Source organism: Liolophura sinensis, chromosome 13, assembly GCF_032854445.1.
Source record: "Liolophura sinensis isolate JHLJ2023 chromosome 13, CUHK_Ljap_v2, whole genome shotgun sequence".
NCBI lineage: Eukaryota > Metazoa > Mollusca > Polyplacophora > Chitonida > Chitonidae > Liolophura > Liolophura sinensis.
This window is the reverse complement of record NC_088307.1, coordinates 19,775,162-19,825,799: the sequence shown is the minus strand read 5'-3', so window position 1 is coordinate 19,825,799 and position 50,638 is coordinate 19,775,162. Positions and strand designations below refer to the sequence as shown.

General features: G+C 37.9%; 2 protein-coding genes and 1 long non-coding RNA gene across 3 annotated transcripts; 2 read left to right on the top strand and 1 right to left on the bottom strand.

Annotated features, from left to right (window-relative positions):
* Positions 1-21,580: 21,580 nt before the first annotated feature.
* Positions 21,581-24,035, top strand: LOC135481103 (uncharacterized). The gene is made up of 3 exons (XR_010445972.1): positions 21,581-21,676; positions 22,687-22,752; positions 23,648-24,035. It is a non-coding gene; the product is annotated as an uncharacterized LOC135481103 (long non-coding RNA).
* A 3,105-nt stretch (positions 24,036-27,140) lies between these two features.
* On the top strand, positions 27,141-32,841 carry LOC135480402 (uncharacterized). Its single transcript, XM_064760232.1, has 11 exons — positions 27,141-27,208; positions 27,697-27,788; positions 28,352-28,552; positions 28,825-28,888; positions 29,282-29,346; positions 29,543-29,585; positions 29,768-29,847; positions 30,403-30,511; positions 30,830-30,936; positions 31,267-31,324; positions 31,748-32,841. The coding sequence occupies exons 2-11, from the start codon at positions 27,711-27,713 to the stop codon at positions 31,852-31,854; spliced, it is 912 nt and encodes a 303-aa protein (XP_064616302.1). The 5' UTR covers positions 27,141-27,208; positions 27,697-27,710; the 3' UTR covers positions 31,855-32,841.
* Positions 32,842-37,463: 4,622 nt separating this feature from the next.
* On the bottom strand, positions 37,464-49,151 carry LOC135480955 (tubulin polyglutamylase TTLL11-like). Its single transcript, XM_064760886.1, has 7 exons — positions 48,682-49,151; positions 46,284-46,386; positions 44,461-45,161; positions 40,760-40,974; positions 38,995-39,555; positions 38,598-38,701; positions 37,464-37,936 (listed from the first exon to the last, which is right to left on the bottom strand). The coding sequence occupies exons 1-7, from the start codon at positions 48,964-48,966 to the stop codon at positions 37,614-37,616; spliced, it is 2,292 nt and encodes a 763-aa protein (XP_064616956.1). The 5' UTR covers positions 48,967-49,151; the 3' UTR covers positions 37,464-37,613.
* Positions 49,152-50,638: the final 1,487 nt, after the last annotated feature.

The window sequence follows — 50,638 nt, the reverse complement described above, 5'->3', positions numbered from 1 at the left end:
ATTGTGAAGTTTTGTAAATGATATCAGTTCACTCTGAAGGTATAACTTCGTGCAATATACAATGTTTTTTTTTGTGTGTGTGAGATGAACAAAATACCAAGTCGCCAGCACGCATATCTAGGTATATAAATGCTTTTTTTTTTACTGGATTCGCTGGCCCATTAATTCACTTAAAAGATACATGAAGTGGTGCTATAAAATGAACAGCGTGGATTCAAGAAAAATGAAGAAAGATATGTGAAAACAATGAGAAATTTTTTTCATTTTTGGTGCAAAATTTACATTTCTTGATAACCCGTCTATTTTATGCATATTTTCCGTCAATGCTCGGGAATAAATGACGTCATTCATAACCATCCCGACCAGCTTGGCGAATCCCCACCCTAACCGGGGCCTCATATTCGTGCTGTCTTTCCAAAACTGTTATTTTCATAGCGGTCGCCTTTGAAGCTCAAGAGTACAAAAGAATACGGCTTAAGGAAAAAGAAAGCTAAAATATGATGTAAATTTCTCATCATACAGACGACAGAAAACTGACTGTTGAAATGCATTAAAATCTTTGAATTCTGTTTTGGGCTTTATGGGTCACACTGACTATCTAGGAACTCTTTTCCTGGTACTCACCAGAATGAGGAAATTTTTGAGAACATTATTTGAGTAATCTTTTACTCATGGGTTACAAGAGTTACGACAACATTTAGTGTCGAGATTTAAAGATGGAGTGAGTGAGTGAGTGGTTGGGGTTAAAATCGTACTTAACAATTTTTTCAGTCATATGACGACGAAGGAATCCTTGGAGTGCATGTAATGTTCCTCCTTGTTGCAGGGCGGATTTCCACCCCTCTTTTATCTAGTGTTACTTCACTGAGACACCTTACCGAAGGCAAGTTTCCCACCCCGCCCGAGTCATTATACTGATACGGGTCAACCAATCGTTGCACTATCCCCTTCATGCTAAACGCCAGATTTAAAGTTGGAAAATCTTTCTGTGACGTCAGAGTTCCAGATAGTATGGTCCACGAAGCCCACCTTAGAATTTAAAAACATCAAACGGCTTTAGCTGTTTTCACAAAAATATTTTTAAAATAAGTGAAAATATATTTATGTATAGATTTAAGTTGTCTGTATAATGAACCTTACTTCGCGTTTTAGCCTTCTTTTACATTAAAGCAATAAAACAGTAACAGAGATCAAAGTGCGTTGGACCCATGCAGGAGTCTCTCACCAATGCGGTCGTTGTGAGTTCAATTACAGCTCATCCTGGATTCCTCTTCGGTCGTAAGTGGGAAGGACTTCCAGCGATCTGCGCATGGTAGTGAGTTTCCCCGGGGCTCTGCCCGGTTTTCTCCCACCATAATGCTGGCCGCCGTCGTAAAAGTGAAATATTCTTAAGTACGGCGTGAAAAATCAGTCAAATAAATACATCAATGTGCAGTCCCTGAAATATGCAATGTCAAAATTAAACTCCAAATGCTGTGTTGCCATCACATTTAATAAACATTTACATTAAAACAATGGAAAGGGATCAAGCTTCGTTGACTCTTACTATCCAACAGCAGAAATCTGGTTTATGTGTATGCAGAATTTATTTATTCATTTGGTGTTTTTCACCGTACTCAAGCAGTACTCTCCCTATAAGCAGTCTCAAACATTCAGTTTGTATATAGACCTATATATGGGCACCTGACAGGCGAGCACTTTAACTGCTTATTCCCTAGTGCTGATCCCCAAGCCGATGTCTAAACACCAAAATATAGTCACAAGCATCCAGATTCGTCGTATGGAACATGAAGTGATAACACGCATGGAGATCTATGCACATGAGCGAAATGCTGATAACTGCTGATTTCTATAGTTTAAAGTACTGTAGGCCACTGAAATTATCATTTGACGGATATACATAATAATTTCTTACCTAAAAGCTATATCCTTCATTTTTCAATTTTTTTCTTTCTTTTATTCTTAAAAATATTTTTTGATAAAATTTTATCTAAGGCCTTTCTCGCAAGAATGTGTTGATGAATCTATGCATATGGGGTTTCATACTCTGTATATCTGCATATAATGTGACCTGTTTCGGAATTGAACCCCGAATTTCCCGCTCACGAGACGCCGTTGTCACTCGGCTAACGTGCATGTATACTGTTGGCGGCGCGTGATACGTGTCCATGCCGAAAAATTCGGTTTAATAACCGAAATCTTGTATGACTGTGATAAACACATTTCTTAAAAGAAAACCAAGTTGACGTTTCGGTCCTTTTTGACTTCGCATCAAGAACTTTATGCCAGAACGTGTTCAAACTGTGACGTCAACAATTTCTTCTGTGCACGTCACTGTACTGCTGTTGCCTGTAGCAACATCAGCACTGTTGTCTTTGCACAAAGCTTTTGTTTGAAGACGTCTACTTCAAGAAGTCTTCATCTGTAAGTTTATAGTTAACTACAAATCGACACACGTGTTAGAGGGAAGAGTGGGTTGGGGGTGGTAATCGTAAGTAATTATCCCCAATTGTTGGGATGGGAAAGAAGAAAAGAGAATATACTTATACTAAATAAAATGACAGTAGAAATGGATGTGCTTTATGTCAAATTTAGAGTTACAAAGCCCCATGGAATATATCAATTCTTTATAATCTTTATGCATTTCTGGAAGAATTTTGGGTAAGAAATATGTATATATGTACGTGTAGTGGCTTTTTTGCTTTAGATCCTCATAAATAGTAGCTAGCTTAAGAGTCTTTTTTAACCTGTATGATGAGAAAGGTTTGGCGATGTCTTGACCTATATTGACTTTACAACACATGCTATGATGTATGTACACGCTTTTACTGTGACGTCATAACGACGTGTCACACAGGAAGTTGAATTTGTGACGTTGACAATGGTGTGACGTGTTATACGCTCTAAAGCGCATGTCATAAGGTTGTATTGCCTACAGCAACGTTAGATCTTGTCATCACACACAGTTTTGTTGCACTCGACTACGAGAGACACTGTAAGTTTGTTGTCATTTTACGTTTAGATGTGGGAAATAATTAAGTGCCAAAGGGATGAGGAAGATTTGTGGTGGAGGGAGGGTTAGGGTAAAAGCTTCTTCGTCTCTTGGAAGGGTGTTTCTGTAGTTTAAAGGCTGGCACTGGTTGTCTGGAAATAATGGGGTCGGGTCTGTTGATTTGTGGATGTAGAAGTTTTGCAAATTAGGCTGGGTCTACAAGATATAACCACAGGTAAGTACATCATAAGTAATAAGGTCAGGAAGGAGGGGAATAATTTTGTACCTGTATCAAACAATTTTCTGGTCTACGGGAAAAGACTTCGTGTAACGAAAAAGGGAACTATTAATGTTTTTTATCGAACCCGATTTTTTTCGCATCTTGTAGATTGTAATGATGCGTAGTGTAATTTTAGTTGTCAGTTTTTCATCTTTGTAAAATTAGAAAGGAGTTCTGACGAGGTTAACATGATGATATCTTCAGATTTAAAGATTGAGATGGAAGAAAAGAAGGTAAACCCCCGATTGAGTCACCTGGGTTGGAGTGAAGAGGTCCCTACCATGGCTATGTTTACAGTAAGTTGGCCTACACATAAAATCCCTTTTATACCACTATTTGTTTTTGGTAACAAGGTCATATTTAGGGAGAAAAATAAAGGTCCAGATCCCAAACTTTAAAGGTGACATTGTGGCTGTGTGTAAAGACATTTTATGAAATGGAATTCAAAACGATCCTTTAATTCTGACTGAGCATCAGAATTATGCCTGTGAATGAAAAAAATTGCTTGAATACTTGAATTAACCTGTTTGGGAGGTCAAACATTTTACAAAACTACATTGTAAACTGGCTCTTGATATTGCTGTGGGTAATGTATGTGGGTTATGTAACCTTATGCACATTGCATATATGTTATATGTAAATCAATGTATCTATTCTGTTCTGTGTAGATCAAGTTAAAAATATTTCAGTGTAACTAATTTAAATTCAATAAAGGAATATTTTTTTTTGATAAAATTTATGTGTATTATAAAAATAGTGGTCTATATGAAATTCATAGAATTGTTATACCAGTATAAAACTGTGAAAATGATCACCAAAACCAAAAACAAACCTTGTTACAGCCATCTGACGACGGGGACTGGTTTCCCGGGAACCTCACCTCAGAGGTTTATGAGATCGTGGTTGGTGGCCCCAGGCTGAAGTGCCTGGATGGCCTGGGCTTTGGTCTGGGCTGGGCCCTGAGGGGTCGGGTCTTCCACCCTAAAGGTGTGCTGCCTACATCCGTGTTTACGCCAAGCCAGCCAATGGGAATAAAATCTCCGGTATGTTACACCTGTAATTAGTGTAATTAATCTGTCTGTAAATCATGTAAATATTTGTTTAAAGAAAAGGTAAAATCAGCCTTATCTTTTATCACTTTACAAGAGTGTATATGTATAGTATCTGTTTCTATGTATAAAGAAACCTACTAGGGAACTAGAAATACTTATGAAAAGTGGTAAAGATAAATGAAGAATTTTGTGTTGAAAAAGATGTTTTTTTTTTATCAAATTAACCATGACAGCCGTTTATTGTTATATGTGTTTATTTCTCAAATCTGCAGCTCTTCCACAAGGAATTGTTTTTCGCACTCCGTCAGGTGGGAGCGGCGACAGACAGTAAATGTGGTGAGTAAACAATTACAGAACAATGAGAAAAAAATATTCCAGGTGTTGTGAACAAGACCAAATTAGGGTGATGTACACTTAGCTAGACTTATGGGGTTTTATTATCTTCTGTTTGTTTTAATACATGCAATTATATATAGACCAGTTATACATTCGCTTACCTATTAAATAAATGCTTATTTTAGGTGCAGATTTCAAATCTTTAGCTTTTATATGTAGCATAAGCCCTAAGCTGTACACACATATTTCATTTTGTATAATACAAGCTTTTCTGATCTTATCACAACCCTTGGGTTTATCTTCAAGTACATTAAAACATTCACAAATATATATCAAAATCGTGTGTTGCATACCTGTGTTTTCTGAAATCTGTGATGTAATTGTCTGTTTCAGTCTACCAGGTAAAATTTACACCTGTGCCTTTGTGGCCAGAGGATTGGCAACAACATCGCCCCAAGGTATGTCCATGAAATATGTCCTAGAAGTATATCTATGAGCACATTTATTCCATATGTATTAATAGATATCAGAATGTATACACTCAATAGATAACTCAGCATCACTCATCATCATCATCATTTAATAGAATGGTAATTAAATGTGCAAATTTCACATCTGGTTTTAATACCTTGTATGTTATTTTATTTTCAACAGCCAAATGTGAAGAAATCTTCAAGAGTCATTTCCCAGACCCAAAGTAAGTAAACAGTCTACATTTCATGTTCATTTTTTTTCTTTCTTTTTTGTACTGAAATCCAAAATTATGTATTTTGGATCAAATTTTAAGTACCCTACAGTGTTAATTGAATTTGTCTTAATTGCATTCACTCTTTTTCTCAAATTTATTTTGTCTGAAAATGTGTGTGTGCCATTCCACAGGTTATCCTACTGGGCCTCACTCCAGACATGCCAGGGGTCTTGGGCTGTCATTGGACTACCTTGACAGGATGGATAGACCTGTAAGTGGTAGAATTTCTATCCTTAAGTAGCTTGAAAGGACATGTCAGTTCAAATGCTGGGCGTTTTTTTTTTTTTTGTAACCAGTAACGAAAGAGTGGTGTGTTTTGTTGATATTAAAATGGTTGAGCTCTTTATTTGGAAGGTTAAGCTGTTCTTTTAGAAGGTTTAGATATTCATTGAAAATTAAACTATTCTTTGTATTCAAAGTAAAATGTATTCTTTGTAAGGTTGAGGTTATTCTTTGTTAGGTTGAGCTCCTCTTGAGAATGTTGAGCTAAGTTTTAGAAGGCTGAGCTATTTTTTAGAAAGTTGATACTATTCTATACAAAGTTGAGCTGCTCTTTAATAGCTAGGTTTAGATATTGTTTATAAGGTTGATGCTATCTGTTTAGTTTTTTTTTTGTTTAGAAGGGTAGTATGTTTGATATTACTTGATTTTGGAAAAATTTTGTAAATTTGAGATTTTGATAATCTAATCGCACAAATAATTAACTGAATGTAGTTTTGTTATTTTTTTACTTATCAGTTGCCTGTCAAAGGCCACGCCAAAGCTGACATCACTGCCTGGAGAACACCGCAGTTCTCTCCCCTTCCCGACAGCGTCTTCTGCGTTGGATCTAGCTCACCAATGGAAGGTGAGCATTGCTCAGTATTTATCATGTTGATGATTTGTCAAGTAACATTAAACAGATCCCAATGGTAAGTCAAGGTCAGGTCTGGTCAAGGTTATCCTGGTTTTACTTGTATCTGACAGGCTGACAATAATGACTGACACAAAACACACAGCAGTAACAGTGAAACAACCTTTAAGAAGGAAGGAAATGTTTCCACGTCAATGCATTTACCTACAAATTTAAATCGCACTAATTGTTTCTTGTCAAACAAAACAAAACCTGTTTATAATAAGATTTCTGTTCTCAATTCTTGGACAATTTTGTTTTCAGCTGACTGTGTGGAAATTTTATTCAACAAGATTTTTGAGAAAGCGCAGAACATCCCTGTCCACAAGCCTAAGGAGACAGGTAGACCCCGAGGGGGTGTGGTCACTAAGGTGAGATATCCTACATGGTGTGATGTAGTTAAAATGGTATGAGGGTTGTTTTTTTTTATTGGTAAGTGGAAACTGGGTAGGGGGTGCAGCTCACTGGAGATTTTGGTGGTGCAAAAATGTTAAATTATAAATGTACATGTCAATATTTCAAGAATACCCTTCATAATAATCATAGACTGTAAATTACCTTTGCTGGTTTCTTTTTGCCTTTGAATTTTAGACATATTGCTTCTTTTTTTTGACGATACATAGGTGAAGTATGTGTGCAGCACCCGACTTTATACTTGTGTTGTGGAATACTTACTTACATACTTACTTTACAATTTCAGACTGAAGAAAAACATGAATCACTGCCTATGCTTATCGACGAACAGCCAAAAGTACCAGGTAAATAAACTGAATGTCCCGCAGATCACAGAGAGCCTCAGGCTGTCTTGGTTGGTTCAAAGGATTAAAATTCACTTGAGTATAGATCAGAGGAGTGACACATTTTGTTTGATTCTGATTGATTCATCCAGCACAGCTTAACAGTTTTTGTGAAGTTTGTCTTGTTTGATTTTTACACCCAGTGGAATGCCTTTACAGGGATACAAAATTGACACCGATCCATTAAGAGTGGAGAGAGGTTTTCCTGGGTTGTAGCATGCGGCTTGATGCCATGCCTAAAATTAAGATGAACTTGGATGTAACCTGTAGTTACCTTCTGTCTTACTCCAGCCAATCAGCAACGATGATGGTCCAGATATTATTAGATGTATTTCATCAATGAGAATGTCAGATGACTAATGTTAATTTTTATCGATTGCAGACACCGCTATTACCACTGAGCCAAAGAAGCGCTCATTCAAGAAGAAGCTGGGGTCTGTCATGAGGCGACTTTTTGGCTGCGCGGCTTCACCTAGCCAAGAACATTAATTCAACCCATAACCTTTGAAATATCCACTGCATTGAAATCTAAACTAAAGCTGTCTCCCAGTTCTGTCCCTGTTGCCAGCTCGCAGGCTTAAATATTGGCGTGTTTATCTTCAAAGTTTCAGCACACACCACAAGTCCTGCTTTTGGACTCAAAATTCCTTTTCTTGTTCCCTCTGACCTCAATTCCCTCCCCTGTTCGATTGTTGCTGACTTTAAGTTCACCGGTACCAAAGTCTCAGCAATCCATCCATTTTCCTGATTGGCCATTCTCTATACTTAGTTCCTTAGATCCACTGATCTGTTGGGTTTTTGTTTGTGCTGACATGTGAGGGTGTTGGAGTGGGTGTGTGGATGGAGGGTCACTGGCGTGGCATTGATTTACCCGTAAACGCAAAGTGTGTGAATGAGAGGTGCCTTGGGGGTCCCTGGCGCGGCATTGGGTTGCCCGTAAACCCCTGGGGAAGTGTATGGGGGCCACTCTCACATTCAGGGCATACATGCAGCTCACCAGTTCATTGGGAATAAGTACCTGGGTATACAGGTGTGTCAGCGGGAAATAAGGAACGGTGAGATGGGTGCAAGTGGAATCCTGAATGGTGAGGAGGAACTGCCGACAGGATGAGGAATGAGGCATCTGAGAACAGGAATACTAAATTTAGTTGTAAGTCAAACTAATCAAAATTGAGCTGCATGGAAGAATTATTTGAAAGGAACAAAGTTCTGGGAGGCAATTTTAATCATCAATTTTCTACTGATCTTTTTGTCTAGAGTACAGTAAATATATTTACACCTATACTTTATTATATTCACCACTTTACAAAATGGACTGATCTTGAAGACTTGAAGAAGTTCTTATACTATTATTAAATGTGCCAAATGTGATTTGTTTTCTGAAAGATTTATACATTTTTAATTGTTTATAAATGTACAAAAATGTATACATTTTCATATGAATTTTACAAATATATATATTTGTTTATCCTCAATACAGTGTTTGTTCAAATTTTTCATTGTTATATTTACTCAGGTGTAAGACAATAATTAAATGGTGATTTGGGATGTAAAGGTGAGAGGAGTAGGCATGCTTCGAGGAGAACAACCTGTCCCGATTGGTTGAATTGGAATTTCTTACCCGCCATGCCTGATTGGCTCACATGTGTCCAAGCTGTTACCTTATTGCCTGAAAAGTGTTGTGTTGTCTGATTGGCAGACATATGCAGTGTATCAAATTTCTTTCCTCATTGCCTTACATACAAAATGGCACGACAATTAACATTCATGTTTCACAGTATGTGTTGAACATGTGAGTACGTCGTAAAACACCAATCAAATAAATAAATAAATAGAAACAACAATCCAGCATAAGCCATGGGGCGGATGCTCTCTGGGATACAGGGACTGATCTAGTTTGATCGTCAACGGGACTGAGTTATGTCGGAAAGTTTCTGACTTTCTGATGCGCTCAACTCGGTTGCCAGTGTTATTTATTACGATTCTTTAGAAGGATATCCTAGTTCAACAAATCTAACGATCCATGGACCAGCAGTGTACATGATATCCAAGACGAACACCAGACATGATGCCCCACCTAGCTACCTTGTTATGGTAACACCAGGCAAGGTGTCCCACCCAGTCAGAGTGTAATACAGACACCAGACATGTCAAACCCAGTTACAGTGATATACTGACACCAGATATGATGTCCCACCCAGTTTGTGTTACCCATTCACAGTATACTGACACCAGACAAGATACCTCACCCAGTTACAGTGTTGTTTCGACACCAGACCTAGTCACAGTGTTATACTGACACCAGACATGATGCCTCACCCAGTCAGTGTTATACTTACACCAGACAAGATACCTCACCCAGTTACAGTGTTGTTTCGACACCAGACCTAGTCACAGTGTTATACTGACACCAGACATGATGCCTCACCCAGTCACAATGTTTTTGTGATTTTCTACCAAAACATGTTGTATATCAAAAAAAATATTATCACAGGTTGCCTCAGGCATTGGTATTAAAATGGCAATAGATATTATCGCGGTATAAATAATCTGTACAAATTTGTACACATTCATGCCTACTGAATAACAGTATTTGTGTAATATAAGCCAAAAATAAATACTTGTACCGCCCATCATTTCAATGAAAGGAAAAAAGACAGCCATTACAGTAAAAGACAAAAAGAAAAAAGGCTGAGCTGATTTAACCACATAAGTACTACACTGATTGATCCCCCTTCAAACTTTCGGTGTAAATTATGCCCATTTTAATTAGATTTTGCAGACAAAACTACACTGGTTGGATTGGCCAGTTTCAGGGCTTTACAAAAAGTATAATTCTATCGGTCAGCACAGATTAACGCCTTTATAAAATACCTGAATAAACACCTTGCAAAAAAGCGAAAGGGTGGAAGTAATACAGTATATTGCATTTTCTTTATAAGATGTCTCAGTTTTAGTGGTAAAACAAAGATATTAAATTTAAAAAAGTTATGAAAAAAAAAATATTTCAAATAAATACTTGTATTGATTATTTCCCCTACCGTTTTTGAATAGTGCTTCTGGAAATTAAATATTTTAGGCACACTTGTACAATACTTTACATTGGAAAGAAGAATTTATTGGGGAGTTCTTTCTACAAACCCTCACCTCAGTGACATCGATCAAGTTCTACATTTTGGCTTGGTGATGACAATACTGACACTGATTATACAACATACAATGTACCCTTTAACCATGCATATTCATCAACAAGGATGAAAAGCCCGAAGATTGGTACACCCTAAGATTGCTAAGAGTTCTCAAACTGCTTTATCCAGGTATGCACACTGTCCTACCACTCCAAGAATGAGAAGCCACACCCTAAGAATGCTAACTGTTCCCACACTGGTGTTGACCGAAAGTCTTATTTCTGGTATCTAGATTTCTGCTGTCTGTTTTTGGAGGTATACGTGGTGTTTGTTCAGGAGAATAATATGTTGTACCTAGTTAGATATAATGGCTGGCTTCAAACTAGAACGTCATATTTAGGTTCTTGTGAATCGATATGTCACTTCTGGTGGAGTGTGATTTGTGGAATGTCTGGTGAAAGTTTTGGCGTTGGGTCAGGTGTTTAATTACGTGTCAGTTCTTGTGAGTAATTTGGAGTCATATGTGGTGTCTTTAGAATTATGATAGTGGTTGAGGTAGTACCACTAATGTACGAAAGTCTAATTGGCACACCCATACTACATGGAGAGTCTGTCTTTGTATACATCTATGTTAACTCTCTGATATTCCAGCTTTCCTAACTAAAACATTGACAGATTCTTCATCTCGACCACTGCGCTATTTTTCCATTGGTCGAAGTTATTCCCCAAAAGGTAAGTCAGGGCGATAAAACATGTTATTTTGTAAATTCAACTGAGAAAAAAAAATAATAATCATAGTGGTTGTTATTGTGGGACCAGGTGTGTATTGAAAGTTAAACAAGGTTTATATTTTAATTCCACCATCAAAAGTCAACAAATTGGCATTTTACTGTGGACTAAATTTAATGCCCTGCTTAAATTCTAATGCCATTTTGAACATCTTATAAATTTGCCTCTTATACTTGTAACAAAATATTTCATGAAATAAGAAACATTCTTCTTCCAGAAGAAAAAATCTCGGAGATTGTTTCTGGGTCAAAAGATACTGAATGCTTTCTAAATTAAATATAAAAAATTTTACTTTCATTGATGAAATGGGAAAATTTCAACCCATGTAAACATGTCTCTAGATGATTATTGAAAATCATAACATACTTCAGTGTAACGATGGAAAAAATCAATTTCACTTTAGCTGCTTGCTCTCCTGAAATACTTCACCAAAACATTGTATAAGTGAAATATTCTTAAGTACGGGGTATAAAACCAATCAAATGAATAAAGAAACCCTGCTCCAAGTTTGTCTTGCTTGTAAACATTACGTTTACAAGTTGTATTGAACCAGTGGATCATCACCTTATTACCCCTTAGTTTGACGAAGATGACAACACAGTAACAAGCCACTAGCTTACCTGTGGTTTGTCTGGTGTATGCCTGAGGAATGTTTGTGGAACACTAGTAGAATGCTGGCCACAGCCCACAGCAGTATGTTTTCCTGTACCTGATGAAGCTTTATACAAGTAGCTTAGTGGCTTTAGTGGTAGAGGAATGCTGAAAGTCTGGTAGAATTTAGATTTGAGAGTCGACCATGTTCCCAGCATAGATTCCACATTAATGGCTTTGAATTGTTATATTTATGAACCTGGATCTCGGTCCTGCCGTTTATGCTGTCCTCAAAGTGACAGAGCTATAGCGGTAAAAACAGGTTTCCAATGATCTTAAAGTAATTCTGACTTCATATCATCGAATTATGTGGGAATGGTAAAGAACATAACTTATATCAGTATAACTGATGGTTGTACCTGAACATTGAGTGAAGCTGATGGTTGTACCTGAACATTCAATATAGCTGATGGTTGTACCTGAACATTCAGTATAGATGATGGTTGTACCTGAACATTCAGTGTAGCTGATGGTTGTACCTGAACATTCAGTATAGCTGATGGTTGTACCTGAACATTCAGTGAAGGTGATGGTTGTACCTGAACATTCAGTATAGCCGATGGCTCTACCTGAAAATTCAGTGAATGAGGAATGTTTGTGGAAAACTAGTAGAATGCTGGCTGTTCACCACAGCCCACAGCCGACAGCCCACAGCAGTGTGTTTTCCTGTACCTGATGAAGCTTTATACACGTAGCTTAGTAACTTCAGTGGTAGTGGAATGCTGAAAGTCTGGTAGAATTTAGATTTGAGAGTCGGCCATGTTCCCAGCATAGATTCCACATTAGTGGCTTTGAATTGTTACATTCATGAACCTGGATCTTGGTCCTGCCGTTTATGCTGTCCTCAAAGTGTCAAAGCTGTACGCGGTGAAAACAGGTTTCCAATGATCATAAAGTAATTCTGAATTCCTATCATCGCATTATGCGGGAATAGTAAAGAACATAACATTGCCATCAACACATATGGAACCCATGCATTAACTGGCACAACATCTGAACTTCACAATCCACCATTTTCGAATCACTTTTCATTTTTCACTTTGTTGTTTGGGTGGATCCAGCTGTTTTTGTCTTCACAATAGTTGATTATGGTTCCTTCTGTCCATCATTAGTCCAACGGTGTACAAAACCAATCTGAATCTGAATGATGCTGAGCGCACTCAGTATAGCTAAAGGTTGTACCTGAACATCCAGTGAAGATGATGGTTATACCTGAACATTCAGTATAGTTGATGGTTGTACCTGAACATTTAGTGAAGTTGATGGTTGTAACTGAACATTCAGTATAGCTGATGGTTGTACCTGAACATTCAGTGAAGCTAATGATTGTACCCGAACATTCAGTATAGCTGATAGTTGTACCTGAACATCCAGTGAAGCTGATGGTTGTAACTGAACATTCAGTATAGATGATGGTTGAACCTGAACATTCAGTAAAGCTCATGGTTGTACTTGAACTTTCAGTATAGCTGATGGCTGTATCTGAACATTCAGTATAGCTGATGATTGTACCTGAACATTCAGTAGAGCTGATGATTGTATCTGAACATTCAGTATAGCTGATAATTGTACCTGAACATTCAGTATAGCTAATGGTTGTACCTGAACATTCAGTAAAGCTGATGGTTGTACCTGAACATTCAGTATAGCTGATGGTTGTACCTGAACATTCAGTTTAGCTGATGGTTGTACATAAACATCCAGTAAAGCTGATGGTTGCACCTGAACATTCAGTATAGCTGATGGTTGTACCTAAACACTCAGTATAGCTGATGGCTGTACCTGAACATTCAGTGAAGGTGATGGTTGTACCTGAACATTCAGTATAGCTGATGGTTGTACCTGAACATTCAGTATAGCTGATGGTTGTACCTGAACATTCAGTAAAGCTGATGGTTGTACTTGAACATTCAGTATAGCTGACGGTTGTACCTGAACATTCAGTTTAGCTGATGGTTGTACCTGAACATTCAGTATAGCTGACGGTTGTACCTGAACATTCAGTATAGCTGATGGTTGTACCTGAATATTGAGGATAGCTGATGGTTGTACCTGAACATTCAGTTTGGCTGATGGTTGTACCTGAACATTGACTACAGCTGATGGTTGTATCTGAACATTCAGTTTGGCTGATGGTTGTACCTGAACATTGACTACAGCTGATGGTTGTACCTGAACATTGACTACAGCTGATGGTTGTATCTGAACATTCAGTATAGCTAATGGTTGTACCTGAACATTCAGTATAGCTGATGGTTGTACCTGAATATTGAGGATAGCTGACAGTTGTACCTGAACATTCAGTATAGCTGATGGTTGCACCTGAATATTCAGTATAGCTGATGGTTGTACCTGAACATTCAGTATAGCTGATGGTTGTACCTGAACATTCAGTATAGCTGATGGTTGCACCTGAATATTCAGTATAGCTGATGGTCCGAATATTGAGGATAGCTGATGGTTGTACCTGAACATTCAGTAAAGCTGATGGTTGTACCTGAACATTCAGTATAGCTGATGGTTGTACCTGAACATTCAGTATAGCTGACGGTTGTACCTGAACATTCAGTATAGCTGATGGTTGTACCTGAACATTCAGTAAATCTGATGGTAGTACCTGAACATTCAGTATAGCTGACGGTTGTACATAAACATCCAGTAAAGCTGATGGTTGCACCTGAACATTCAGTATAGCTGATGGTTGTACCTAAACACTCAGTATAGCTGATGGCTGTACCTGAACATTCAGTATAGCTGATGGTTGTACCTGAACATTCAGTATAGCTGATGGTTGCACCTGAATATTCAGTATAGCTGATGGTCCGAATATTGAGGATAGCTGATGGTTGTACCTGAACATTCAGTAAAGCTGATGGTTGTACCTGAACATTCAGTATAGCTGATGGTTGTACCTGAACATTCAGTATAGCTGACGGTTGTACCTGAACATTCAGTATAGCTGATGGTTGTACCTGAACATTCAGTAAATCTGATGGTAGTACCTGAACATTCAGTATAGCTGACGGTTGTACCTGAACATTCAGTATAGCTGATGGTTGTACCTGAACATTCAGTATAGCTGATGGTTGTACCTGAACATTCAGTATAGCTGATGGTTGTACCTAAACACTCAGTATAGCTGATGGCTGTACCTGAACATTCAGTGAAGGTGATGGTTGTACCTGAACATTCAGTATAGCTGATGGTTGTACCTGAACATTCAGTATAGCTGATGGTTGTACCTGAACATTCAGTATAGCTGATGGTTGTACCTGAACATTCAGTATAGCTGATGGTTGTACCTAAACACTCAGTATAGCTGATGGCTGTACCTGAACATTCAGTGAAGGTGATGGTTGTACCTGAACATTCAGTATAGCTGATGGTTGTACCTGAACATTCAGTATAGCTGATGGTTGTACCTGAACATTCAGTATAGCTGATGGTTGTACCTAAACACTCAGTATAGCTGATGGCTGTACCTGAACATTCAGTGAAGGTGATGGTTGTACCTGAACATTCAGTATAGCTGATGGTTGTACCTGAACATTCAGTATAGCTGACGGTTGTACCTGAACATTCAGTAAGGCTCATGATTGTACCTGAACATTCAGTATAGCTGATGGTTGTACCTGAACATTCAGTAAAGCTGATGGTTGTACCTGAGAATTCACCTCTGTGTGAGATACGTTAGTTATAAGCTGCCTTCAACTGTGTGTAGAAATTGTCGGTCAGAAGGTACATTCACCCGTGTGTATGATACGCTGGTGATAAGGTACATTTGATTGTGTGTAAGATACGTTAGTGATAAGGTACATTCAACCGTGTGTAAGATAGACTGGTGATAAGGTACATTTAATTGTGTGTAAGATACGTTAGTGATAAGGTACATTCAACCGTGTGTAAGATAGACTGGTGATAAGGTACATTTAATTGTAAGATACGTTAGTGATAAGGTACATTTAACTACCTTGCTTGTACAATACATTGGTGATAAGGTTACATTCAATTGTGCCTAAGATACTCTGGTAAGGTAAATCCAACAGTGTGTAAGATACGCTAGTAAAAAGGCGCATTCAACCGTATGTAAGATATGCTGGTGATAAGGTATATTCAGTTGTGTGTAAGATACGCTAGTGATAAGGTACATTCAACCGTGCGTGAGATACGTTAGTGATATGGTACATTCAACTACCTTGTAAGATACGCTGGTGATAAGGCACATTCAACTGTGTGTAATATGTGCTAGTGATAAGGTACATTCAACCGTGTCTAAGGTACGCTGGTGATAAGGTACATTCAAGTATGTGTAAAATACGCTGGTGATAAGGTACATTCAAGTATGTGTAAAATACGCTGGTGATAAGGTGCATTCAACTATGTGTAAAATACGCTGGTGATAAGGTACAGTCACTTGTGTGAAAGATATGCTGGTGATAAGGTAAATTCACCTGAGTTTAAGACACGTTGGTGATAAGTTACTACGTTGTAGAAAAATGTATATATAGTTGCCTAATGGTGTACTGTTAATAGCGTTCATGGCGGGGCAAAATAACCAAAGAACGTTTCAAGTCCTTTATTCTTGGTTGTCTCTGACACAGGCCATTGCCATCAACTAACAAGCAAAGAAATATGGTTGCAAATGGTGTAGATCATCATTACATGGTATAATCCATATCAGCCTCTGTGTTGAGAGTTCGAGTCGAAGATCCATATACCATTTATAGGTAATTTTTTGTCATTATTTTATACATGTGTAGCGTATTCTTCACAAACGACAAAGTGCTTCAGTTACTTGACAAAGGATGGTGGTTTTATCCACCATTTACTCTGTATCATAGTCGCACTGGTGAAATATTCTTGAGTACGGCGTTAAACCCCAGTAAAAAAAATCCTCAAAAGCAAATTATCTGTTTTACCGTTGTCTTACGTTATTACCAAGAAGTTTTCGTCGATGACACATTTATATTTTTTTATTCTTGTTGAAGGAAACCGGAGTGCCCGGGTTGAAGCACTGCTCTCAGTCGACTACATGATAAACTAAAGGTGAACATATGAGATGCAAGGACATCAGTCAGTGGCTACGTTTGCCAGGGGTCCATCGGGGGCGTCAAGAACAACTGAGCAATTAGCGCCCGTTCCCCACACCCACAGAGACGAATCAGCGTATACAATAACAACAACTCAGCGTACAGAAGTCTCCAATGCCATCTAGTATATTACTCACTTGTATATGAGCCAAGTGTTATCGTATTTTAAAAGCCATTATTTTGTAATAAGAGCTCAGGAGTTCAGTAGATATGACAAATATCATCATTTCCTTAAAACAAGGAAACAGATACAAAAAGTGCATAAATCATACAAGGCGTCGAGATAGACTTTCGTATAACAATTGTCAACCATAACGGACGTTCGGATCAATAATCCTTAATCAGTAACCATGTGAGGTTCTTGGCATGGGGTTGGAAACTCTTCCAGGTCAAGAAGGAATAGAAACTACTACAGATTGTCTTCTTGAAACAGAGAGAATATAGCTATGGGCACAAGAAACAATGAGGACAGACACACACTCATGTATGGTACTCACAGATATTGGAGAAACTCTCTTGGCGAAAACTGCAGAGTGATATTTGTCTGACAGCTTTTACACATATCTCATAAATGGAGCACAAATCACTTGAGCGTAACATGGTTGGGTATTTTCCTGTCCACTACTTAGTCAACCTTTCTTACCTTACATTTTCTTAATCGCCATCCTAATCCAACGGGAACGCACTTTTGTTGGACCAGTATAAGCTCCTGTTACGCTCACATCCACCAATTCTAGTCCACCAACCAGGAAACAACTCGAACTTAAGGGTAGTAAATATATTCATACTAAATGTCACTCATAAATAGACGTGTAAATCGAGGCAATCTGTTTGGACTGCACAAAGTTAAAACGTTACTAGTAGTGAGTCCCCTGTGCAGAGATGAAACCTGAATGCAGTTGCAAAATGAAATCCGATTGTCAAAAAAGGGTTACCTAATTCTTCGAAGTTTCAACCACCTCAGCAAGCACTGTTTTAAACAATTCTGAGAGAACTATGGGGTTTAGAGTAATAATTTGCTCGCTTTTATGAAGCTTGTATTTTTCGTGAGACAAGCAAATCAATTTTAGTATCATTTTTATACTAATTTCATGTATAAATTGCGCAGAAAAAGAGTGCTTTAGTGATCGAAATTGTTGAAGACTGTAATCATCAATATTTGCATGCTGTCGTTCCAGCATAACATATAATGAGTCGAAGAAATTATTGATGTCTTTGACTTAATATTCACATAAAGGGTAAAGCCTAGCCGAAGAAATCTGGTCTATGATGCCATCAGTGGCATCGATATCCAAAGCCATTTTATCGTAATTCATGTTCTTTATCGGTCCTTCCCTCGTGCACAAATCCGAATCCGGAAGAAGTTCGGCGCCGTTTATCCACATGTAGTTAGTACCGTTGTAGGTGGCGCCAATCCAGTAAAAGATATCACCAAGGGTTAAACCACCTCCGATTGTTCGGGGCTGACTGTAACAGGAAGTTCAACTTCTGGCGAGTGTCGAGAACCAGCAGACGATACTGCCGATGCTTTGACACCATAGGGCAGCTTCAGACCAGCTCAGGCGAGTGCTGACTTCCAATGAGAAGCACAGATCTAGAGCTCGGCTGTAGTGATGATTGGGTTTTCGTGGGCATCTCGTTCTCAACTCAAATTCCCCGCCTGTGTCCTCATTCCAGTTGTCAAACAGCCGGGCTTCCTGTCTCTCGGAGCTGTAAGAGACTGACATACACTTCAGGTCGTTGAGACAGTGTGTCAGGGATGTTACAAAGCTGGGTGTGTCTGGCACAGTCCTGTACGGGCTGGCAGAAACATCATTACCAGGTCTGCGGATAAAGCTGTTACACATTTCCACCAGCAATACAGGGAGTAGAGTTGTGGACATCAGAAACAAGAATGACAGAGATAAGTTCATGGTGTCCATAGATCTCCAAGAATGCTCCTGTCCAATCTACTGATTCTGAAGTATAATTTCAGAGCTTTTAAATACATCTATGCAAAGCAAGGAATATTGTTAGCCATGAGGACACATTATTTATTTAATGAGAAAACTAGACATCGGGTAAAGAGAAGCTTTGAAAAAAGAAACAGGTCATCGCATCCATTGATGTTCCCGCTAAAGTGCAGAGTGAGGACAAATCACGCGAACGTGACCAAAACCATCATTAGCTGTGTTATGCTAGAATGGCGTTTATGCATGACACCTTTATGAGTTGAAACAAATAAGAGAGACTCACCAACATCAAACATGCAACACAGCTGGGTTCATTCAGGCCATTTATTCAAGCAGATTGTTAGGTTTTTGTGACATACCGCAAAGTGAAATTAAAAAATTCATATTTTAATGGAAAATGCCATTCAACCAACCACCGCCTCATTCCTGACTGATTTGCCTTTTAACAAAGACTAATGGACGGACACAGTTCACCTGTAATACACGTCATATAATCAATATTTAATTTCAATTTCTACGTTCTTCGTTAACGCTCCATATTTGCTCGCACACTCATCTCCGAGCAGATGAGATTGTTCTCATTCTGCATTTTCCAGGTATACACACTGTCCTACCACCCAAGGTTGAGCAGCCACACCCTAAGATTGTTAACAGTTCCTACACTGCATTTTGTAGGTATACACACTGTCCTACCACCCCAATGATGAGAAGCCCCTTAGTTTGATGAAGATGACAACACAGTAGGAAGCCACTAGCTTACCTGTGGTTTGTCTGGTGTATGCCTGAGGAATACTTGTGGAACACTAGTAGAATGCTGACTGCTCACCACGTACACAGCCTACAGCAGTATGTTTTCCTGTACCTGATGAAGCTTTATACAAGTAGCTCAGTAACTTCAGTGGTAGTGGAATGCTGAAAGTCTGATAGCATTTGGCTTTGAGAGTCGGCCATGTTCCCAGCATAGATTCCACATTAGTGGCTTACAATTGTTACATTGACGAACTTGGAACTCGGCCCTGTCGTTTATGCTGCACGCGGTGAAAACAGTGTCAAAGCTGTACGCGGTGAAAACAGGCTTCCCATGATCTTAAAGTAATTTTGAATTCATATCACCGCATTATGTGGGAATACAGCATTACCTTTGATGCAGCAGATATATTTGTCTTAATTGTGACGATATAGTCTCAACGTATTGAGAGAGTGAAACAGATCTCAAATCTAAGCAAGCTGAGAAAATACAGCTGTGGGTTTCTTTGAATAGCTCAATATGCTCACTTCAGATTTGTCTGATTTCCAGTATACTAGTATCTCTTTTCATTTTTATGTCTGGCCCATCATTATTTCACACTCATTGCTGGGATCCTCCGTGGGTCAGTTGGTTAGCGCGCTAGCGCAGCGTAATGACTCAGGATCATGAGTCGTTATTAATTAAAATTAATTTAACAATCAAATAAATAAATAAATCATTGCTGGGTCATCTGCCTTCTTGTAGTTCCGTGCTTTATTATCACAAGTTACTTTCTCATTTTATTACCCTAGACACATGCTTTCATGGGTTGCCAGGCGATTGGCGATTGTGAGGAGGCCAGAGGTCAGTTAGAGAAGGTTGCCATGGAAATGTGCAGTGAACTACAGTTACCTGTGAGGTGAGATGAAGTGGGATGTTATTTAGTGCTGTAAACGGTAAAGTCAAATCAAAGATAGAAGAATTCCAGAAATGCAATAGCTAGTGAAGGATACATGTACATTATTGAATTATTGTAAATATACAGCAGTGTTGAAAAGTTATAGTAAATATGAACATTGTTGAATAATTACAATAAATGTACATTATTGGCAATTTAAATATATGTACAACATCAATGACAAATTAAATAAATGTAAAAAAAAATGATTGGCAAGTTAAGTAAATGTACAACAATACTGAATTGATACAGTGAATGTACATACAGCAGTGTTGACAAAATAGGTAAATGTACAGCTGTGTTAGATAATTACAATAATTGTACAACAGGTGAAGGATTACAGTAAATGAATGATAGTGTTGCAGAATTATAGCAAATGTTCAAGACTGTCAGTGACTTGCAGCATACATGCAAATTTACATATATATGAAAAGAATGAAACACTCATCAGCAGCTGTTAAACTGCATATGCAAAAAAGAGAGAAGAATTAATTACATTTAATTGTCTTGATGTTGTCAGTTTGAAATGTGTTTCTTGACAGGCTAGTTCGGATTCCAGCCTCAGAACTGCATCTGGGAGAAGCGTACAGAAGTGAAGTACAGATGTGGTCAGAGCCTTTCCAACGGTATATACAGGTGTTACATGCACGTCAGAGTTCAAATCCAACTCTCTGTCATTTTGCTGAATTTTTTTAGCTTCGGCCATTTTTATTAGGGTTTGATCAGATCCTCTGAAAAAGGGAGTGCCTCCCCTCCCCCACCTGGCTATCATAAAGTGCATTAATTGAATTTTAGAATTTTGTTACAGTGTCTGTTGTGAATTATTACTATAATTATTAAATTTGTAAATTATACAATGAATAAAGTACAGCACTTTTGTTCATCAGTACGTGTCCAAAAGAAATTTTTAACTTGACGTGCAGAGCTGAGAAATTAAAGAAAAGAAACAGGACCGGTTGACCAGGTGTCAGTATAATGTAAGTGGATGTGGGGTCATACTTAGTGTCTTCAGCATGATACTTCAGTGGCGGCCCCACTTTGGTGACCTTGAAAAAAGCATACAAGCATACATACAAGAACTTTGAAGAAACTTTGTGACTAATGAAACGTATGAAAAGTATTCGTGCATATAACTTGTACACCTGGATCAGTATAAATACAGCCATTTCTCTACTGTTTTTCACTACGCAGATAGGCCATGTGTCTGTTCTTGGTGACTTCATCAGCCGTAGACTCAACATCCACACCGTGGACCAATCGGGAGGCTCCACACATATGGCCATGGTGAGAACAAAATGGAGTCTTGATTTGATGTCTCTGATCACAAGGTTCAGACGAAGTGTGAAAGTTGCAAGTTCTCTTTTCCACCCCTCGATGAAGTAATTTGATGTGAACCAATTGTAACTATTTAAGTAGCATTATGAAAGGTTTGGAGAAAGAATATACCGAACCAAAATGACCTGAAAGGTGAAGGGAAAAGGTTAGGGTTAAGACATGGTCAGGATTGTATGACATTTCTCTGTTATTTTGTGTACATGTATTCACTTTGTAGTTTAAACTGGCAGATGGGCGTGGTTTTCCCCAGGCTACACTCGGTTTCCTGCCACCATAATACTGGCCCATATTGTTTAAGTGGAATATTTTTGAGTAAGACGTGAAACTCCAATCAAAGATATAAATAAATCTGCAGCTTAAGGTTGGCCAGAAATTCCTCACACAAAACTGGAAAGACTACAGTTTGCTGAAAACGCCATGGCTCACTGGCACTGTCCATGGATTTTGAAGTTGTGACCTCAAGGTGGCTCTGGTTTATTTATCTGAGTGTTAGAATTGTTAAAACTGTTGATAACTGTCAAAATAACTTTGTTAGTGGAAGAGCATGAATTCTTTAGTTGAATGACTGAATGATGGTACGGATATGGTTTTCGTTGTCTGTATATAAACCGACAGTAAAAATCCAGAAAATACATGACAGGAGAGTTAAACTCCAAACAAAAAATAAATATAATACCAGGAAGTACCACCTACTGGGTTTGAACAATCACTGGGTGTGAACAACCACTGGGCGTAAACAATCACTGGGTGTGAACAATCACTGGGTGTGAAGATTTAATGGGTTAAATAGAGAAGGAATAAGGATTATTTCCTGCTGTTGTTGAACGATCACAGGGTGTGAAAATTAGGTTAGTAGGGATTATCTCCTACCATTATTGAAATCAGACACGTGAATAGGCTCCAGTGTGTTATTCCCTTCTGAATGAACACTGTTTAGATTTTTTTTTCATTCTTTCTAGGTCCATGGATGTGTACTAAATGTTACCAGAGTTTTAGCAGCACTTCTGGAAAACAGGTTTGATGAGGTATGAAATTTCTCATGTATTTCATAACTGTGATAATTTTATTAGCTCAGCAGAAAAAGCTTAATCCAAAGAAAATCATTCCTGCCAGTATAAAGGAAAATAACCTGTAAAGAAACAAATCCTGAAGGATGGATGAGCTAAATTCTACAGAACCCATATTTATCAAGCATCTTAAGACTTCTTATATTAAGTGAAATATTGAAACACGGCTACAGTTAAAATGCTTTGCTTTAGGAAGTCTAAGATTTGTACACCGATTCTTTACTGCTGGCAGAATAATGTACCCACCACAGTTTGAATTCTTCCTGTTCTTAATTTGTCTTTCTAAGCACTTGAAATTTATCACTAAAGTATTAATTTGCTTGATAAATATGAGCGCAATGTAAGAAGTGGTACTTTACAAGCAAGACACGTGGCCCAGGATCACAATGCGATCTTACACTTAAGTCAAAATTTCAAATCACTTTAAAATTGATATTTCTTATGTAATATTGTGAAAATATTTCTTGACAACGTAAAATAACAGAAAGGAAAATACCAAATTTAATGATTCAAACTTTGTCTTAAGCCTAAGATTGCTTTGTGATCCCTGGGCCTGGGGCTGAATCCCAAGTCAAGTCATACCTGAAAACTTAAATCGATATTTCCATTGCTAGGCACTTAGCAACTTAGCTAGCCCAGCTACTTACTGGTGTAGTGAGGTGTGAACGGAGAGTCTATGGCATGGTCTTACTGCGGGGTAGCACTACACATATGTTGGCACCGGAATCTCTCTGGTGCAAGATTTAAATCTGTTGTTAAATAATTGCAGTTCTAGTATTGAAAGTAAAATTCAGTCCAAAAAAAAAAACAATAAAACATATTTTAATTTTAATTGTCATTTTGTTATTTTCAGGCCACAGCCAGAGTGAAGGTCCCTGACAAACTGCAGGTGCATCTTCAAGGTTTTGTGTGACAAGAGTGTTGAGCATGTCAGCTATCATGATGTCAGTGAAATAAATATTTGGTTATGAAACTTAATCGTTATATGACTTTCTTTTATTTCTTTGTAACATAAAGGTTAAGAATGAAAGAGCCGTTTTGAAATGCTCTCTCAAAAAATGAAGATATAGAACAATCTTCAAAACACCCATCCAACACTTTCGTTCGGCCAGAATTTGAATTTATTTCGTCTATTTAATTTTTTTTTAATGTTGCTAAATTTAAAGTGTACAATATTTACTGTTCTAATGCAAACAAGAAGGACTAAATAATAAATCATAATATCGTAATTTCAATTTGTCAGGTACCGATAGCTAATAAGATCCGTTATAGCACTCCATTTATATGCCACTCTGATTATTGTCATGTACACATATCAGAAAATAAAAAATTGTGTTTGGCAACCAGCAATTCAAGCTATTGTGGTTTGTAAATGAAGTCAGTTCACTCTGAAGCTTTAACTTCTGCATTGTAAGATGTTGTTTTGTGTGAGATGAACAAAATACCAAGTCGCCAGCACGCGTATCTAGGTATATAAATGGTTATTTATTTACTGGATTCGTTGGCCCATTATTTCGCTTAATAGATACATCAAGTGGTGCTATAAAAGGAACAGCATGGTTTCATGAAAAATGAAGAAAGATATGTGAAAACAATGAGAAAATTTTTTCATTTTTGGTGCATAATTTACATTTTTTAATAACCCATCTATTTATACATATTTTCCGTCAGTGCTCGGGAATAAATGACGTCATCCATATCCATCCGGACCAGCTTGGCCAATCCACGCCCTTCCCCCCACCCCATCCCGGGCCTTATATTCGTGCTTTCTTTCCAAAACTCGTATTTTCATAGCGGTCGCCTTTGATGCCCTAGAGTACAAAGAATACGGCTTAAGTTAGAAGAAAGCTAAAATATGATATAAAGTTCTCATCATACAGACGACTGAAAACTGTAAAAATACTTCCATTTATTTTGGAGATTTTTAAGAGTTTAAAATGCATTAAAATATTTGAATTCTGTGGTGGGCTTTATGGGTCACACGGACTAGGAACTCTTGAGGTCACATCACCTTTTTTCCTGGTACTCACTAGAATGAAGGAATTTTTGAGAACATTATCTGAGTAATCTTTTACTCAAGGGTTACAAGAGTTACGACAACATTCAGTGTCGAGATTTAAAGTTGGAGTGAGTGAGTGATTGGGGTTTAACGTCGTACAACAATTTTTCAGTCATATTTCGACGAAGGAATCCTTCGAGTGCATGTTATGCGCCCCCTTATTGCAGGGCGGATTTCCACACCTCTTTTATCTAGTGTTGCTTCACCGAGATGCCTTACCGAAAGGAAGTTAGCTATCCCGCCCGAGCCATTATACTGATACCGGTCAAACCAGTCGTTGCATTATCCCCATCACGCTGAACGCAAGATTTAAAGTTGGAAAATCTTTCTGTGACGTCAGACTTCCAAATAATATGGTTCATAAAACCTACTTTAGAATTTAAAAGTTTGTGCTTTACACAAATCTAAAAAGAAATAGGTGAAAATATATTTATGCATAGATTTAAGTTGTCTGTATGATGAAACTTACTTCACATTTTAGCCTTCTTTTACTTTAAAGAAATCAGCACCCTGGGTGAAGTAGATCGAAGTAATATTAAAACAGCAATAGATTTCAAAGAGCATTGGACCCATGCAGGAACCTCTCACCAAAACGGTCGTTGTGAGTTCAAGTCCAGCTCATCCTGAATTCCTCTCCGGCCGTAAGTGGGAAGGTCTTCCAGCGATCTGCATGTGGTCATGGGTTTCCCGGGGCTCTGCCCGGTTTCCTCCCACCTTAATGCTAGCCGCCGTGGTATAAGTGAAATATTCTTGAGTACGGCGTAAAAAGTCAAATAAAAAAATCAATGTGCATTGCGTGAAATATGCAATGTCAAATGCCGTGTTGTCATCACATTTAATAAACATTTACATTAAAACAATGGAAAGGGATCAAGCTTCGTTGACCCTTACATTCTAACAGCAGAAATCTGGTTTATGTGTATGCAGAATTTATTTATTCATTTGGTGTTTTTCACCGTACTCAAGCAGTACTCTCCCTATAAGCAGTCTCAAACATTCAGTTTGTATATAGACCTGTATACGGGCACCTGACAGGTGAGCACTTTAACTGCTTATTCCCTAGTGCTAATCCCCAAGCCGGTGTCTAAACACAAAAATATAGTCACAAGCATCCAGATTCGTCGTATGGAACATGAGGTGATAACACGCATGGAGATCTATGCACATGAGCGAAATGCTGATAACTGCTGATTTCTATAGTTTAAAGTACTTTAGGCCACTGAAATTATCATTTGACGGATATACATAATAATTTCTTACCTGAAAGCTATATCCTTCATTTTTCAAAATTTTTCTTTATTTTTATTCTTTTTTGATAAAAGTTTTATCTTTGGCCTTTCTCGCAAGAATGTGTTGATGAATCTATGCATATGGGGTTTCAAACTCTGTATATCTGCATATAATGTAACCCGTTTCGGAATTGAACCCCGAATTTGCCGCTCACGAGACGCCGTTGTCACTCGGCTAAAGTGCATGTATACTGTTGTCGGCGCGTGAAACGTGCCCATGCCGAAAAATTTGGTTTAATAACCGAAATCTTGTATGACTGTAATAAACACATTTCTTAAAAGAAAACCAAGTTGACATTTCGGTCCTTTTTGACCTCGCATCAAGAACTTTATACCAGAACGTGTTCAAACTGTGACGTCAACAATTTTTTCTGCGCACGTCACTGTACTGCTGTTGCCTGTAGCAACATCAGCACTGTTGTCTTTGCACAAAGCTTTTGTTTGAAGACGTCTACGTGAAGAAGTCTGCATCTGTAAGTTTATAGTTAACTACAAATCGACACGCGTGTTAGAGGGAAGAGTGGGTTGGTGGTGGTAGTCGTAAGTAATTATCCCCAATTGTTGGGATGGGAAAGAAGAAAAGAGAATATACTTATACTAAATAAAATGACAGTAGAAATGGATCTGCTTTATGTCAAATTTAGAGTTACAAAGCCCCATGGAATATATCAATTCTTTATAGTCTTTATGCATTTCTGGAAGAATTTTGGGTAAGAAATATGTATATATCCGAAAAACATGTACGTGTAGTGGCTTTTTTGCTTTAGATCCTCATAAATAGTAGCTAGCTTAAGAGTCTTTTTAACCTGTATGATGAGAAATGTTTGGCAATGTCTTGACCTATATTGACTTTACAACACATGCGCACTATGACGTTTTGATGTATGTACACGCTTTTACTGTGACGTCATAACGACGTGTCACACAGGAAGTTGAATTTGTGACGTTGACAATGGTGTGACGTGTCATGCGTTCTAAAGCGCATGTCATAAGGTTGTATTGCCTACAGCAACGTTAGATCTTGTCATCACACACAGTTTTGTTGCACTCGACTACGAGAGACACTGTAAGTTTATTGTCATTTTACGTTTAGATTTTGGAAATAATTAAGTGTCAACGGATGGGGAAGATTTGTGGTAGAAGGAGGGTTAGGGTGAGGGCTCACTTCTTGATCTCTTAGAAGGGTGTTTCTGTAGTTTGAAGGCAGGCACTGGTTGTCTGGAAATAATGGTAAATGGGGTCGGGCCTGTTGATTTGCGGATGTAGAAGTTTTGCAAATTAGGCTGGGTCTACAAGATATAACCACAGGTAAGTACATCATAAGTAATAATGTCAGGAAGGAGGGGAATAATTTTGTACCTGTATCAAACAATTTTCTGGTCTACGGGAAAAGACTTCGTATAACGAAAAAGGGAACTATTAATGTTTTTTATCGAACCCGATTTTTGCGCGTCTTGTAAATTGTAATGATGCGTAATGTAATTTTAGTTGTCAGTCTTTCATCTTTGTAAAATTAGAAAAGAGTTTTGACGAGTGACATGATGTTATCTTCAGATATAAAGATTGAAATGGAAGAAAAGAAGGCGAACCCCCGACTGAGTCACCTGGGTTGGAGTGAAGAGGTCCCCACCATGGCTATGTTTACAGTAAGTTGGCCTACACATAAAATCCCTTTTATACCACTATTTGTTTTTGGTAACAAGGCCATATTTAGGGGGAAAAATAAAGGTTCTGATCCCAAACTTTAAAGGTGACATTGTGGCCGTGTGTAAAGACATTTTATGAAATGGAACTCAAAACGATCCTTTAATTCTGACTGAGCATCAGAATTATGCCTGTGAATGAAAAAAATTGTTTGAATACTTGAATTAACCTGTTTGGGAGGTCAAACATTTTACAAAACTACATTGTAAACTGGCTCTTGATATTGCTGTGGGTAATGTATGTGGGTTATGTAACCTTATGCACATTGCATATATGTTATATGTAAATCAATGTATCTATTTTGTTCAGTGTAAATCAAGTTAAAAATATTTCAATGTAACTACTTTAAATTCAATAAAGGATTATTTTTTTTATAAAATTCATGTGTATTTTTATAAGTGGTGTATATTAAATTGATAGAATTGTTGTACCAGCATAAAACTGTGAAAATGATCACCAAAGCCCAAAACATGATTCTCCATGTATGTTCTGCTCCTTGTTACAGCCATCTGACGACGGGGACTGGTTCCCTGGGAACCTCACCTCAGAGGTTTATGAGATTGTGGTTGGTGGCCCCAGGCTGAAGTGCCTGGATGGCCTGGGCTTTGGCCTGGGCTGGGCCCTGAGGGGACGGGTCTTCCACCCTAAAGGTGTGCTGCCTACATCCGTGTTTACGCCAAGCCAGCCAATGGAAATAAAATCTCCGGTATGTTACACCTAAAATTAGTGTCTGTAAATCATGTAAATATTTGTTTACAGAACAGGTAAAATCAGCCTTATCTTTTATCACTTTACAAGAGTGTATAGGTATAGTATCTATTTGTATCTATAAAGAAACCTACTAGGGAACTAGAAATACTTGTGAAAAGTGGTGAAGATAAATGAAGAATTTTGTGTTGAAAAAGACGTTACTTTTTGTTATCAAATTAACCATGACAGCCATTTATTGTTATATGTGTTTATTTCTCAAATCTGCAGCTCTTCCACAAGGAATTGTTTTTCACACTCCGTCAGGTGGGAACGGCGACAGACAGTAAATGTGGTGAGTAAACAATTACAGATCAATGAGAAAAAAAAATTCCAGGTGTTGTGAACAAGACCGAATTAGGGTGATGTACACTTAGCTAGACTTATGGGGTTTTATTATCTTCTGTTTGTTTTAATACATGCTGTTATATATAGACCAATTATACATTCGCTTACCTATTAAATAGATGCTTATTTTAGGTGCAGATTTCAAATCTTTAGCTATTGTATGTAGCTTAAGCCCTAAGCTGTAAATACATATTTCATTTTGTATAATACAAGCTTTTCTGATCTTATCACAACCCTTAGGTTTATCTTCAAGTACATTAAAACATTCACACATATTTATCAAAATCGTGTGTTGAATACCTGTGTTTTCTTAAATCTGTGATGTAATTGTCTGTTTCAGTCTACCAGGTAAAATTTACACCTGTGCCTTTGTGGCCAGAGGATTGGCAGCAACATCGCCCCAAGGTATGTCCATGAAATATGTCCTAGAAGTATATCTATGAGCACATTTATTCCATATGTATTAACAGATATCAGAATGTGTACACTCAATAGATCACTCAGCACCACTCATCATCATCATCATTTAATAGAATGGTAATTAAATGTGCAAATTTCTCATCTGGTTTTAATACCTTGTATGTTATTTTATTTTCAACAGCCAAATCTGAAGAAATCTTCAAAAGTCATTTCCCAGACCCAAAGTAAGTAAACAGTCTACATTTCATGTTCATTTTTTTTCTTTCTTTTTTGTACTGAAATCCAAAATTATGTATTTTGGATCAAATTTTAAGTACCCTACAGTGTTAATTGAATTTGTCTTAATTGCATTCACTCTTTTTCTCAAATTTATTTTGTCTGAAAATGTGTGTGTGCCATTCCACAGGTTATCCTACTGGGCCTCACTCCAGACATGCCAGGGGTCTTGGGCTGTCATTGGACTACCTTGACAGGATGGATAGACCGGTAAGTGGTAGAATTTCTATCCTTAAGTAGCGTTGAAAGAACATGTCAGTTTAAATGCTGGACGTTTTTTTTTTTTTTTTTGTAACCAGTAACGAAAGAGAGGTGTGTTTTGTTGATAGTAAAATGGTTGAGTTCTTTATTTGGAAGGTTAAGCTGTTCTTTTAGAAGGTTTAGATATTCATTGAAAATTAAACTGTTCTTTGTATTAAAAGTAAAATGTATTCTTTGTAAAGTTGGGCTATTCTTTGTAAGGTTGAGGTTATTTTTTGTTAGGTTGAGCTCCTCTTGAGAAAGTTGAGCTAAGTTTTAGAAGGCTGAGCTATTTTTTAGAAAGTTGATACTAATCTATACAAAGTTGAGCTGTTCTGTAATAGCTAGGTTTAGTTATTGTTTATAAGGTTGATGCTATCTGTTTTGTTTGTTTTTTTTTTAAATTAGAAGGGTAGTATGTTTGATATTACTTGATTTTGGAAAAATTTTGTAAATTTGAGATTTTGATAATCTAATCGCACAAATAATTAACTGAATGTAGTTTTGTTATTTTTTACTTATCAGTTGCCTGTCAAAGGCCACGCCAAAGCTGACATCACTGTCTGGAGAACACCGCAGTTCTCTCCCCTTCCCGACAGCGTCTTCTGCGTTGGATCTAGCTCACCATTGGAAGGTGAGCATTGCTCAGTATTTATCATGTTGATGATATGTCAAGTAGCATTAAACAGATCCCAGTGGTAAGTCAAGGTCAGGTCTGGTCAAGGTTATCCTAGTTTTACTTGTTGGCTGTGTTTCTGACAGGCTGACAATGATGACTGACGCAAAACACACAGAAGCAACAGTGAAACAACATTTAAGAAGGAAGGAAATGTTTCCATGTCAATGCATTTACCTACAAATTTAAATCGCACTAATTGTTTCTTGTCAAACAAAACGAAACCTGTTTATAATATGATTTCTGCTCACAATTATTGGACAATTTTGTTTTCAGCTGACTGTGTGGAAATTTTATTCAACAAGATTTTTGAGAAAGCGCAGAGCATCCCTGTCTACAAGCCTAAGGAGACAGGTAGAGCCCGAGGGGACGTGGTCACTAAGGTGGGATATCCTACATGGTTTGATGTAGTTAAAATGGTATGAGGGTTGTTTTTTTATTGGTAAATGGAAGCTGGGGAGGGGGTGCAGCTCACTGGAGATTTTGGTGGTGCAAAAATGTTAAATTATCAATATGTACATGTCAATATTTCACGAATACCCTTCATAATAATCATAGACTGTAAATTACCTTTGCTAGTTTCTTTTTGCCTTTGAATTTTAGACATATTGCTTCTTTTTTTTTGAGGATACATAGGTGAAGTATATGTGCAGCACCCGACTTTATAATTGTGTTGTGGAATACTTACTTACATACTTACTTTACAATTTCAGACTGAAGAAAAACATGAATCACTGCCTGTGCTTATCGAGGAACAGCCAAAAGTACCAGGTAAATAAACTGAATGTCCCGCAGATCACGCAGAGCCTCAGGCTGTCTTGGTTGGTTCACAGGATTAAAATTCACTTGAGTATAGATCAGAGGAGTCACACATTTTGTTTGATTCTGATTGATTCATCCAGCACAGCTTAACAGTTTTTGTGAAGTTTGTCTTGTTGTTGATTTTTACACCCAGTGGAATGCCTTTGCAGGGAAACAAAATTGACACTGATCCATTAACAGTGGAGAGAGGTTTTCCTGGGTTGTAGCATGCAGCTTGATGGGATGCCTAAAATTAAGATGAACTTGGATGTAACCTGTAGTTACCTTCTGTCTTACTCCAGCCAATCAGCAACAATGATGGTCCAGATATTATTAGATGTATTTCATCAATGAGAATATCAGATGACTAATGTTAATTTTTATCGATTGCAGATACCCCCATTGTCATTGAGCCAAAGAAACGCTCGTTCAAGAAGAAGCTGGGGTCCTTCATGAGGCGACTTTTTGGCTGCGCAGCTTCACCTAGCCAAGAACATTAATTCAACCCATAGCCTTTGAAATATCCACTGCACTGAAATCTAAACTAAAGCTGTCTCCCAGTTCTGTCCCTGTTGTCAGCTCGCAGGCTTAAATATTGGCATGTTTATCTTCAAACTTTCGGCTCACAATTCAAGTCCTGATTTTGGACTCAAATTTCCTTTTCCTGTTCCCTGTGACCTCAGTTCCCTCCCCTGTTCGATTGTTGCTGACTTTTAAGTTCAGCAGTACCAAAGTCTCAGCAATCGATCCATTTTCCTGATTGGCCATTCTCTATACTTAGTTCCTTAGATCCACTGATCTGTTGGGTTTTTGTTTGTGCTGACATGTGAGGATGGTGGAGTGGGTGTGTGGATGGAGGGTCACTGGCGGGGCATTGATTTACCCGTAAACCCAGAGTGTGTGAGTGAGAGGTGCCTTGGGGGTCCCTGGCGCGGCATTGGGTTGCCCGTAAACCCCTGGGGAAGTGTATGGGGACCACTCTCACATTCAGGTCATACATGCAGCTCACCAGCTCATTGGGAATAAGTACCTGGGTATACAGGTGTGTCAGCGGGAAATAAGGAACGGTGAGATGGGTGCAAGTGGGACCCTGAATGGTGAGGAGGAACTGCCGACAGGACAAAGAATGAGGCATCTGAGAACAGGAATACTAAATTTAGTTGTAAGTCAAACTAATCAAAATTGAGCTGCATGGAAGAATTATTTGAAAGGAACAAAGTTCTGGGAGGCAATTTTAATCATCAATTTTCTACTGATCTTTTTGTCTAGAGTACAGTAAATATATTTACACCTGTACTTTAATATATTTACCACTTTACAAAATGGTCTGATCTTGAAGACTTGAAGAAGTTCTTATACTATTATTAAATGTGCCAAATGTGATTTGTTTTCTGAAAGATTTATACATTTTTAATTGTTTATAAATGTACAAAAATGTATACATTTTCATATGAATTTTACCAATATATATATTTATTTATCCTCAATACAGTGTTTGTTCAAATTTTTCATTGTTATATTTACTCAGGTGTAAGACAATAATTAAATGGTGTTTTGGGATGTAAAGGTGAGAGGAGTAGGCATCCTTCAAGGAGAACAACCTGTCCCGATTGGTTGCATTGGAATTTCTTACCCGACATGCCTGATTGGCTCACATGTGTCCAAGCTGTTACGTGATTGGCTGAAAAATAAATAAATAAATAGAAACAACAATCCAGCATAAACCAAGGGGGGAATGCTCTCTGGTATACAGGGACTGATCTAGTTTGATTGTCAATGGGACTGAGGTATGTCGGAAAGTTTCTGGCTTTCTGATACGCTCGGTTGCCAGTGTTATTTGTTACGATTCTTTAGAAGAACATCCTAGTTCAACAAATCTAACGATCCATGGACCAGCAGTGTACAGGATATCCAAGACGAACACCAGACATGATGCCCCACCTAGCTACCGTGTTATGGTAACACCGGACAAGATGTCCCACCCAGTCAGAGTGTAATACAGACACCAGACATGTCAAACCCAGTTACAGTGGTATACTGACACCAGATATGATGTCCCACCCAGTTTGTGTTATATACACACCAGACAAGATACCTCACCCAGTTACAGTGTTGTATCGACACCAGGCCCAGTCACAGTGTTATACTGACACCAGACATGATGCCTCACCCAGCCACAGTGTTATATTGATACCAGACATGATGTCCCACACAGTCACAGTGATATACTGACGGCACACATGATGCTCCGCCCACTCAGTGTTATACTGACACCAGACATGACACCCCACAATGCTATACTGACACCAGGCATAACACGGCACAGTGTTGTGCTGATCCCAGACTTCACACTCCATAGTATTATACTGACACCACATATCAAATCTACCATGTTATGCTGACACCAGACATGACATCCTGCAGTGTTATGGTGACACTGTTAATGCTGATCGCCATTTGCCTGATACTAAATGTCATGTAAGCCAGTGAAGTACAGGTGTCAAAACTTCAAATTTTATTGTCTAAGTTATGACTCCAGCAGGGATTGAACCCTGGAACTGCCCCTTATCGGTGGGTATGCTGTTAATGTTGAACTGAATGACCACAATATTTTTTGTCAATAGCAACAAGAGCTGATATATTTTGATCAGGGAAAGTACAGTTCAACATGTAAACTTAAACATAAAACGAATAACAGGCTCTGTATAGAGACACAAGACATGAAATAGACAAGCTTTCTGTAAACCTTTACAATACAAAAAAGCAAATGGCTTTGAAAAATGAAAAAAAATTATACCCAAGGCAGACTTTTATTATGTTATTGAAAAAATACGCAAAAGTCAATTTTTTTTTCAAAAAGTTACAGTCGATGAATTGAAATAGAAACAATATCTCAGTCTTGAACACCTATGTGAAGGTCAATAGTTGGCACTTCTGTAAAAAAAAAAAAAAACAGACTTTCTACCCCAAAAATTGTATAGCAGAAAAGATGTTATCACAAGTTAGCCTCAGACATTGGTATTAAAATGGCAATAGAAATTATCACAGTATATAAAATCTTGACAAAATTGTACACATTCATGCCTACTGAATAACAGTATTTGTGTAATATAAGCCACAAATAAATACTAGTACTGCCCATCATTTCAATGAAAGGAAAAAAGACAGCCATTACAGTAAAAAAGAAAAAAAAATAGACTGAGCTGATTTAACCACTAAAGCACTACACTGATTGATCACCTAGCAAACTTTCAGTGCAAATTATGCCCATTTTTAATTAGATTTTGCAGAAAAAACTACATTGGTTGGATTGGTCATTTGTGGGGCTTTACAAAAAGTATAATTTTATTGGTCAACACAGAATAATGACTGTCTGCCAGCAACCTGCGGGAGGTGGTGGGTTTTCCCCAGGCTCTGCCCGGTTTCCTCCCAACATAATGCTGGCCACCGTCGTATAAGTGAAATAGTACTGGGTAAAAATAAAAAATCAGAATCAGAATAAGGCCTTCTAATATGCTTGAATGAACACCATGCAAACATGCGAAAAGGTTGAAGTATTACAGTATATTACATTTTCTTTATAAGATGTCTCAGTTTTGGTGATAAAAAAAGATATCAAATAAAGAAAAAATATCAAATTAAAAAAAATATATCAAATAAATACTTGTATTGACTATTTCCCCTACTTTTAGGAATAGCGCATCTGGAAATTAAATATTTAAAGTACAGTTGTACTTTATTTAAAGTACAGTTGTTTCACTGGAAAACACAGAAAGTACTTTATATAAACGTATGGAGGAGTTCTTTGTACAAATCTCTATGGCATACATCAAATTCTACATTTTGGCTTCGTGATGACAATAATGACACTGATTATACAACATACAATGTACCCTTAAACCATGCATATTCATTAATAGGGTTCCCATTGGTTCATGAAAGTCCTTGAAACTACTTGAATTTTGTTCTTGAAAGTCCTTGAAAAAAGGGTTCATTTTGGAATAAGTATTTGAATTTAAAATATGGCAAAACAACTAAAATTTTCAGCACAAAAAGGTGTACTTTTAAGATGCACAAGAATGTCATAAAATATTATTTTTGATGCTGAAAATTGCATTTCTCCAGAAGGATTTCATTCTACCGTCCAAGCAAACTTCCCAACACCTTTCTATGATCCAAACAAATTACTGCATCAGAATCCGCTAAAATATGCAATTTAGTCATATTTGAAATTTTAGGTCATTTAATCTCCTTGATTTTTTAATGCTAAATATCGCCATATTGCATTTAATGCTCAAAAAGGACGATATATCAGCTATCAACATATTAACCATTTATTTCCTCGTGTAAGTTTGTACCACTGCTTGCATGTATGCTATTTAAAACAGCTGTGACAAAAAAAACAAAACAAACAAAACAAAAAATATATATATAAGAAGTTTTCTTGCTCCAACTGTAAGTTATAAATTTTCTGACAGTAATAATATGACTCACATATATTAAGGCACATAAAATGTATTTCACAATATCTACAAGTATATAATGTGTAAAATATCACAAGGATAGCGAGCTGTTTTATTCATTATTCAACTTGAATATCACAGTTTTATTCATGAATATAATGCCAAGCGCGTGAATACTGGTATCAACACTGCAGAAAGTAACACAAGTTGTGAATCAAAACTAACACATCTTGATACCCTTTAGAAACTGGTCATGTGACTGCAAGATATCCACTCGGGCAACAGATTCCAAAATGTCAAAATGTAAGGAAGAAAATTCGCTATTCATTTATGGGCGCTAGAAGTTCAAAATGAATTACATTAACTGGTCTTAACTACTAACTTAACTGCAAATAACTTGCAGTTGAAAAAAAACTTTTTCTCAATTTTTTAGGCATTTCAAAAGTAAACCCCAAGGATTCAAAAAAAAAAATTGTTTTAATGACGATTCAAATTTTAACGCAATCACCTTAACTTAGCGAAGAAATTTCTGGCTTTAATAATTATATAGATCAGAACCTTCATGTTAAATTACACTGGACCTAACCTTGAAACAAATCCAGGACTGCGATAAAAGAATTTCCCAGCAAAACATGAAAATTTAAGTAACTTTTAAGATAAATGTTGGTTGTCTTCATGCACTGAGTTTAATGAAACAGGTTAGAGCATTATATATTGCTATAAAGTCAAACTGGCTACACAATGTAAAACTGCAAGATTTTTTTTTTCTAATTTATTTATTTAATTGGTGTTTTATGTTGTACTCAAAAATATAGCATCAAGAATGGCAAAAAGGAAACAAATGAAAGGTATAAATACTACACTACATGTATTTATTATTACACTGTATATGCTGGTTAAAGATGTAATAAATATGTAATATACATTACACAGCCTTCAAATTACATTTATAAATATGCACATGTAATAAGCCATTGTTGGAAGCATCAAAAATTTGAACTGAGCAAAAGCACAGTTCAAAGGTTGCAGAAAGCTGGAGTTCAGCTCATTGACAACACAACACAATACAGATCGAAACAGATTGATTCACAAATGTTGTAAAGAAGTAAAATAATAATTAACAGTATAATTAAGTTACTTCAAGTGCATTAGGACGCTTCAACAAAAACAGTGAAACAGGATTTTTTTTCAACCGATTCTTGTTAAACATCATGATGTCAGTTTTTACGGATGGAGAAAACCACAGACCTTTGGTACATCACTGATGAGCTGTCCCACATTTGACGTATGGACACTCACACCATATTGGTCTTCAGTCTTCAGTGAAGGTAAGACAGAGACAAAGGACGTGTAAAAATTTCCAATCCAAGACCAGGTTTGAACCCACAGTTCATGTGTCCTTGTGACCACATTACAAGTACCTTAACCATTCAGCCACAGCATGCTCCCATGAACATTAAAATATTTTCTAATTGTTAGCAATTAAAATGGAAAACATCATGTCAAAAAAATGATAAAAACCAAAGAAACTAGGACTTATAAAACTCTAATGGTTATATATTCAATTTAGGGTATGTTCCCATATGATTGGTCAAAGTGATAATTAAACTCTTCCATATTTGCATATGATTTTTATTACTTCTTAAGATTTCTATAAATCTTTGCAAAAAGGAAACCCGGGAAATCTGAATTCAGTTCAGGTCTCAAAGATGATCAAATTTTGATCAAAAATTTACTAGATCAATTACACACAATTACTGTTTAGACAATCTAACTTTTTGGCTGTATGATTCATTTCACTCTTTTGGTTCGTACAGCGTTCTTGTTGATCCGTACACTCCGGTCGATTTGTATCGCTGATTTTTTGTTGAAGAAACAGAGATGTGCATACTGTCCACGTCTGTTAAAAGCGAGTCGTCGTAGGATAGTCGTAGCGGAAGATTCTTACCACGTCGCCCTAGCAACCTCCTGTTGACATAGGGGGCGCTGTGGGAATTGTGAACCATGTTTGCTTCACAATAATCAACCAGGTTTTCCAGCATCTCAACCATATCCACAGAATAAAATTTTCGCCGGGCGATTTCCAGAAAGGCATCAACAAATCCCTGGTAGCACAATCCTTCAAAAAAAAAAAAAAAAAAAAGAATAACACAAAAAAAAGAGAAACAACTTTGAAACATTCACATTACCAATTTCATCTTGTGTTCAGTGACTAAACTGACACTAAAAAAAATGCAAATAAATAAAATTTAAAACAAAAAAAATGTATTTATGATTTTACTGTTTTTAAATTCTTTCCAATCACATAAAATGTTGGGGAATTTTTTTTGCCATTCCTGCAGTCCATATATATACACTCTTTGAAGACCACTTGCGGTCTACTGTATGTATGTATCTGTATGTCATCAGTGCTAAAGCCTAACTCATATTTACTTATTTATTTATTTATTTGATTGGTGTTTTACGTCATACTCAAGAATATTTCACTTATACGACTGCGGCCAGCATTATTGTGGGAGGAATACGTGCAGTGCCCGGGGGAAACCCATGACCATCCGCAGGTGTCTGGCACACCTTCCCACACATGCCTTAACTCATACATAATTTGACCTTAATCGATCTACTTTTCCAAACACTCAGGACACTATGGTTCATCCAACCATATAAGTGACAGTTATCGTACATTTTCTTGACTATGGTATTAAAGAACAATGAAATGGATAAATACGATGTAAATATATTCTACATCAGTCACATCAGTCACATCAGTCACATCGCACCTGATGTCCTGTCCGGGTTCATGTAATCCCACTTCTTCTGGAAATCGATGTACAGGATGTCAATGGCCGCACTAGTAAGCTTCCTCCTACCAAGACGACACTTCCTGGAGAAAAGAAGAGCAAACATTTTTCATTTTAAGGGAAAGAGAACCTAAAAGAAGAACAATTAACCCATCAGTAAAAACATTTAGACTTTTTTTTTTAGATTTTTTTTTCCACAGTTAAAAGTTTGTGTTGTAAGTTGTGGCAATAGCAGTATGAAGAAAGCTTGAAGAATTTATTCACAAATGTCATGCAATATAAGCAATAAGAGCTTATACCTAGACAAAATATTTATAAAAATGTTTCATTCCCCACTTTAACAAAGTTTTATTAAACTTTTTTTTTAATGTTGTACCTTGTGAACATCCTGAACCCAGTGAGCCCGATTCGCCACGAGCCTCTGATGCCAAGGGAGCTCATAAAAATATGTGCAACTTTCTCAAATATTCGGAGACGCTCATACTCTGCCTGATACACCGCAGGATAAAGTTGTTTCAAACAACTCTCTTCTTCAGTTTCATTTTCAGAGTCACTTGCATAAGAGCCGCCATCGCTTTCATCCTCATCAAATCTTGCACAGGGTTTTGAACTCAGTGCAACCTCAGCATCTGCATCAGTGTGATCGCCTTCGCCGTCTTCATCTTGATATCGAAACAGCGCAATGGGCGTGGAAGCTGGGCGCTTTTCTACATGGTCAAAAACGCTTTTTGCGCGATCACTCTCAGAGGCATTATCAGCCTCAGAGATGACATTGATGCTGGTTGCTTGTGTCGGCTCCTTCATGTTTTCATCCACAACTGTGTCCTCATTATCTTTGTCAATGCTAGCGTTCTCACAGTTTCCGTTGCTTTGTCGGTTAACATTGCTTCCTCTGGAACGGAACCGTCGCCTAACCTTACGACGCTCTTTACGTTCCCTATAAAACATAAAATGAAGAACCTGTAAATACCTTACGATATGACCATGACAAAGTAACATAAATTAAATAACATGAATAACTCGACTAAATTGACATGTTTTCTACAAATGTCTCAGTTTCAGTGACATAAATCAGACATGCAGGAGTGTAAATACACAGATAGAGTCACAACTGTCAAAACTGGAATAGCAAATTAAGGAGATTATTGATTTATTTATTTGATTGGTGTTACACGCAGTACCCAAGAATATTTCACTTATACGACAGCTGCCATCATTAGACGTACGAGGAAACGGGGCAAGGCCCAGGGGAAATGTTGGATGTAACCTTAAGGGAAAAGAAGAATTATCAGCCTGATTGTTCATGGTTTCTAATATCGCATCATAGACGCTGGTGATGAGAACCCCTGCTGGGTGTCATTTTACACTTGGCTTATTGCTTCCTATGATATATTTTGGCAAAATGTTCACAAAAAATTTATTTCCTTATTCATCTCAATGTAAATGGTTGATGCCCAACACCAAACTCCAGGTAGTCAAGGCAATTCAAGCAGTTTTAAGGAAGGAGGGAACAAATGACTATAATAATCGTATTTCACCTGAAGTTTGGCGGATAACGTTGACTTTTTTAAATGAAACTCATAAAAGCCTTAAAATAATACTATTGATGCTAACATTAAGTTTTTAGACAAGAAATTAATCAAACTTCACGAAAAAAAAAAAAACACTCGAAGGTAAATGTAAATGATTCAATCAGAATCAAGCAAAAAATTTGTCACTGGGAACAAACTCAATGTTGGGTGAACTAAAATCCTTCTTAAACCACACCCCTTTGGCAAGTAAATGACGAATTTCCCAAATATTTTCACCTGCACAGTCTGGCCAAATTTAAAGATACAACAAAAATGTCCACAGGAAAAAGCATGTCCTAATATTTAAAGATGTTCTGGTGTTCTAGTGTCATGATGAGGACACCATTTTGAGTGTCATTTAATATTATCCAGACACCTATTAATTATGTAATCATGGTGTCTTCATTCATCATCACTACTGTCACAAAAAATACGTATTTGTGCAAGCATGTATTGCAAAAAAAAAATCAATTCACCCCAAAGACTGACAAGTGCATGTAGAGATTGCCAGTAAAAAGTATAAGTTTAAAAAAAAATAAAAGAACAAAAAAACATGGATAAGAAACAAACTTTTTCAAGACTTCGAGCTTCTCCTTGGGGGCGACCAGTAACAGGGTATCTCGGACAATCGGGCGCTTGATTTCTTCGTCTTTAAGGCATGGTAAGTAGGTCACAACCCCTGGGCCAACTTCCTGTTCACAAACTGTCCGTAAACTAGGGCAAGAGTTGACTTCCAGGAGCATGGGCTTAAGGTCACGCATCAGCAAGATGTCAAAGCCCAGAATCTGAAGAAAAAAACCTAGTTCATTTCCTTATTGATTTATGTGATTAGTGCCATGTTTTATTTATTTATTTATTGATTTATTTGCAGTTTAACACCAGTCTCAAGAACATTTCACTTTTTAAGATGGCAGTCAGTTTTATGGGTGCGAAAAAACTGAGTGCCCTAGATAAACCACCCACCTTTGGCAAGTTAATGACAAACTTTCCTGTGTGTGATGTACAGATGTGCACACCACATTAGCCGTCAAGTGGTCATAAACTTTCTTCCTTTGATGGTCAAAAAGGGATCTTCCATAAAATCTCAAAGTGAGTGAGTGAGTGAGTGCTTGGGGTTTAACGTTGTACTCAACAATTTTTCAGTCACATGACGACGAAGGAATCCTTAGGGTGCATGTACGCGTAATGTGCCTCCTTGTAGCAGGATGGTTTCCACCGCTCTTTTATCTAGTGCCGCTTCACTGAGACAACTTACCAAAGGCAAGTAAGCTGCCCCGCCCGAGCCATTATACTGATACGGGTCAACCAGTCGTTGCACTATCCCTTTCATGCTGAACACCAAGCAAGGAATTTACAACTTCCTCTTTTAAAGTCTTAGGTGTGACTCGATCAAGGATTGATCCTGGATCTACCGGTCCCAAAGCGGACGCTCTACCAACTGTGCTATCTGGGCTGGTAAAATCTCAAAGAAATACATAATATAGTTGTACTGGACTTCATTAGGTAATAACTCAACACAACTTTTAAACAGTTTATGCTGTGCTTTCTGTCTCATCAGGTGACAAGAAGAAAATATTAAAACATTTGTTTATTCAATATCACTATATCAATTCAGTACTAGTATTTAATAATATGAACTTGAGCACTTACATGTAAAAACTCAAAACCGGTACAAAACCGGTATATTGGCCAATAAAAACAAAATGGACCGAAAACTATTATAAAACATTAAATGTCTTCAGTAAATTACAAAAGAAAATATATTGTGAAAATTCTGAAAAGAGCTTTATGCAACAATCATACTGTATTTCACCTAAATAATGGCCTGTAAATATGCACAGGGCTTTTAGAATGCACATTTCTTTTAGAATGCACATTTCTTTTAGAATGCACATTTCTTTAAGAATGCACAGGGCTTTTAGAATGCACATTTCTTTAAGAATGCACAGGGCTTTTAGAATGCACATTTCTTTAAGAATGCACAGGGCTTTTAGAATGCACATTTCTTTTAGAATGCACATTTCTTTCAGAATGCACAGGGCCTTTAGAATGCCCAGGGCTTTCAGAATGCCCAGGGCTTTTAGAAAGCACTTGAAGACATTAACAGGAAAGTGACACTTTAATTTGTTTATCTGAAAGGAAATTTAATTATATTTACAGTACAGTTGTATTTGACATAAAATTTCGTCCATGATCAACTTGCTCATTTTGCCTGATTCTGGGAGTTTGGTTGATCTTAGATAGGTGTTTTGAGGTGAATTAATTGTTTGAACATTTTGATGATACTGTGGTGGAACACTACCAGATTCATCATCAAATGTAATACTAGTGTTCTGACTTTTGTTTGCCTCTAAAAACATGGCAATTTTTTCGAACAAATTTTTAAGACAAATATACTGATCGAACATTTCAAAAAAGCTTTTAAGGGACCCTATAAAGTGGATGATTCAAATCAAATCAAGTGAAATGTGTCACTTGAAGAGTACTGAAATTAACATGAAGAAAACAGCCTAAATACTTTGTCCTGTACAGGTATCCATTGCTTTCTTAGTGTCATCTGTAACCCAGTTGTGGAGTTCAATTACGCAAAACTGGCTCCCCTCTTAATTGCACTAACAGTGCACCACCGATCACCAGCACCTGTGGTTTCGTGACAAGGCGTAATCAGGAAATAAACGTGCTAAATTATTGAGTTGGTGTAGGGTTGCTTCGTGCAGACAATTCCCGATGAATAATTAATCCATTACTACTGCCCTCACTTAGAAAGCACTCCTGTCACTCTGTCTGCATACATGGCAACTGAGACTCTAGAATTTATTGCCTCTCCTTTTTGTTCCCGCGTGATGTATTGGATTTTGTGGCTATTATACTTAAACTGACACTGAAAATGATTCTGCGACAATACCGGTCTGGGTTCAAAGTTTACGTTTACGTTTAAAATAGCTCAAAAATATTTTTGTGCAAGATTTTCATAATAATGCTTTATCTGACTTATGTCATATGGGTCTATAAACAACGACTACCAAAATTGTGCTTTTTTATCATACAATTCCAAATCTCTGGTGTCCTTTTGATTTATAAATTATTTAAGTTAAGTCTATCATTAAAAATGTGCTTGGTTGCCTGTAAAATTGAGATGTCAAATAGTTTTTATTACAATCTTGGTGGAAGATCTTCTGATATTTTTTTCTCAGTGTTAATTTTCTGAAAATCTCTACCATTAGGCAGCAACATCAGATTTATCTTTTGTTTTACGGGTCGACACCAAAAAATCAAAACCTGAAAAGAAAATATTTAAAATGCACCCGTTTTGTTTTTTCTGATCAAGATGTTTTTGAGATAGAGGTCAAGATTATTTTCCAGTTTTTCATACTTTAACATTTTCCAATAAATTAGATGATTTTGTTTTTTTTTTTTTGAAAGTCAAAAAAGGATCAAACCCAATTCCCATGTGACCCAGCAATCAATTTTTCAACACAAGCACCTGATTAACCACCCGGCCACAACGTCATAATCCACTCCTATTATCATAAAATTTATTTATTTATTTATTTGACTGGTGTTTTACACGGTACTCAAGAATATTTCACTTATACGACGGCGGCCAGCATTATGGTGGGAGGAAACCAGGCAGAGCCCGTGGAAACCCACGACCATCCGCACGTTGCAGGCAGACCTTCCAAGACCTTTTGGCGATGTAAAACTCTAATGGGTCCAGGCTTTGAAAAAAAAAAAAGATTCATTCTGCTGATGGAACAAAAATATAAATTGATGTCGGCATGGCCAGAATAAAAAATCAATTTCCAAATATCAACTTAGATACACTTAATTTTTCTTCATAGGATGGGGACCAGCCCTGATAACACAGTTGGTAGAGCGTCCGCTTCGGGAGCGGTAGGTCCAGGGTCAATCCTGGGTCAAGTCACACTTTAAAGTCACACCTAAGACCTTAAAAGAGGAAGTTGTAACTTCCTCACTTGGCATTCAGCATAAAGTGCAACGACTGGTTGACCCGTATCAGTATAATGGCTTGGGTGGGGCAGATTACTTGCCTTCGGAAGCAGCACTGGATAAAAGAGTGGTGGAAATCCGCCCTGCAACAAGGAGGCACATTGCATGCACTCTAAGGATTCCTTTGTCGGCGTGTGACTGAAAAATTGTTTAGTACGACGTTTAAGCCCAAGCACTCGCTCACTCACCCAATAGGATGGGATATTGCCCAACAAAAGAGTGTTTTAAGAATGGCTGGATTAAGCCCCAGTCAGACTTACCTGGAAGCATGATGGGCCAGGTTTCCCAGCTGGGATGTGCGCTTGGTACGCAACGCGCAACTCCGGCGTTATCGCCACAATTGTCTTACTGACCAGACGCTCAATGGCTTCAAACAGTGTTGACGAGTCCATGCCCAAACTCGCCATTTTGTTTAAGACGCTGGAGAGAGTCCGCTTGCTGCCCTCATCTTCTCGCTCCGAGGAATTGTACGTTGTGCTGTGTTTATTCAGCGAATAGTTTGTCAGGTGCATGTACGACTCCTGCATGTTTTTGTACGTAGGGCGCTGGTATGCAACCGTGCAGAAACGAACCATTCCCTCTTTGGCGATGTAAAACTCTAATGGGTCCAGGCTTTTCAACGTCACGTAAATTCTCAAATCGAATTTGAATTTTTCCAACAGCATAGGATCACTCAGGTACTCCTGCACCACATGTGACCGGTTGCCATGGAGACAGTACTCCTGAGGATCCTTCAGCAGGTATATTCCATCTCCTTGAGATCCTTCGCTCGGCTTCACGATATAAGTCTTTTTCATCTTCCGCTTCCCCGAGGAATTACCCGTAACTTCTGCGCAGAATTCTTGATACTGGTGAGGGAGCAGCCATGTTTTCGGGTAAAAATCATACTCATTCGGGAATATTCTTTTCATCAAATCCAAAGTCCGGAACAGATTGATCTTGGCAAGAATTTCTCCCATGCCTAAATTTCAATAAGTCCAAAGAAAACAGAATGAAAGATAAAGATACATATATAATTTCGCAAGTTCTAGCATATGTATACGCTTAAATAACAGTGAGAAAACATGTTCTGCTCATCTGAGGAGAATGCAAGATCTAAAACGTGGAAAATACTTTGTTAACATCATTTATTTATTTATCTCTTTTTTGTTACTGTTGCTTATTGCCATACTGAAAAATTTTTCACGGTGATAAAATGATAACTGCCAGTATATTACTGGTGTGGTTGTAGCCTTTGTTAAAATGTACAGACGTACTTTAATTCTGTGTGTCATATACAAGTATATCATTCTGTTGGTTTTCAGTGAACTCCATGTAAGACCACACAAAAGCACTTTCAACTGCTCATCACCACCAATTCCCTGCCCAATGCCAACAATGGGATCAAACCCAATTCCCATGTGACCCAGCAATCAATTTTTCAACACAAGCACCTGATTAACCACCCGGCCACAACGTCATAATCCACTCCTATTATCATAAAATTTATTTATTTATTTATTTGACTGGTGTTTTACATGGTACTCAAGAGTATTTCACTTATACGACGGCGGCCAGCATTATGGTGGGAGGAAACCAGGCAGAGCCCGTGGAAACCCACGACCATCCGCACGTTGCAGGCAGACCTTCCAAGTATGGCCTTAGAGGAGGCCAGCATGAGCTGGACTTGAACTCACATCAACCGCTGCGCTAGTGCGCTAACCATCTGAGCCACGGAGGCCCCTCATAAAATGTAACCAATATTCATCATATTTAACAGAGTGAAAGAAAAATTATTCTCTATTACTAAAACTTTTCAAGGCAAGGTCAACCATATAATGCATGAATGCGTATAATGTAAGACAATCTTTAACCACCCATCCCCTACGCTCCCCCCCCATCACCCCACCCCCCCAAATCCCACCTCTAAAAATGAGAAATCTGTTTTGTGGTTGAACGGAAAAAATGATAACAACAGACACCTGTACCACAGGTTTATATACATGTGTGCACATAAATCAGGGAGTATCAGACGAAAAACATGTTTTTTTTTGATGCTACAGACCAAATTTATTTATTTATATCTATTTTTGGCAATACCCACCAGGAAACCTATTAATTTGTCCCGTATAGTATGAGCTGTAGTCTTGTACATTCACACCATGCCAGAAGACATCACATTTCAAATCCCGACGTCCCATGGCATACTGCAAGACAAAAGTGGTCAAATAAATATTACCAGTACCCTATTCCCCAACAGCATGAAAAAAAGAAAAGAGCTAATAAGATATTCTCAAAGTTAAAACTTACTGATAATGAGATTGAATACATGTAGCTCAAGATCAACATAAAATTCAATAAAGTACGCATAATGGCCACTCAGGTCCAAGCTGAACAATAAAAAATGGTGCTGCCTACAGATAATGCAGGATGGTCAATGATCAATGCAATTGGTCATTTGGTTCATTCCTGAGGCAGGCAGAGGAAACCAACATATTTTGGTTTATTTATTTATTGATTGATTTGATTGGTGTTTTACGCCGTGCTCAAGAATATTTCACTTGTACGACGGTGGCCAGCATTATGGTGGGAGGAAACTGGGCACAGCCCGAGGGATACCCACCACCATCCACAGGTTGCTGCCAGACCTTCCCACATATCGCCAGAGAGGAACATATTTTGGTTTGACAAAGTATTAATATAGGCACATATACATGTAGAGAATGTTGAAGAGGGAATAATGTTTGGTTAACTTGGTTAATTTAGAACATTACAAAACTGTTTAAATATTCAATGTACACACCTGTACAGAATACTAGCAATAATGTGACACATGCATACAATACATAATTTAACTGATATAAATATTATTGGCCAATAAATTAATGTTCCATATCAACATATACAACAATGTTGCAACCTTTTCTTATTTATTTACTTTTCGTTTATCCTTTCTCCACAATGTAAATATCTATGTAACATATTTTAACTTATTTCAAACAAACTTAATATAATATATTGTAATGCATAGATTTTTTTGCTTATCCAATGGGCAGGCATTATTTCTGAGTTCAGGTTAACGCTGTACGTAAGAACGCTTCGTAGGAGTTAATGATGATGTAACTATTTCTCAGTGACCCATTTCTTCAGGTGTCATTGTTAAAAACAGCATAATACTGAAACTGATATCATATCCTCTCTATAACATTACCAAAACAGCACCATCAACTTTACAACTTTTTATATATGTTTTACAACTTTACAACTCTTTTTTTGTATATATCAACTTGATATATACAACAGAAGTGAGTGACCAACTGCTGAAGAGAAAACTATAGTCTACCAGTTAATCACAATAAAAATGACCACAATGAGGATTTGGCCGACTGTACATTTTCTACCATTTCCACCTCTAAAGGTGACATTTTTCAGAAAAATTTCTGCATACAATTATTACGAAAATGATGCTAAAAATTGTTGCATAAAACAGTGCAAATTACTTCTCTCTACACCCCACAGACCTATAAGAATGTTTCAAAATATCGGTTGCGGTGATGGTTGAAAGGGTTAAAGAATTACGCTATATATACAATTAAAAAGAAATGTTGCGGATGTTCCAGTTTGTGTTGAAGTCTTTCATTCAGTATGTGTACATATACAAGTATGTGTCTTGTTTTTTTTCAGGATCGGTAGATCCAGGATCAATCCTTGATCGAGTCACACCTAAGACTTTAAAAGAGGAAGTTGTAACTTCCTCGCTTGGCGTTCAGCATGAAGGGGATAGTGCAACGACTGGTTGACCCGTATCAGTATAATGGCTCGGGCGGGGCGCCTTACTTGCCTTCGGTAAGTCGTCTCAGTGAAGCAGCACTAAATAAAAGAGTGGTGGAAATCCGTCCTGCAACAAGGAGGCACATTACACGTACATGCACCCTAGGGATTCCTTCGTCGTCATATGACTGAAAAATTGTTGAGTACGACGTTAACCCCCAAGCAATCACTCACTCACTCCTGTTTTTGTTTGGGGCAGAGCAAGTTAATGCTGTCAAAGTGCTTGCTCTGCATGACACTGCACACAAATTCAAGTTCATCTTGAAATTTGTATTCAAACTTAACTGGTATTCAGTTTCCTTGCATTCTGACTGATAAAAGCTAGGACTTTGACTTAAATCATTGGCCAGTATACTGTTGACCTCAAAATGAGGCTAGCCAGTATACAACGTATACTGGCTGGTAATACAGCCACACCATATATTATTTCATTCACCAGATATCTCAGTGTTACTGACAAACTGTTTATCTAAATTTACATAAGATACTGAATAAGAACTGTTATTCGTTTTTAAAGCTTAGGACCATATATACAAAACTTCCTTTTTTAATTGTCTTGAACGCTTATAGATGCTATATGTAGAAAAAATGTGGTAATTCGTAAAAAAAATCCAAATGAAATGTTGCAAGGACAGAAATGGAAGTAAAATGAACATACGAAGCCAAAGTACCTCTCGCCAGCGTAGCTCTCGGATACACATTCTCACGACGTCAATGTTGGAGCGTGCCCTTGACGTGTCAACGGTGATGACCGTGCGGGGAGCGGGCTTCGCTGCTCCCCTCGCCGCCTGCTGTCGATCACGCTTCGCCCGGGCGGCCTCCCGCTCCCTCTGCTGAATCTCCCGTCGGAATTCCGCTGAGCGATAAATACTGACATGGCCTTTGTCGTTGTACGGATCTATACTTTGCACTTGGCCGGTACTTCCGTACCGTTGAACGACGGCAGACGAGCTCATGTCTGGCTGTCATTCTTTGGATCGGAATTCTTTTAAATATAAATCCTTCATTTCGAGTCTGGGCCAAATTGTTTACTTGAAATCTGTCAAAATCCGTCACTGTCGCTTTCGTTTATCAGTGTCAATTCCTACAACACCAGTCACCCAAGTTGTCAGTTGTCAGTTGTCTTCGGCGCGGCTGTCAATCTTCGTCATTCTTAGGTGTCGATTTCAATTCCGCCATGTTTGTTTCCGCGTGACAACCGATAGCGTCGCGGGAAACAGATCCAAACACATCACCACAGGCTTATTGGACTGGCGTCAATTGAGGCGCGCGAAGGGGGTACGAGCACCTTGAACCTAACTGAATAATAAATGTGACGTTAATTTGACGTTGACATCCCATGGGATTTTGCCTTTGCTTCGGAGGAATAAACAATGCACATATGGTGGCAGGCTATAGATCGACAGTTCTTTTGTCACAAGACCTACCATCTGTCAGGCTATGAATTTTTTAATAGGGGGCCATAAATTGCACAAATATTTTATGCATTTTTGCACTTTACTGCGAAGCCATTCTTTTATGACTTAATTTAGTTGTAGTCCTAAATAATGAACTAATGCTTCATATCACATCAAATAGATTTCAGAAAAATGTCAGAATACAATGGATATTCTACATTTCAACTTGTATAGGCAAAATTTAACAGGAAGTTTAAAACAGTGAACTGCCAACACAGTTAAAAAATAAATGAATTTCTGCATTTTACAGGGAGCTGCCTTTAAAATTATAACAAGAACAGTAGTTTCCTAACTACATACATATATAAGCATATCCAGATAGCTTTGTACTTTTTAGAATGTGAGAGAAACCACTTTAACCTCACCAACTACCAGGTTTACACAGGTGGAGGAGCCCATGTAGGCAGAATGTGAGGGAAACCACTGTAACCTCATCAGGTACCAGGTTTATACAGGTGGAGGAGCCCATGTAGGCAGAATGTGAGGGAAACTACTGTAACCTCATCAGGTACCAGGGTTATACAGGTGGAGGAGCCCATGTTGGCAGAATGTGAGGGAAACCACTGTAACCTCACCAGATACCAGGGTTATATTGGTGGAGGAGCTCATGTAGACAGAGTGTGAGGGAAACCACTGTAACCTCACCAGATACCAGGGTTATATTGGTGGAGGAGCCCATGTGGACAGAATGTGAGGGAAACCACTGTAACCTCATCAGGTACCAGGGTTATATTGGTGGAGGAGCCCATGTGGACAGAATGTGAGGGAAACCAGTGTAACCTCATCAGATACCAGGGTTATACAGGTGGAGGAGCCCATGTAGACAGAATGTGAGGGAAACCACTATAACCTCATCAGGTACCAGGTTTATACAGGTGGAGGAGCCCATGTAGGCAGAATGTGAGGGAAACTACTGTAACCTCATCAGGTACCAGGGTTATACAGGTGGAGGAGCCCATTTTGGCAGAATGTGAGGGAAACCACTGTAACCTCATCAGGTACCAGGTTTATATAGGTGGAGGAGCCCATGTTGGCAGAATGTGAGGGAAACCACTGTAACCTCACCAAGTACCAGGTTTACACAGGTGGAGGAGCCCATGTAGACAGAATGTGAGGGAAACCACTGTAACCTCATCAGGTACCAGGTTTATATAGGTGGAGGAGCCCATGT

Coding starts and splice junctions, on each gene's coding strand:
- LOC135480402 (XM_064760232.1), top strand. CDS start 27,711: ATGGAAGAAAAGAAGGCGAACCCCCGACTGAGTCACCTGGGTTGGAGT. Junction 29,347..29,542: donor GGCAGCAACATCGCCCCAAG/GTATGTCCATGA, acceptor TATTTTCAACAG/CCAAATCTGAAGAAATCTTC. Junction 30,512..30,829: donor ATCTAGCTCACCATTGGAAG/GTGAGCATTGCT, acceptor TTTTGTTTTCAG/CTGACTGTGTGGAAATTTTA.
- LOC135480955 (XM_064760886.1), bottom strand. CDS start 48,966: ATGAGCTCGTCTGCCGTCGTTCAACGGTACGGAAGTACCGGCCAAGTG. Junction 46,387..48,681: donor GAGAGCTACGCTGGCGAGAG/GTACTTTGGCTT, acceptor TTTGTCTTGCAG/TATGCCATGGGACGTCGGGA. Junction 37,937..38,597: donor GAACCCGGACAGGACATCAG/GTGCGATGTGAC, acceptor TTTTTTTTGAAG/GATTGTGCTACCAGGGATTT.